The sequence below is a fragment of the Eucalyptus grandis genome, chromosome 2 (assembly GCF_016545825.1).
Source record: "Eucalyptus grandis isolate ANBG69807.140 chromosome 2, ASM1654582v1, whole genome shotgun sequence".
NCBI lineage: Eukaryota > Viridiplantae > Streptophyta > Magnoliopsida > Myrtales > Myrtaceae > Eucalyptus > Eucalyptus grandis.
The window spans coordinates 51,732,347-51,799,212 of record NC_052613.1 but is presented as its reverse complement, the minus strand read 5'-3'; the positions used below and the strand labels follow the sequence as shown (position 1 = coordinate 51,799,212).

Below are 66,866 nucleotides of genomic sequence, written 5' to 3'. Positions count from 1 at the left end.
ATATGTTGAGAACTGAAATTATAAACAAAATTGTGTGAAAAATGTAAGTTTGCGAACATAAATCCCCTTTGCAACAACCTATTTTTTTCTACTAAATCAATGATGAAGAAAAGGTTACGAGAGATTTGCAGGACTTGTGAGGGCACGCAGTATTTAGCAATGGCCAATCTAGTTCATCTAGATGCCCATGTTTGTTGATAGGGTGGCGGGGACTATGCTAGAGACATAAAAGCTAAAGCATAAGAGGAGAGGGGGGGGAGTCGCCTCGTCCAAATTTTTTACATGAACCCCGCCTCAAAACTGGTTATGAAATTTAGCCTCGTGGCAGGTGAAGGAAAGCTGCACGCGCTCCCGTTTCCGGTGCGCACCGAAGACTTTTCGGATTCAGTCGATGTCACATCGCCCAACAGCTAAGTCATTTATCCTGTCTCTTCTCTCTCTCTTCTTTCTCCCGTCGCAGTGCTCTGTTCCTCGCCTTTGACGCGACGGAACAATCGAAGCAAAGCACGCTATAAATGCTTCGCAAGTTAGCGATGGGGTAGGTGGAGGTGCGTGCTTTGCCTGTCCCGCCCGTCGCTGATTGGTGTGTTTCTCTCTCTCTCTCGGTTTCGGATAAAGACGGGAGAGGGGGGTGGGATCGGGTCGGAATGGATCTCAAGGGCGTCGCCGGTCGAGCGCTTCCGTCCGACGAAGCTTCCATCGCCATGCTGCCGGCCGAATCCCGCGCCCCAATGCCTCACCTGGCCATCGACATCGGAGGTAACCGTGTCCCCGAACCTTTCGAAATTTCGGTTCGAAATTCCTGCTGCTTCGGCGCGCGAAATTGGGCGGCGTCCGAAGCCCTTCGCGCGTCGTTCCCCGACTTCTGGAGTGAGCGCTACTGAGCGGCTCCCGCTTCGGCTGTCGAAAATTCCATCCTTTCGTTTGGCCGTCGCGCCTCTGCGCGCATTTTGGCCCGGCCCCGTTCTTAGCTTTGCGCTAGCGCTAGCGTGTTCTTGCAACATGGATGATCCTTCTTCTTCTTTCCTTCCCTTCTTTGGGGTGAGGGGTGATTTTTTTTTTTTTTTGGTTGGTTTGATGGTATCGCGAGTGACGTGATTGAGGTGTTGCAGGGTCTCTGATCAAGTTGGTTTATTATTCGAGAAACGGCGATTGGTTGCCGGAAGATAACAAAATTTGGTCTTCCAAGGAGAGCCTGGGGGTCTCCAATGGCGAGGGCAACCACCCTCTTTCCGAAGGAAGGCTTCACTTTGCAAAGTTCGAAACCAGCAAGATCAACGATTGCATAGAGTTCATCCGGTCGAAGCAGCTGCACGTCGGAGGTATTCTCGTTACTTCTATGTATTGTGGTGTGCTTTGCAGCTTTTCATCATGATGTTAGAGCTTTCGAAATGAGTCCTAAGCTTCTCTTGAAGTCGAAATTGAGAAGCCCGCTCCGCCAATTTCGGGTCTTTAAAGGCCTGGCATCGTGTGACCGGCTTGCATTTACTGAGTGCAGTTAAGTGTGTACCAGTGCTACCATTAGGGGCGCGACTTTGTGCAAAAAGTAGTGTTTATCTAGTAACTCTTGACTTCAATCCGTTTCTTATGGACAAAGATGACTGCAGGCCAGCATCATGAGGTTCCTTCCAAGAACAAGATCATTATCAAGGTACATGAAACTAAGAATTGGTCGTTGGATTTTTTGCATCCATGCGTCGATTGTGAAAAGATGTTATTCTAGAGATTTAGGTACGTCTCTGTATGAATCTTTTGTCACCTTGATTTCTTGGATCACGATCTTTAATCAAGAATATTCTGTCTAGTGATTCTTTATGTCACGTCTTCAATGAGATTGCATCTGGGACGGACTTACTGATGAAGACAATTAAGAAGAACTTTAGATTCGGTTTTCCACCCACAACAATGGAATTTGTTAATAATTACTTGAAAAGTTCTTGATTACTGGTCTCTTGTGCGAAGGCCACGGGAGGTGGGGCATTCAAGTTTACAGATCTCTTCAAAGAGAAGCTTGGAATTGTACTTGATAAGGAAGATGAAATGGACTGTCTTGTTGCAGGAGCAAACTTCCTGTTAAAGGTAAGCTTGGGAAAGCATATCTCTGAGTTGGCTTTTTATGGAAAATGGTACCCATCCAAATGCGACCTCTTTCCCTCTGAATATATGATGTCTTTTGAGCTTTATGTCTCTCATTCAGAGGCTTATTATAGTGCTCATTACTCTGGTTTAAAAGTCGACTAGAAGTCAAGATACTTTATTCATTTTAAGTTTATACTTGTATGGATTGAGGCGGTATTATTCCATCTATTTCCTCTTCAAGTATGAAGCTCTATTATGAATGAGCGGGAAGATGAGAGGCCTGTCTTTCCACATTCTGAGTGTGGAGATTGCCATTTGCAAGTTTGTGTGGATATAAAGAACATCTAGTTTGGGAGAAGTGCCAATTGAAGACTTATTTAGTGAAAACGAAGATAACATCATGAGTAAAAAAAGCTCAATATTTAAAACGCGGTTCTATTTCATAACTTGCATTTAACCTGACTATGAAAGTCGAATGATTTGGTGATGGCCTTTCTTTCTACTCTCAGAAGCTATCCTTTTGTCACATCCAGTATCTTCGACAGGAGAGTTTTGGCTGGTTGAGATCATCCTCTGACAGTTGAACAGACCTTGTTTCCTGAGTTGGCCTTTCTGCAATTAGATTAGGAAAATGAGTTGGTGTCAAAGCATTTAAACTGTCGATATTGATTATATAATAAATATATCTTGATTCTCTCTCCATGTTGTTTTGAAATTTCAGGTTCTGTTTGCACATGTCATATTTAGGTGGATGAATAACCACATCATGCTGCATAAACAAAAAATATTTCTCTCCATGGCTTAATTTGGAATGACATCTCAATGTTGATGGCACGTGGTTTTGACAGGCAGTCCAGCGGGAAGCCTTTTTCTATATGGATGGCCAGAAACAATTTGTGCAGATTGATCATAAAGATTTGTACCCCTATCTCCTTGTTAATATTGGATCAGGTGTCAGCATGATCAAGGTTAATCATGTTTTTTGAAACTTTCTTCTTCTTCTTCTTCTTCTACTACTGCTATTTTGAACTATTCTCATCATAAAAAACTCTTGCCTTTTGTGATTTGCAGGTGGATGGGGATGGAAAATTTGAGCGAGTTAGTGGGACAAGTGTTGGTGGAGGCACCTTTTGGGGGTTGGGAAGGCTTCTAACAAAATGCCAGAGGTCTTTGTCTTCACCTGCTCAAATTAATATGATTTTGATTCTTGAATTTATTTCATCCGAATAAGGTGAATCTGTCCTTTTCTGCAGTTTTGATGAGTTGCTTGAGTTGAGCCACGTTGGAAATAACAGAGTCATAGATATGCTTGTTGGGGACATCTATGGAGGAACAGATTATGCAAAGGTACTTAAACTGGTCTTTCTGCAAAATTGTAAAGCTAGATGAAACTAGCATCTTAACCTAGAACCATACATGTAACTTAGTTAACTTAGGTATATCAAGGAGTCTTTGTTAGAGCACTGGTCACAGTGGTTAAAAATAATAAGAATTTGCAAGACGCTTCTAGAAATATGAAACTATTCATGTAGGAAAGTTTCATATTTTCAATGCATGTTTAACGTGCCTTGACATTTTCTGTTACTAATTTCACTGAGAACTTCTAGCTTCCTACTTTCCATCTAACAATAGATGACTTAAACACATCCTTTTATTTTCTTCTTTTTTTCTCTGGAATCACAGATTGGTCTCTCATCGACAAATATTGCTTCTAGCTTTGGTAAAGCAATTTCAGTCGATAAAGAACTTGAAGATTACCAACCTGAAGATATTTCACGGTCTCTTTTGAGAATGATTTCTAATAATATTGGCCAGGTATGTTCCAATAATCTTGATTGCATCTAGTTGTTCTTGTGCTGCTGGTGCTTTTTTCTAAAATTATTTTTATTATTCCTAGCAAAGAAATAGTTCTGGCAATATTGGTAGTCTTCTCTAGGAGCTGTAGTGATCACAGTGGCTTACAAAAATCGTTATTTGAAGATTGCAACAACTTTGCATATGCTGATTCTACAGAATTGATCATCATTTGGGGCACATCCTACAGGCAGGCCGTTTGGATGATTTGATTTCCTTCCATATTTTTTAATAATTAAGGATAGACCTGGGAGGCTGTATCTATGTTTATGGCTCTCTTATTTTGAGTCTCTGTCGAATGATCTTATCCTCTTGTCATCTTAGGTTGTAATATTGATTTCGATTGTTGAGCTTGGTGAAGAGTGTGTTCAACTTTTCCAAAACCTTTTATTTAAATATGTTATCTCCATCATAATATGCTGCAAAAGTTTGACTTCTCATTTTCAATTTTTAAGATGATCTGCTGATGGTGGACCATAGGAAACTGGTTCACTGATGGCAGTCATAGAAAAGAACAGAGATTATCAAATGAATGCTTTAATGTTCTATTTCGTTCTCACTCCTCAGATCGCCTACTTAAATGCACTTCGATATGGGCTCAAGCGAATATTCTTTGGAGGGTTTTTCATCCGGGGCCATGCTTATACCATGGATACTATCTCTGTCGCAGTTCACTACTGGTAATCTAAAAAACTCTCCTTTTTCTTCAATTTGGCCATGTACTGTTTAATCTTTGATACTGATAGAATACAAAGTTAGTTTAGAGTTTGGACTTTGGCTGTCGCATTCTATGAGTTCTGTGCAGACAGTAAGTCAACCTCGCATGGAAAATTGTTAGCTTTTTGTGCATGTGCTTGTGTTCACTCTTTTTTTATGACTTAAAACTTGTCAACTCTCTTTCCCATTTTTCTTCCTCAGGAGTGTGTTTTACCATCTCTTGTCCTATTGGTTTTTGAATCAGCTATCATCTCTGCCAAAACTCTGATGGATTATACACCTGTTTTACAGGTCAAAAGGCGAGGCCCAAGCAATGTTTCTGCGGCATGAAGGGTTTCTTGGAGCATTGGGTGCTTTTGCAAGCTATGAAAGGCATGGATTTGATGACCTGACGGCTCATCAGTTGGCGCAACTATGCCCGAGAAGAGAATCCTGCTCTGAAGGTACACTACACAGTGCCCCACATTGTGATGTGATTAAAGAAAAGAAGACATTGTAATGTGCTACCATCGTAGCACTTGCTGGAGTTTCTTTCCTTCGGATAGATAGGTAATGGGTAGCCAGCTCAAACTCTGCAAGCAACAAAAGCAGAAGCTCCCATAACATATATAACGTATTTATTGAAACTCTGAACAGTATTAAAGGAAATCAAGGCCATAGAAGTAGAGTTATAGAGAGAATAATAAGTTATATTGATGATAGTTTTCTGTAATCGTTACAGTGACATCTGTGTCGAGATTTTCTTGTCTTAAACGCTTATTGTATATGTACCAATTTCTTTGATAAAGTCTTTCCTTGTCGTTGCACATTTAACTTGCAATGGAATCTCTTCTCCTGCTCAAGCTTTAATTGCATCTTATGATGTGCATAATGTCATACTCAAACTTGAAGCAAGCTATTTGTCTGAGGGATTGATGATATGGCCAATCTATCACTAGAATAAGAACGAAATCAGATGATTGGGGGAAAAAGAGGGAATCCGTAGGTGATTAACTGAGCAGAGATTTGGGATTACTTCAACAGGAATCCTCATTTGTGTACATGGTAGGAAGTAAAGTTCATGATCATGGATGAACAAGAGACGCGAATTCTGCATGGTGCATTGAGGCACACGGCAATCGTGGAGATTCGAGTCCACTCTTGGCGACTTGATCTGAACCAGAACGAGTCAGAAAGTTATTTTCATCTTACACTCAAATCCGATAAATGTTGGTTGATCATATATTTCATTATTGTTCTATTAATATCAGTCAGCAAATTCGCATTTCATGCCTGTCACCTCGATCATTACGACGCGCGTCACCATCGCAGATGCTTGGTCTCTCCGGTCGACCCTCCCTCTTTCTTCAGACAGCAGCTTGAAGTCTGATTGTATTCTTAGCTAGGACTTGTTTTCTTCTTTTTGGAATGTACAGAAGATCACACTTCTTTCCCTTTTATCATAATTCTGTAACTTGCTATTAAAACCAATTTCTACTCCTTTGCGCTTGACTCTAGTAGTCAAATTCCATGTGTTACTCCTAACTTGACTTGCACGTGAGAGTGCTGTTAAAACATCCCGCATACTTGACAATAGGATTTATATTTTATTAAAAAACATGCAAGATCTCATTCTACCTATTATCTTATACTTTTAAGTTGGGCTTTTGAACATAGCATTAGAGCATGGTCATAGGGATTAAATGTATAATGCCTAACCTAATCAATAACACCTTAGTTCATGACCTCCACTTTTCTAGATTGTCGCTCCACTATTTCTTTTGGCTGACTCACTTGTTTGGCTACCATTTCTATTTTGGTAATTCACTTATTTTATAGTGTAACAAGATATATTACTCATTCTAGTAGAGAATTTGAGCTTTTGCTAATACAACATTGGAATTATTTTAAAAGACATGACGATAGAGGAACAATCATTCATTGCGACAATTGAAGTACTATACATATAACACAATGATATTTTCCTTGAGTGCACCAAACACATTTAAATTGATTGTTATTTACTTCATCTGCTGTGATATTCTCAGCAAGCCACATCTAACCAAGTGTTTTTTAGATCATTTTTTCCAAATTCCTGTTGACTTCTTTGAAGTCATTTTGAGTTCAAGGGGATGTTAGACAAAATCAGAATTACTATTTAAAATTTAGCTAATTGTAGTTTACATTAATTGAACTTAAAAATTAAATTTCTTCTCACCTCTTTACAGGAGTCTTGCAGTCTTTATCTTTAAATTTACTGAATGTTGCCCTCCTCTCCCGTTCGTCACAATTCAGGACTCTCCAAACGCTTTAAATGCTCTTCCATGAAGGGATAAGCTGCCGGCCCATGAGCAGTTGTGAGCCTCCCCACCTCTTTAGTGACCGTCTGGCCGCCGGCATCGATAGCTACGGCAGCAGGAATGCCTTTGGTTCTGAATTTTTCACGGACGAAGTTCTTTCTCGGGTCGCCGAACGGCAGCGCTAGCCAAGGCATGCTTGCAAAGTAAGCGTCGAAGGATGCTCGGTCATGATGCCTGGAGATGAAGATGACCTCAAAAGTGTCATCCTTGGCCTCGATCTCCTCATAGGCTTCGAGAAGCTTTGGCAAGAAGGTGCCGCACGGGCGGCACCTGCGTGGTGAGAAATAGAGCAAGATGTTCTTCCCCACCAAGCCCGGAACCGGGATCTAGCGGAGGAACAAATTCAATAGAAAGACGGGTCGTTAGTAAAGCTAATTGCCCTGTTGATTCATACATTAGTAGACCGTCAAAGTTTACTTTATGCAGAACGAACGAACGGGCTAACCTTTGAACCTTCTCAGTCGATCACAAAGTCTCGTTACCCCAAAACTAAAACCACTCAAGTGTCTGCCATCCGTTCTTTGCCCATGTAATCTGAGCAAACTCAGTACGCTCTTCAGGCGTAAAGGGCTAGACCTCGACTCCGTGATCTTCAATCAATTCAACCACGTTCTGATGCAAGGTTTTCCCATCTGGTCAGATCATAGCTAGTCCTGGAAGGGTGCCCGGTTTGATAAGCCGAGCAAGCCTCTGAAAACTTGCGACACGAAAAGGCGAGGCTACCCAAGGCATCGTCTTGAATCCTTGTTCAAAGTCGCTTTCTTCGGAGTCCAGAGGAATTACTACGATCTCAGACTTCTCTCCTCTTTCTTTGAGCTTCTCATAATCATGTACAGGTTTTGGAGTGAATTCTGTGCACGACTGGAGTTCGTGAACATAAAAGTACTGTCCAACAATTCTTCCCTCAAGCTCAGATACAGGAAACTGCCAAATTACTTACCCGTCAAGATACGCTTGTTAGGTCGTTTTGAAAAGAGAGCGAGCCGAAGTTGCCTTGATTCCATAGTTCGAAATCAAATAATTGTAAGAGGGAGAAACCAAGATAAAGAGCTGAAGGACTGGTTCTTCCTAGTAGCCTTCTCTTCCTCTTTCAAGGAATCGATTCTTTCGGCCATAAAAGGGTAAGCATCGACTCCGTAGTCCCCGACAAGACTGAACCCTTGATCAGTCAAGACCTTCCCAGTCGAGTCGATTACTGGGAGATGAGGTTCTGAGTTGACCTTAAATAGATTCTTAAGTCTAGCGATGGTCACTGAATCGGAAAAAGGGATCTCCAGCCAAGGCATCTTAGCGAAGGAGCTGCGAAACGATTCCTCATCCTTGTCAGATGAGAGAAACACCACTTCGAAGCCACCTCTCGATGAGAGAACCATGAAAGGTTCGATCAAAGTTCGGTTGAAACGGCAACAAGGACGGGACCAGGAGCCAGAGGAATACAAGCCTATGATCTTGGTTGTCAAATCGGTGATTTTAACCTAACGATATCTGGAAAACAGAATCCACATCACATTGTTTCAGATCTTTCAAATTTTCTTATCTTTCTAAATTCTGAGAGTAAAGCGCAGCAATAAGTAACGTCAGTTTATTCTGAAAGAGTTTCATTGCAAATAAGCACAGGTTTCGACGATGTCACTACGGCGGAAAAATACCAAAATAATCATAAACATTTTGTATTGATATCAATTCAGTCCTAAACTTTTTAATTGGACTATTTTAGTTTTAAATCTTTTTATATTGATACTAATTTAGTTCATCCGACTAATTTAAGTTGGAAATTGCTAATGTGGCCACCACTAGTCTTATGTGATATCACGTAGACAAATTTTATATTTTTTTCAATTTTTTTTTTCTCCTTACCCTTGGCTAGTGAGGTCGCTAGTCGGCCGACTATCGCCGGCCACAAGTTGGTTGGGGCGAGGGGCCCCACGCCCTCATCGGCCACTAGTGAGGGCACCCTCGCTAAGCGGGAGGGCGTTGGCCCCCGCCCGATCCGGTGAGGGCGGAAACCCTCGCTTGTTGGTTGGCAAGGCCTTTGTGCCCTCGCTCGTGGCGGGCAAGGGTGCGGTGGCCTTCACCTAGATCCAGTGAGGGCATGATGCCATAGGTGAGGCCTAGCCCTCGCCTAGATCTAGGTGAGGGCCCGATGCTCTAAGGCTAGCCCGGCGGCCACATTAGCAATTTTTAGTTTAAATTAGCTAGATGGACTGAATTGGTATTAATGTGAACAAATTTAAGATTAAATTGATCCAATTGAAAAGTTTAGGACTATTTTAGTATCAATACAAAAGGTTTAGGACTATTTTGGTACTTTTCCCCCACTATGGCCATAGACTAAATAAGCCTAGGAAAATTGAGAATAATCCTCTGGCTTCTCCGACGGCAGGTTCTTCAGGGCCAACTAAAACTGTACAGTTAAAGATATCCATGTCCAATTGCTCGTAACGATACCTGGTTGCCCTTGTCACGGACGAGGAAGTCTCTATTCTCTGAAGAAGAAGGGTTGTTTGATCATGAGAAGCACCATCAACCATCTCCCTATTGTCACCTCCGTTCCTCGTCTCACCACCTAATGCTAAACAAAGCGCAAGTCGATATCATTCTAGGACCTGTTGATTGCTACACTGTTGCTACGGTCGATCTGAACAAGATAAAGTGATTTTGAGAGCTTAGCGATGGACAGCAGCTCCAGAAATTCATTCCCCATTCCAAGACAAGGAACATGCCCAGCAGCCAGCAGGATTGGAGAAAGTACTGCTCAGACATAGTGAACGGGGGAATCGCATAATTTGCAAGACGAAACAAAGCAATCGACAAACCCTCCAACCCATAGTTTTCAAAGATGTCGGCTCCTTTCGAGGTCCAGGTCGTCACATACGGTCACAGGTGAATTGTTTCTCAACAGTCGACAGCAGCCTAGCGAGTTTGCTCTTATGGTTCAGAAATCCGGTTCGGAAGAAACCGGATGCAGCTCGGAAAGCGCGGAGTCCAGCTTAGCCACATAGCAAAATGCATTACCCATCAAAGCGCAGCTCCTCTGTGTGCAAACAGAGAATTTGGATTTTCAGGTTAATCCTCCATTCTGGATCACATTGCATCACTTTGAATTTGGTTTGCTGGGTGAATAAAACCTGAATCTCAGAAACAGTCTGGTTTGAGCCTTTTAAAAGAAAAGGGTATTCCTTTACCTAATGCATTTAATAAAAAAAAAAAAAAATTCTTTATCTTGTTTTCTAGCTCCTTGAAAATACATTTTGCCCTTTTTGGCCAGCAAATATAAATTTAATTTGTATGTATATAATTTCAGGCATGAACCATCTTCTTTACTATATCATGGAAAGGAAAAAGAAACTCAGTTGAAGGTCAAATTATAGGCCTTGGCGCCATTGAGGCCAAAGATGCCGAAATGCCTCTCATACTCTTCGCCGACCTTCTCGTTCTCGTCAAACAGTCCGAACAGATAAACCTCCACGCCCACGCCAGGCCTCTTCGGCGTCCCGGCATCGCTTGCCGCCCGCCTCGCCACGTTCCCGTTGAACGCCAGCGCGTTCGCCACGCTCGCCGCCTCCCCTCCTGCCGTCGGCCACCCTGTCTCCGCCACCACCAGCGCCACCCCTCCGAACCCTTCCCTCTCCAGCGCCCACACGAATGCGTCCACGCTCGCGTCAAACATATTGTCGTACGCCAGCGCGCCGTCGTGGACTGGCTCCCCTCCTCCCCTGAACAGCGCATAGCCGGCGACATGTGCCTCGCCTCGCTCAAGTAGCTGATGTATGGGTACACGTTCGCCATGAACGGCGATCCGGTGTCGCGCAGGAACTGCAGGAGCGGGATGATGGCTGATCGGAGGCTGGGATCGAACGTTGCCGACGAGGGAGGGTAAGTGTTGACGATCACCGAAGCCGCCTGCGGCGACGACAGCTTGATGCTCTCCGAGAGGCCTAAGGTTCGGAGAGCGCTGTAGAGGTTGATGACTGAAGGTACGACGTGGGGAGTGAAGTAGGGGTCCTTTTGAGGAAGACCTCATTGCCGACGGCAATGTATCGGACTTCATTCGGGGGGACGTGAGCGAAGATGTTGGATTGGAGCCACTGGATGGCGGTGGCTGCAGTTCCGGAGGCCAGGGCAGGGAGGTCCTCATTGGGGACGCCGATCATGAGGCTGATCCCGGCGCCGTTGAAGGATCGGAGAATCGCCGGCTCGGCGTTGAAGAGGCGGACGTTCGAGATTTGGTTCGACTTGAGGAGTTCGACGGTGGAGGATGGCGGGGGGAGGTTGTTCGCGACGTGGCCATAGCATATTCCGACGGTCGCACCAGCTGCAGAACAGCAAAATCAAAAGAAACCAACCAAAAAAAAAAAAAAAAAAAAACAGAAAGTTAGAAACAGGAAATGAGATAACTCCATTTATAGCAGAACATTTTCCTTTTTCGTCGGATCATAAATTGAAACAAAAATACCATCTGGGTCGTGGAATTCGATCTATAAATTTGCAGTGTTTCAGAAGAAACTTTCAAATTGCATACGCACGAAAAGAAATAAAGGATCAAATGTGCTTTTGCCAATAAGTGTTCTTGCTTCACACAATGTTTATCAGAAAAACTGAGTGATTTTTTTTTTTTTTTTTTTTTGAGTTTATTTAAAGTCTGTATAGAGAGAGAGAGAGAGAGAGAGAGAGAGAGAGAGAGAGAGAGAGAGAGACATGTCGAAGGTAAGAAGAGGAGGAGGAGGAACATCATGATTATTTCCATGAGTGTTGTTGTCTTGTTCATGGCAGATGGATCAAAGTGATGCAAATTATATACAGTTGAGAGCACGTGCTTTTAATTACACGGAAGGGATGGTAGTGTTTTGGTGACAATTTGGAGTTCTTGGTTTGGTTTTGGTTGGTGTAAGATCTTTCTTGTCTTTCTTTTGGTCACTTCTTGTTGTGATGCCACCAATTTTCGGTGAGTTAGAGTTCCGCTTTTACTTTATTTGTTCATGGAAAGATGGATCGGATTAATCATCGAGATAATTTGAAAGAAACCAACCCGTCAGATGAGGGAATGGGCTCCTGACGTGGATTGGGGATCCACACCTATTTAATCAACCGTTTAGCCAGTAGGAACCAACCCATCAATCTAATTACTTTCTAACCATCATCACGAGTTTCGATAATCATTGAGCATTCTATGAATGATGAGATGGATTTCATTATATCTTGACATGTTTGATTCCATATGAATGACTCTAGATATCGTTGGAAGTTTGTTATGACCTCGCTCTATTATAAAAGGCGAGGTGAAATCTAAATGAAGGTAAGAGTTGGCAAGATTTGGGTTCCATATACATTTCTCTTTCGGTAGTCTTATAAGGGCGCAAAATTTATGTTACTGGAATAGAAAAAGAACAGAAACATCTTTGGTAAATTTGTACAATTTTTTTGTTTCTTTTAATTTTTAATATTTTTATTTTTATTTTTTTTTATTTTCTTTTTCTCTTTGGCCGATCGCCCATGGTTAGCGATCGGCTGGGCGACGTTCGGTGAGCTCGCTGAAGGCCAGCCTGGCCCCTGAGCCTCATTAGGCCATCGGCGAGGCCGAGCCTAGGCGGCGCGAGGTCAGCCTCACCACGGCTGGCGAGGCCTAGCCTCGTGTCGGCTAGGGAGGCCGAGCCTCGCCATGGCCGCGTGAGGTTTGGCCTTGCTTGGGCTAGGTGAGGCCAACCTCGCCAGGCAACGCCATCGTGGAGGTGGCCTGGCGAGGCCAAGCCTCGCTGTGGCTCGGCCTCTCCAGGGGCCAGCAAGGTTGCCAGCCCTCGTCTAGCCGGTTGTCGGTGCGCCGGCCATGGCAAAGGCCGGTGATCGGCAAATGGAAGAAGAAGAAGAAGAAAGGAAAAAGAAAGAAAGAGAAAAATAAGAAAAAAAGTGTTTCTCGGAAGTGTTCTTGAAAATAAGAAACTAAGGCCCTGTTTGGCAACACTCCAAACGGTGACTAATTCGATTTTTGTTCCCGAATAAGTTTGGGACGAGAATCGCGTTTGATAAAAATTTTGTTCCCTGAACAAATTTGTTCCCAGAATCGGTTTTGGAGTAGATTTGAGAATAAAAAAAAGTTGATTCTACGTCGAGAATCAAAAAAAGAATCAACACAATAAAACTCTTATTTTTCCTTCCGCCATCACGCGACCGTCGCCCGCCGCCGCCGCCGCCGCTCGTCTGCCGCCGCCACCGCCCGCCGCGCCGATCGCCGCCGGCCACAGTCGCTCGCGTCGCCCGGCCAGCCGCGAGCCCGGGGCTCGGCGAGGCTCCGCCCAACCACCGGCGAGCCTCACCTAGCGGGCCGGTGGCGAGGCGGGCCTCGCCCGCCCCGGCGAGCTCGCCCGCTGTCCACCGGCGGCGAGGCCCGCCCTAGCCACCGGCCGGGCTCGCCTAGCTCGGCCGGTGGCCGGGCGGGCCTCGCCCGGCCACTGGCGAGCCTCGCCCGGTGCCGGCGACGCTCGGCCGACGAGGGCTAGGCCTCGGCGAGGGCCGCGACGCTGGTGGGTCGCCCGGCCCTCGTCGCCGGTCGCCGGTCAGCGGCCGGCCACAAGAAGAAAAAAAATATGAGAAAAAGGAAAAAATGAAAAGAAAAAAATGAAAAAGAAAAGGAAAAAAGGAAAAAAGGTAAAAAAAAAAAAAAAGAGAAAAAAAGTAGAAAAATTATTTAAAAATAAAAAAAATAATTTGGAACAGAATCAATGGACACGTTATCAAACGCAATTCTATTCCGAATCAAAAAATTTTAGACAGTTACCAAACACATTATTTTACTCAAAATCGGTTCAGGAGACAGAATAAAAATAATCATTTCTTGTCGAAATCGGTTAGAACAGAATCGTTGCCAAACGCGCCCTAAGTTTTTCTATTTCTTAATCCTGTTCTCGAGAACAAAAGTGTAAACAAACGCGTTTTTGTTCTTTTTTTGTTCCCCGGAACAAAAAAACAAAAATTTATGTTTCGAAAAACATAAACAATTTTAAACAAACACACCCTAAACACTCTCCCCTCCTCAAGGCCTCACGACATCAAAGGATTAAATTTTAGTTCTTATTCAATAAGATGAGCTATTTCTACGAACATGCTCTTCACTTGCCACTTCAAATGGACCATATAAATAAATCACTTAGGCTTAAGAGTCTCAAGGCATTGATTCAATAGCTTTTGGAGATTGACAGTCAGCCCTTTTAAATAATGAGAATAAAGAGCCGAGGTTGTGTAACAGCACACCCATCTTAGATTTTCATTAGTCCAATACCTGGCTACACTTATTCCATGCTTCAATTGATTCTTTCCGATGTACTCTTCATTGAACCTATCTTTAAAAAATCCTTCTCCTTTTTTCTGCTATTCGATGTGCTAAAAAAGCCTTGGTGTGAGTTCACTTTAAGAAAGAAATAACTCATTCTGACTGCTTGCGATAGGATGAAACGATTAATGATGCTAGGCATCAAATGATAACTCCTGGATGCTTTTGATCAATCATGGATCCTGCCACTATACTGCGATGCTATAATAGCAGCAGTGGCTAGGAAAATGGGTTTTCCAGGGCTCTCTAATCAATCAAAAGAGAGGAAGGAGACACCCACCTTAGAGGCGCACTTGAACTCTTGAACAGAGAGAATCCTCTTTGCAAAAGCAAGGAATAAAGACGCACAATTAGCCCCAAAGCATGGCCCCATCATGTCTCCTGTCGTAAGCTTCCCTGCTTTGGGAATTGGAAATTTGGGGCACCCATTGCAATCTTTGCTTTCACCGATCCCCATGATAATCCAATCCCAAAAGGACATTATCACGGATTCAATCATTTTCAAATAAGGAGGCGACTAGATGTAAAGATTGTCTCCACACTACTGTCTATTTGATCGGACGATTATTGATGAATCAGATAACTCGCCACATGATCATCTATCTTAAGCTTTATAGCTAATAAGCTTATGTCGTTTGTACGTTTCATTTTGTTAACCTTGACATCACCGTTCTCGCAAATTGAAGGTCGAATCTAAAAGAGGAGGTTCTCATCCATTTTATGGCGAAAATGATTTTTCATCTCTTTGGAATCTAGGTCAGGAAGTACGAGGGGACGACTACACAGATCAACGGCAAAAGCTATAAACCCGTCATGCCCCTGACAACTCCAAAGCTTAACATGTTCAACTGAATGCTTTATCTTAGGGTGAAAAAGCACTTCAGGTTTGAATGCTTGTGTCTCCATTAATGGAAAAAAATTGCCCTCCTTAGCCCACCACTGACAAAGGGGTCCTTTGAAGTTTCTTGGCCGCACATCAATTACAAGTTCCCTGTTCTCACAATCATTCAAAGATAAGGGTCAAAAAGAGCTGGCTTGGGGGTCTTCATGGTCATGCCGATTTGCCTAACGCTGGTCTCCATGAACGAAATAAAGCTTCCGAAATCCCACTTTCTCTCCTTTCCAAGCAACTTCGCCCCCGCTTTCTTCCGCAGCAAAGAGAACCGAGAGATCTCTTTTGCACCTTTATCTCCTGCTTTATTACCCCGAGAACGTATCTTCCTCTTTGTTTATACTCCTCAAAAACAAAATAATTAAGAAAGAAACGCTTAAAATAGGACTCAACACATGCACTTCGCCCATCGTCCTAGGCAATGCTTTTTCGTATAATAAATCCATCTTTGCCTTCACTCAAAGAACAAAGCAGATTGGACGCTGCTAGCGCTGGTCACTCATATAAACACGCAGCCCCTAGCGCTTCCATTTTCCTCTTCTCAGTCCCAACACACAGCACCATGGCATCACAGCTAGAGCAGCAGCCCACCACCACCACCACCACCCCCCAGCAGCCTCTCATGATGTACCCCTACAACGTCCCGGGGCAGCCACCGCCCACGTCCCGGCCCCACTCTGATGGGTCCTTCGGGGGGGTCTTCATAGTGCTCGCCGTGGTAGTCCTGGTGTCTGCCGTGGCTTGCTGTCTCGGCCGGTTCTGCGGTCGCCGCCACGAGAAGCCGAAGGCAGTGACCAAGAAAAAGGCAGTTAAGGCAGGGGCTGCCGCCAAGGCAGGGGCTGCCGCCGGCGCCGGTGGTGCTCGGTTCCCTAAAGAGGTCGATATCGAGTTTGGGTTCGATCATAAGAACCTGCGGACGGCCAATAGGCCGGTCAGGTATGGAGAGTACAAAGGGAACAACAACAGTAAACCGGGATCAGATGGTGGGTTTACCGTCGACTTCAAGAAAGGAAACAAGACGATGCCTTCTAATGACTATGACTTTGACCCCAGGGTCGGCCCATGATGGTGTATTGGTATACTCGAATCGGAGGAGAGAATACGTAGCTTCAAGTGTATGTCATGTCTCGTGATGGATTGTAGTTCTGTCAGGAATTTTTCTTTTGATCTATCTGCTTGTAATGGTTGGTAGTAGTTCCGTAGAGCTTGTTCTATTGTTATATGGATAATGGAAGAGGGGAATTTCTTGGTCCAGTCGAGTCGTTGTACCCGATCCGGGCAGCCATAACTTGTTGCCTAAGCATTCCGAAAAATATACATGACATCTTCGGTCCGGATCGGGCTTGGCTCGGGTCCGATCAGCGCTGCCGGAGTATAATTAACTAGCCTTATCCAAGCCCCATTCAAAAGCGATCTTGGGGTCGATTTCACTTGGGCAAACTGGAGCGAGCCCATGGATGGCTGGACTTATGACGAAGCTCGCGTGGGAGCACTTGAACAAGATCTAAGCCTAATATTGCGTTTAGCTCTATCAAGCTAGGCCTGCCTAATCACCAAAGTCTGTGATTCTATAATGTTGAGCTTGGTACGACAGAATGGAATGGAATGGAATAGAATGGAATGATCTCAACTGGTTAATAAATTTGCTAATTACTACTTGTAATTTCTTCTTAAGTATAATTTATGACCATTATTATTTATATATAATCATGTATTGTTCATCATGTATGTTTAAATTTGCTAACTATCAATCTTGTTATTTGATTTTTAGAGGTGGAATGGGTACTCTTTTCATAAGGGTCACAGATCGAGGCTAGACTCGCTCGCCCCCCTTCACCAAATCTTTCTTTAGTGACCACTTTCTCTTTTTAATCTCCAAAAAGAAATGACTCGCCACTATAATGAACTCTTCATCGACAATGATCCGTGTGAAAAACAGAGGATTTGAGCAGAGTCTCTACTCTGTGTTCACACGATCTTTGCTCCCGGATCCGCTCGATGTTTTCGTACGATCAGACATCGCATCCGAATGAACGTGTTTTTTTTTGTCTTCCCTCTTCTTCAAGATTCAGCTGGAGTGATGTCTTCATCGGTCGCATCGTTTCGCGCGCAGCGTTACGGGGAACTGATTGATTTCCCTTGATTGCCTTTCGAAACCGTCTCCCCTGCACTCGTTTGAACGAGAGGCTCTCAGTAGTGAGTTTAGAATCGAGAGATTTGATTCCCATGTTACGTGAGTAACAAGCAAATATGAAAAACTTTTTCTTTGAAAATCGAGTTAAAAATCAAGACAAGGCCGCAATCCCAGAACCTGGTTTGAAACTATAACCAGACACCCACTTCCTTAGTCCAAAAAGATTAGCAAAAAAATCACAATGGGGTCACTCTCAATAGCTTATTGTAGCGAATGTACCCGCGGATTAACATGATCAACTCCTAATGCTGTGCATGCTTCTTTTGTCACTCGAAAGGGTCTCTTGAATCCGACTCACAATCTACATGTTTCCCGTGCCCCCGACCAACACTGCCAGTCACTTGGGGGAAGCAAAACGAAACAACATATCACACATCCGTGTCCTAGTCAATAATCTCACGGGAAGATCAAGCTGAGGCCTTACATTCAGCCGAGGCCTCCCGCTGTTGCCATAAGTTTTCGACATATTCAGTGGAAAGGAGCTTCGTACACAGATGTGCAGGTCTTGTCGTCAACTGAACCTACGCATGCCGTAACCCCCTTGGGCCCCTGGAAATCGCTTCTCTGAGTTCAGTGGGTTCATAGCTCGAGTTTCGGATTCACTGCTTGTGAACTCGTTCGAGCTGTCCCGAGACTTCCACGGAATCTTTTGAGCGCCGGAAACCTCTCTAGAGCTGTAATCTCCACTATATGGTCCGTAGTCTGAGGAATCGCCGCTGCCAAGAGCCATCCTTCTGAATTTCATTATATCTTCATTATACTGGCCTGAATCATAGACGGTGCTCTGACCATATTTCACCCCATTTGTTAGATCAGACATGTCGCCCTCACTGTCAAGTGCTCTTACGACCTGAATTAAATGTCACATGATTAGTTGTTCGAATCCACGACAGGGGCCTATATTTTCCGGTGGAGATTACATTCCAAGTGAAAAGTAGCTAGATAATGAAAAAGTTGTATGACCATATCTGAACAAATAAAGTAGCTCAAATGAAGCAAACTCTCCACATAATTTTGATGATCAGTCACTTTTGCTTGAGAATATGCGAACCAATTTAAAGTAGTGTAGGTTGAGTTCATCAGTTCAACTACCTGAACCATACGAGGCCTCTTTGCAGCAGAATGGCGTATACAAGCCGCAGCTGCCTCGATCATTCTGAACATTTCACCCTCCACATAATTCTTCTCTAGCCGTGGATCCACTAGCTCGCTTGGGTCCCCAGTTTCAAGGGCCTGGAGTAGCAATGGACGAGCCTGCCATTATCAAATCAGCAAGTTGTTATTTGACGGTAGAGCGTTCATAGTGGTCAGTATTTTGTGCTTGAAGTTAAATTGCTCATTTATCTTTCTTCATTCGCTCTTTTCCTATTAAAAAAAGAATCGCATGCGATTCCTCCAACAACTTTTTTGTCATTCATGGAAATTCGAGCTCCATCAGTGACAGAGCCACTAACGTTCTGTAAATAATACAGAAGTTACTCTAGGACCAAACCAAAATCCTGGTTGTTTCAATGATACAACATGGCATTCGTGAACATTCTGAAAAGCAGAAATTTCTGCATTGTTCTTACCCACTCAACCAAACTTTCGTCACCCAAAGGCTGAGTTGCATCAACAGGTTTACGGCCAGTGATAAGCTCTAAAAGCACAACCCCAAAGGAGAATACATCTGATCTATCCGTCAGTTTCCCACTAGATGCATACTCAGGTGCCAGGTACCTGTGAGTCAAAAATGAAACGTTGAAGAAAGAGCAACAGAAGTGACGCATCCCAACTCATGTTCTTCTGATGAAGCGGACTGCACTTGACATTTGGAACAAAAAGTCGAGGAATCCTGGCATTCAACATGTTGGTGATTTTGGAATTCTGATATCATTAACAAAGACCAGAAATCCAGTCTTTTACCCTCTGGTGATAAATAGAAATAATGGAAGCGCTAACAGCGAGTTGAGAATTCTTTTAGTTCTAAAAAATATACTACGTAAGGCACCAAGTACCCTGATATTTGATCCTTCTACCATGTTCTACGCAATTTTCTCTATAAAACATCAGTTCCTGCATGCATCCTTATTCATAAACCGTATTATTATTTGACAGAGAAGAGTACTGAAAGTTGAGATGAAAAATTACTGTGGATCTCAATGCTTTTATGTAACGGATCTGTGAAACAACACTCACCCAAATGTCCCCATGACTCTTGTGGATACATGAGTATTTGCATCATTCGTTAGTTTGGCCAGTCCAAAATCTGCTACCTGTGTTTGAGAAGACGACATATTAGAACCCCCTAGCTGTTAACGTACTTAAAGTACATTTTGTGGCATGAAGAGATAGGGGTTGACAAGTGAAGCATATAAATACCTGTGCTTCAAAGGCATCGTCCAACAGAATGTTTGCTGACTTAATGTCTCGGTGGATAATCTTTGGATGGCCTGTAGAACATAAGATACGAGGAAAGCGTAATTAGATATGCTATCCTTAAGCTTTTGAGGATATGAGTCGTGACCTATACATGCTATATCAAGAAGGGTTTTATGTACTTTGAAAAACTCTATTGTCACAGATCCTACCCTATATGACCTTAATAGGGCTGATGTATGCTAGCATGGATATAGAATAGATTAGTACAGTGTAATGGATGCTTCTTTCCACCTCAATTTGCCTATGTATTAATTAAGGAGTTCCTGGACGTTATGAGTAACTGTGATGGGGTCATATGCGATCACTCTTGATGACAGGTGAGATACGTACAATCTTCATGTAGGTATGCCAGACCCTTTGCAGAGCCTAGGGCGATCTTCACTCTTTTGGTCCATTCCAGAACTGGCAATCCTTTCTCTGATGTGAAAAACCAGTGTGCTTGTGAGTATTAAAATGAGAAAGAAACTCTTGGGCGACGAAAAGAAAAGGCAAGGCTCTGCTGACCGTGCAAATGGTGCTCGAGGGTTTTGTTAGGGACGAACTCGTATATAAGCAGCCTCTGGTTCTCGGCCATCGAATAGCCCACCAAAGACACCAAATGCCGATGATGAACCCTACTGATAATCTCTACCTCGGCCTTGAATTCCCTGTCTCCCTGTCCACTGCCTGCCTTGAGCTGCTTGACAGCAACTAGTTTCCCATCCGATAGCCAACCCTTGTAAACGCACCCGAAGCCACCCTCGCCGATGATATTTTGATGAGAAAATCCATTGGTTATTTCCATCAATTCTTCATAAGTGAAGAAGCTCTTTGAGCTTGGTATTACACTGGAGTCTCCTCCACCTCCGTGGTACATGTTCCCTCCCCCCTCTGACTCCCGAAGCTGTTTTCGATAGATGAATTCTGGCCTTGCGACCCATAATAGGGACCTGAATGGCCAGTTCCGCCCATCATATGCGGTTGCTGCCCGTAGTAATATTTATCTGCATAAGAGGGTGAGAAGGAGAATATCAAATCCATACGAATATGCACTCAATATCAGAAACAAGAGCCAACGGTCTTTTTACCTGATTGCGGTGACAAGCCAGAGGGCGGGACATACTTTGAGGCAAACGCCCCCTCTTTTCTCTTTTTCCGCCTAAGTACCAAGACAACCAGAGCGATAAGGGCGACGAGAAAGACTCCGGCAGCTGCCGCGCCGATGACAGTGGAAGTGCTTGATGAGGGTGTGCTTGATCCTCCTGAAGTGGAATTGCTGGTGGAAGTCGGAATTCTGCTGGATGTTTGAGATGGAGGAGTTGATCCAGAATTCGTTGTGGGAGTCGAATTGGTAGGTGCTGCGGGTGGCGATCCACTAGCTGTAGGAGCCGAAGGCGGGGGAGGGGAAGTAGATGCTATTGGAGGAGACGGTCCGGTGCTGGAAGTCGGCGGAGGGGGACTAATAGCCGGTGCTGGCACCGCACCTGTCCCACTCACCGGTGCGGGAGGCGGAGGAGGTGAAAGCTGGTCGGGAGGTGGAGGCGATCCGGACGGAGCCGAAGATTGCGGAGGGGAGGGAGGGGGAGATGCTGGAGGCGTGGGCGGTGGAGAAGGTGGCGAGGAACCCGAACTAGAGGCAGGTGCCGGCGGCGGGGAAAATTTAGGAGGCGCCTTTGCTTTGGATTCTGCTGGGGGCGTTGGCGGTGGGGAGGAGCTCGACGGCGGCGGGGGACTAGGAGGCGAGGCGCTCGAATTGGGAGGAGGCGAGGAGGCGGACGAGTCGGGACTACTCGGTGGCGGTGGAGACGGCGGCGAAGTGGGTGGAGAAGTCGAGCTGGTCGGCGGGGTCGCGCCCGTTAAGGACATGTTGTCGCCACTGGCGGACGGAGGGGACAAAGAGGAGGCCGGTGGCGACGGCGGGGAGACGAGAGCGGAGCCGTTCGCGCTCCCGGTCGTGTTAATTTGGATCGTGGTCGAGCTGACGCTAGCCATTACGATCGCCCTTCCTTTTTTACCGGAATTCCGACGGGTTTTCTACAGTCCAGTTTTATCAAACAGATCGTCACGGTCCCGCGCAACTCGGGTTGCCCGCGGCGAGCATGCTCCCGTTCTCTTCCCCCGCCCCTCTCTCTCTCGGGGAAACCGAGGTAACACGACACAATTCCGGGTTTCCGACAAGGGAGAGCGAGCGATCAAACGCGGCGCATTGCGGGCGTGCGAATCGTGCGGACCGTCCCCGCCCTTGAACAAGAGAAATGGCGCGGCAGGAAATCAGACATGGGAATCAAACGGAGCCTGGGTCAGGGCGGAGCAAACAAATGTTGTCGGATGAGAGGCAGAGAGAGAGAGAGAGGATGAATTTTGGCAAAGAGGATCGAATGAAGAAGGGATTCCCAACCCTTGAAATTCTGAGAAATGGTTTAATTTAGGGAGAGAGAGGGAGGGGGAGAAGGGAAGGATGGTAATGGCTCGACATGAACAGTATGTAAATTCTTTTCTCTTTCTTTTTGGCGGTGGGGAGAGTGGCGGGAGGGTTACTGGCAGGCACGATTCTGTTGAGAGACTAACTAACTAACTAACTACCGCTCTTTTTTTCTTCTTTTTTTTTGAGGAATTTTTATTTTAAGCGCTCTCCCCTTGTCTCTCGGGCTACCCCGCAACGTACTGCGGCTCCATTACTGTTTCCCGCCCCTTCCTTCGAACTCCCCTTCGTCCCACGTCGTCTCCTCCACCAACCGCGGCCGTGGAATTTGATTGGACTAGATCATGGCAACGCTCATCCTAGCCATCCGGTGTCATGAGTTTTTCGCGTCTCACGGCCAGATAAATTCTTGATGGCGAAATATTCCTTAGGGCACCTGATGAGCCATAAACACCATATTAGATTTCCTTCTATAGTCGTTTTTAAAAATAGTATGACTAACCGTATCCTCATATAAGATTTTATCATGCTAATTTAGTTTGGGCACCTCTCAAGCAAGATACACAAAACACTTCGATACATTAATACGATTTTTCGTCTACTATGACCTCATCAAGAAAGTTACAGCAGCTCTCAGTTAGCCTGTGCACGGGAGGCTAACAACTCCTTCAAATCTTCTTTAAGTTCAACCATTCTATCATAGTACTTCCAACACAAATGCCATGATGCCACTTCTATGAACTGGTTCTGTCATTAATTCTACGTCAGTCACTTTTCACCCTAATGCCACAAAGCTCCACTCACAATGATACTAGAGTATGTGACCATTCGATTTGTGATACATGGAGGATGGTCCACTTTATTCACGGGTTCAAATGAATTACATACTCATCGATCAAACTTGGGAATTGGCACCTGAACTCGGGACCTTAAGAGCTACACTCGGGAATCACAACTCTTGGACCTATGTCATCGAGGATTGGACACAGCACTCAAGGTTAAACCCATGATCCCAACTCCCCAATTCGACCATAGGACCTATGACCTTGTTACTTGGACCAAGACCTTCATGTTCAACATGGATGTTAAAACCAAATCGGAAAACCAAATTGAAATTAGAACCGAAATGGATTGAACCGAATTTTCGTGCATTTTTTATTTAGTTCGATTTGGGTTTCGGTTGGATGATGAAAAAATTATTATTTTTTATTCCGATTAGGATTGAACCAAACTGAAAGTCTCCCTTTTTCTTGAGATTACAATTTACATGATCTGTTTCCTTTGTGACTAAACCTCTCCTTAATAATGGAAAAAAATAAAATAAAAAAACTAAATGGAGCCGACTCTTCAATTCAGCTTATATTTAGTTTGGGTCATGATTTGATTCAAAATTAATGCATATCCGAACAATTCAATTTGATTTAGATTTCCCGAAAATCCAAACCAAATCGAATTGTTGACACGTTTAAGACTAGGGCCTAGGGTCCCATGGTCAGGTTCGGGTTGATAGCCCTATATGCTTAGATTAGGCCCTAGGGTCCCTTTGCCCAGGTTCAGGAACCGAAGACCCCCATTGCCCTGATTGGGACCCTGCCCCTGGGGCTCGAATCTGGGGAGCGTACCCAAGGCCCATCTTCAACAAATAAGGCTTGATGGCGTCTCGTTCCTGATTAAAGGTTTTAGTCGATTGAAACAACTGAAAATGACTTCTATTCCATGGAGTTCCATCGTCCGAAATCAAAAGATTACTTGGCGGATTTGCTGATCAATTGAACCCAAAAAAGGAGGGCAAATGCGATCGGGTGATGACGGGCTTGCATAGCAAATCAGGTCCATTGCCTCCTCTTGACTTTTTTTTTTTTTTGGTCGAAATTGCCTCCTCTGACTACACGTTCGATTTTGGAAGCTTCGGATCGAATCAGACTAATTCACTTCTTCAGTGCTGAGGAGGGAAGGATGTCGAAATGCCAGCGGGATTTGAGCTGCGGATGTCATGTTGGTAGGGGGTCAACGATATCGACTTTCTAGATCTACAAGCACATTAAGGAACCGCCCACATTTTTCTAATCGGGGAATTGCTTGCAATTGGAGATTTGAAAAGTACTTAAGTATAGCAAGTTGGTTAGTGATTTCCACGGCGCATAATATTAATAGCTTAGATTTGTTCTGAATGTCAATCTATCAAATTAGTCGTTGACAACTCTACTCCTAAGATTAGGCATTAGCTTAATTCATGAAAGGGCAATTGGATTGGGCGCCTGATTTTTTTTAAAAATCACTTGAGTTTAATGCATAGAATAGAGAAATCATCATGTAACGTAATAACCGTAGAGGTCAATTCCAAGAGAAACTCTTACTTTCCTAAGGATTTGATGTCTGCAAATAAGAAGAGAAGGGGCAAAGAGTACCTTGAAGGCAATTCAACGTTCATCTTGTGAAGGGGGAGAAATTATTGCATTGCGCATCACAACCCTAAGATCAAGCAACGAAAGCAAATTCATTGTGCTAATTCTCCATTTAGCGACAAAATTATTTTTTTGCTGGATTTTTTTTTTTTTAACGACAAATGAGCAGTAACGATTCAATATGAAAAGGTAAAAAAGCAACGGATTGAGTAGTTAACACCGAAAAATAAATGCGTACTACGTTATAAATGACAACGACGTACCAGCATTCTCATCATCATTAAAAAGAAAAAAAAAGCACATTTGGCCAATCTCCTTGCAACTTCCACGTCATTCGACCGAAGAAGGCCGCCGGCCGGTGACGTCATGCATGACTCATGAGGTCAGGCGACAGAAATGTGCTCCGCATCTTCCCACCTCCCGGACCAACATCCTTGCCACTCACGCAATTGACGGGCTCCACCTTAACGAATCCGAACAACAGAGCAAGGAGAAAACCGTCTTTCTCCAAAGTAAAAAAAGAAAAGTCAAACCCGCGGTCCCCGCCCGAACGCGCGGGTCGGGATCCCGGGCTCGGGCCGGAGCCCCGGTTCAGGAAGCTACCGCGTTCGCACGCGCTTAGCTTTTCCCGTCCGCCCCCCCAAAAAGAAAGCGAAATTTCCACGTGAACGAACCAGAACAGAAGCAACGCGTGTTCAGACGGCTTTTATAGTAAGCGGCAAAGGTTTGAAGCTTCGTAGGCATCTCCCAACTGCCCCCACCTCCTACCTGGGTATATATTCCTCCTCCTCCTCCTCCTCGCCCATCTCTCTCGCTCTATCTAGGCTCGACCCATTTCTCGGTCATCTTCTTCACATAGGCAAAATCCCAGTTCTCCAGATAAGATGGAGGTGTATCGGGCCGTGCCCATCTCCCCCTCCTCCTTCAACCCTCACTACTCGACCGCAGAGTCGGAGCCTTTCGACAAGCTGGCGCAGGATTTCGAGGATAAGCTCGGCGTCTCGGGCGCCGGGCCTGATGGGTCTGAAGATCCCGCGACCGCGTCCGCTGAGGAAAAGCCGCAGCTCGAGGAGGAGGAAGAAGACGACGGAGGAGATGGGGATTCGGACTTCGAGTTCGCTTGCCTCAACCCGGACGGTTCCCCGGTCTCGGCCGACGACGTCTTCGACAACGGCCGGATCCGCCCTTTCTTCCCTCTCTTCAACCGCGACCTCGTGTTCGCCGCCGCCGCCGCCGCCGCCGAGCCGGAGCCTTCGTCGTCGCTCCTCCTGCCGCCCGTGAAGAAGGTGTTCGCGGAAGCGGGGGCGGACGAGCCGCGGGGGACGTACTGCGATTGGAGGGCGAGGATCGTGGAGGAGACGCCGCCCTCGCCGGGGAGCTGCCGGAAGAGCAACTCGACCGGATCCTCGAAGATGTGGCGGTTCCGGGACCTGTTGCCGAGGAGCAACAGCGACGGGAGGGACGCCGTCGTGATGCTGAAACCTCACGCCGACGCGAAACCAAGCGACGGCGGCGTGGAGAAGGGTAGGAGGTCGACGGACAAGGCCGCGGAGAGGAAAGAGGGGGCGAAGGCGGAGGAGGCGAAGAAAGGGAAGGGGAAGGGCAAGGCGACGGCGGCGGCGCCGTCGGCGCACGAGAGGCACTACGTGAAGAGCAGGGCCGTGAAGGAGTCGGAGAAGCGCAAGTCCTACTTGCCGTACAAGCGAGACCTGCTGGGGCTCGGGTTCTTCACCAGCGTCAATGGGTTGAGCAAGAATCTGCACCCATTTTGAGCCAACCGCTGCGGATTACTGACTAGCATTTAGGGGTCATCGAAATCAATTGATTCATTGATTCAATTCGTGCAAAGATTTGTTCAGTCGACGTTGTTTCCCCGGGATGTTATCGAGTCCTGGGAGATGAATCATAAGTCCTGACTCGACATGGAGATTTTCAAGACGTAGACGTAGGAGATAGGTGGCGAATTCGCTTCGATTCCCGGTTAGGTGAATGCGGGATGTTCAGATCGTAGCACTAGCAGTTTCTATTTTGGTTATTGCTTTCTTCAATATCCAAATGATGATGTACAGCCAATTTGAATAAACTTTCCTTCATCAAGACAGTGACATGTTTGATTTTTCATGACCAATTGAGAAGGATAGTTACGCAGGACAAAACCCTTTTGCGTGATTAATCAAAGATTGGATAATAATCAGAGCAACTGTAGTTGCTTTAAGATTAAAACGTGAATTGTTTCGACTTTTGAGAGCAAAAGTTGAACCTCCCCCACCATAAGAGAAATTCCGAAACATTGTTTTCAAAGCTACCCACTTTCCTCAGTTGATTACTTAATAATTTGCCGACGCTCGAGACAAAATCTGCAGGAGGTCCGCATGAAATGTCGACACGAATGGAAGGAAATAACATTGTAGCCGCCCCCTAATTCATTTTCCACTCGTTGTATTTACTATTTGTAACCTTATCCTCCTGGGAAAGCAACTCTTTTCCTTCCGTTCACGTTCTCCGAAAACGAAATGGAAGTGGGGAAGGATATTTTGAGAGGAAATATCTCCCACTTTACAGCTCATGCTTGTGGATTTTAGGCAGACGCAAGAGAAGTGGGATTAGGTAACTCTCCTCTCGGTCGCATTGTGGGAACTTTCATACGACGACCGAGAATAGGGGAGGAAGCTTCAAGGTCAAGGCCTGCACACCTTGTGGAAGGAAAATACAACGTGCGTGTTCCCCATAAAAAGCATTATAAAACGATCCACTCATGCTCATTCCAGACGAGACAAGAGTTTTGAGTCACGGAGTATATACAAGGATCAATCAAGCACAGCCAGCCGAGTTTAGTTGTCCACGCGTTGTTTCCACTGCTCGCCCAAAGAGCGAAGCACAAGAACGTACAGACATGCCGGCCGAGATCTGTCGCCCGTGTATTCCGGGAACACTTCCTAGATACTTTCCTGCTTGACCGCACCTGCTAGCTTGCCGGTTTGGTCGACTTCGTTGGCGGTGCTTCATTGTCGCAAGTCGAAAACTTCGAATCTCAGATTCGAGTTTGTGTAGACATTAGCGCAGTGCTCGTAGATAGGACCTCCGTCGGCAGTTTCCCCGTGAGTGTGAAATCCTGTTTCTCGGCACTCTCTCAGGACGTTCATCCCACCAGGTTCCGATAGCCGGAATATGCCGTAGTTCCTGAATTCAATATTAACACGGGTTCATTTCGTATATAAATCACCAAATGAGCATACACGCACATGCAAGAAATATATTATCGATGAATTGTCAAATCTTTCGTCCTTCCAAGATCGTTCATCCTTATTTCACCTTGAAAACAACATTCTTGTCCCTTTCTAGATTTCTCCGTACTCAGGGAGACTGGAGACTTTAAATTTGTGAGATAGAAGAAGCATAGGCAATATATGCACGGCATTTTAAAGCAGCCTCTTGGAGAACTTGGACTATATCAACTTTGCCAGCGGCAGAAATTGGAGAAGGGCAACGTATGCGTGTGTTTTGAGAACACCCAGAAATTACTTCTTCTGAATAATAGAGCCGGCGGAGGTCAAACCTTGGGATTCTTTTACTAATCATGAACATTTTTTCGGTGAATTTCAACCGATGGATGCATGAGGCTCTTATGCGGTCAATCCGACTGTTAAAATGCATCAGGAGCAATGCTCCAGGAGCATGTAATAATCACTCCTAATCAGGTGCACACTAATAATTCTGAAGCAGAGGCACCTTGCTTTCATCGAGGAGACCAAAAGAATAGGGCATGAACAAGGTTAAGAGTGAAAATGGTAATGATAATGAGCATGTATGCATGCATTTATGGTGAAGAAGCTGAAGCTGCAAGGATTATGAAAGATATATTTGCCGTATCTAGTCTACGCATGGAAACCATAAACAGATTGCAGCTATAAATCGTTGATTAACAGATGTCAGTTAAGCTATTTGCTATTTTTCTTAGTAGTAAACATTCATAAATTAGATCGCAGCTATGGAAATTCGAAATGTTTGCAGACCTTGATGCATCAGTTGGAGCCATGACTATTGCAAATGCTTCAGGTTCCATGACCTGTGATTAGGCATTAAAAGAGAGTGTCACAACAGAATGGCCAAAACATCATTAGTCATCCCTGCAAGAGAGGCTGGCAGGAATGGAACTGTTTGCCTTTGCCTTGAAAATATTCGAAACTGGTGTTCACCATAGACAGTACAATAAGATCGGGATTGAGGCAGGGAATTGATGCAGATAACATCAATATACTATGCCATCCTGAACAGAGGAGATTAGAGAATAAAAAAGCTGTCCTGAAGATGGAGAAAAGTGTTCTCTTTTCTATATTCAGTTTGCTAATCATCTCTTTAGTCCTCTTATATCACCTAGGAGCACAGACTAGCATTTTGATAGAGAGAATAAAGTACCTGATATGAATACTGAGTGTGCAAGTCAACGGATGACATGAAACAGCTCTGAGATGGATGTGTCTGAAAAATAAACAGAATCTTCTTTAGAACAAAAAGGACACGTATTTGTATGGAGAGAGAAATATCAGAAACTTGCCCCATCTTCCTCATCCACATCAGGGAACAATGAAATATGTAGCACACCGGAAAAGGTTTTACTACTATCTTAGTGAGGAGGGAAATGGACAAAAAACGGACCAAGGAATAAATAGAGAAAAAAAGTTCACACTGTGCCACTGCTCCACTATACAGCAGCGGGCTAGCACTCTCGTCTTTCTTATCTGTACGGTACGAATCCCATAGCTTTCCTTTATCTATCCATATTAACTACTTACTCTATTCTCTAGTCCCTACAATTAATAAGTGCTAAGTAATCTTGTAGTGATACGGCTGATAATCCAGAATCTCCCATGATTTACCATCCTCACATGTAGTCTAAAGCAGAAATCAGCAAGGCATGACAGAAGAAATGAAGCTAAATCAGGATTGCTTCGCTGAAAAATTGATATATGTCAATAATAAGATTGCTTAGGAATCTAAAGCAGAGTCAGGAAATCAGCATTAAAAAAGCAAAAAAACGTAGTCAGAATTGCATCTCATACATGGATCCATCCAACTGGAATAAGCGAGCGTTCATGTTGTATTGCAAACACTTCCTCCTCATTCTTAGCCACACACTGTCATTTGGATCACGAAATCAATTTACAGATACTTGGACCTCCAAAAGTAAAATAGGACTTCATGAAAACGAATAAATGGGTCTTTGGAACTCACTGAATTAGAAGTTGACTCCTGTTTGGGTATGATCAAAGTCGTTACATATAGAATACCCTTGTCCTGTACAAACCATGACACATTAATCATATAATCTACTTTGTGAAGATAATTTGGATCTCAGGTGCAGATTTTTGCATCGTGAATCTGAGCAGTGTCAAGTCTACTGCAAACTCAGTGCTGTATTTTAGTGGGCTATTTCTCTGATAAAACAAATTCTGGTCTCCAGGTCTTTCTGGACACACAACTTTGGATGCATCTCCCTTCTCCATCATTTACACAAGTGGAAAATACAAAGAAAGAGAACGTCAATCATAAATTGGATGGAGTAAAAAATTGTAGAAGAATGAAGTAATATTGTCTAGGAAAAAAGGTTCCCTTTCTGGAGATCATAACAAAAAGCCACTGCAACTTCTGAAAAAGAAAATAAAGATGACCAGAAGGATGAGAACGGCTGATGTTTGATGCAGTTACTTCAAAAGTAACCATGAGAACTACTTTTCTGGCGTATTTGGGGCTACAAGAAAGGATTTCTTGTAGCATCGACAAACATGTTAGGAGAAAACTTTGACCGTGAGTTTGGTTCAAAGGCATTTACAGGACACCCCCACCTAAGCCTCCAAAGCTTAAACCATGTTAAATGATGGTAATGAGATTAAGTGTTACTTGTTTTCAAACTAAAGAGTAAATCTTACAAGGAAAGCACCAAGGATGCCACAGGTTTCCAGATCCTTATCTGTGTTTTCCTTGGCAAGTTCAAGGAATTCCTCCATCAGACGTGCTGACTACAACAAAAAACAAGACTTATCAGATACCTGGTAACACAATTTTTGAGGATACTAGAAAACAGCTTGAGCAAAAATATAACAGTCAAATGCTGAGCTTTATAGAAGAAGTCCACTAGAATAGAAGTATCAAACCAATAACCTGAGCATTGTTAGCTTCTTACTATATGTAAATTTTTCCGGGAACTTGAATGTGCAATCTCGCAGTCAGCACCCTTAACACGTAAAAGATGTCTTTCTTGAGTTGAGTCTTCCACGAAGGACAGTGCACGGGAAGGAAATGATTGAGTCACGGAATGAACATGAACATGTTGGCATTTGTAAGCCGTTTCTCTGGAGCAAAAGTGAAGAGCTTCTTAATGGCCGAACTAACGCTAGAAACAGTTGATAAGGGGAGCTGAGACCAGCTTCTTCACTACTGAATAATTGACTATGACCCTATCATTCTAGGAAGACCAAAATTCAATGTGATTTGCTAAACAAGGCAACAACACAGAATCTTGTATCATCAGATAAACTAGAGTCTGTAGAGTTACGCCGTGGTAGCATTTATGAAACGATATTTTAGTCATTTTACAACTTGGCAAAAATCCTACCTTTGATATGTCAGATCCATGTTAACCTGCATCGTAAACAACAATTAGTATGCAATGATCCATGAAAACTATAATTCGAATTTAAAAGTGCTGGGTAGATACAGAATTTGTGGGTGTTAGAATAAAGACACGGCTAGAAACGAATGCATTCAAGGAAAAGTGGGTAACGACATCATGAAAGGTATGAATCGTACATTGTAAAATCATCTATAAACTTCTAAATTCAGAGTAATCATTCGCACTGACAAACTTCCATGCCTCTAACAGCCGATATGGTTCTTGAAGAAATCTTAAGCGGTATAAACTGAATCACATCTACCAATGGCCTTTTCTTACGCAAAGCGATTCCGAAGATGTACTTTGCAGCACAAAATCAATGGCAACGAGACCGAGAATAGTTCACTCCTCTCGCATTCCAAACAACAATGAACTCTTCTACATGGCGTATCGCAAGTCAGCAGCAGCTGCCCTCCTTTTTTGGCTATTCAGGAACAGAATTCTCGGAGAAAGAAACTACCCGTCATCAATGACATGATCAAACACTTGGAGAAATATTTACAGGCACTTCCACTACCAAGACCAGAAAAGAACAACCCCTTCAGACGATTTTGGGAAAAAGCATTCGAGGAAGCTAGGTGCCTCCTATCATGGAATTTGTTTACAAATAAAACGAGATGTCGAGAAGTAATAATGGAACTTCTAAAGTACGGAATGCAGATTTGACTTGCGACAGCATGATCGTCATGCATAGCTTTTTACCTGAGACATGCCAAGAGTACTATACACACATACAGCTGTAAGCAAACAAACAAAACAGAACAGAGCCAAACAACAACCCAACAGACGGAACAAGAAACGAGACGACGACGACCCAAAACGAAGGACCAGGTCCTCCACCATATTCGGAGCAGTTTGGAGGAAAGAGAGAGAGAGCAGCTCGAGACAAGAACACAGAGGTGAGTCCAGCAAGCAGTCAAGCAACATCAAAAGCAAAACAAGAAGCACTGTCCAAACAAAATTCAGTTAACCAAGATGGACAGTTAACAATTGATCTGAAAGCAACGTGATGATTTTCGATAAGAGCGGGGACAAACAAATTCTCACGAGGAGATTCGGAGATAGCGTGAGGCTTACCTGTCGGATGAATTGATCAGCAATTCTATGACAGAAGAGGAGCAAGATCGGGGCGCGAAACACTTATCTCTGTTTTTAACTATTTCTCTCTCTTTTCTGTCTTCCTTTTTGATTTATTATTATTATTATTTTATTTTTTTTGGCGTGCATCCTCTTCTTGCCGTAACCGCACAGGGCACTTATTAAACATACCCAACAAAAAATATTCCTCATGGTTTATTGATAATAGCAAACCTTAAAAAGGACAATTTTAGAACCTACCCATAGGTAGCTAGGTGGTTAGGGCTTAGTCGACCTTAAGGTCTTGACTTCGATTCCCCAACTGGTTGATTACGACTTAAATGAGAGGGCTAGGAGGGTCATGGGTGGTACGGTCCCGTGCTAGTCTCCCTTAAAGTATAGTCATTGGTCTTCGTTGGCTGATGTCCAACGAGAGCCATGAGCACTGTAAGGTATGTTAGGTCGAATCCTTAGTATTAAAAAAAAAAAAAAACACAGTTTTAGATCTAAATTTGTTTGTGGAATTTTTTGTATGACCTATAATGGGTGTGGATTTTTTTTTATCTATATGTTATTTTTTTCAACTGTAAATATATTTGAAAAATTATATTGATAATGAATGTAAACACACACACACATACATACTTGATGGATGCTCCCAATCCTTGTAGCCGAAAATCGATGTAATCTTTACATTGAAGTCAAAACGTTTGATCGTGACATGCCAAGTGCCTCTACTGTGTGGATAAATGGAGGTGGGCCGATGAATACAATTTGACTTATCTTGAAACACCAACTAATTTTATTAAAATGTCAAACGATGCTTTGCTCTTCTACTTTTCACTACTTACTTAATTTAAAATGTAAAACGAATTTGTTTTATGTAAAATTGCACATTCCGTCCTTTAACTTATGTATTTTTCTCAATCAAGTCATGTTGACATCAAAAAATGCCCTAAGTCCTTGACCGTCGACTCAGACTAAAGAAGACCGTGCAGAATGCAATAAATGTAAACTCGCCAACTGTTGAGGGCTTTCGGTTAGCAAGTGTAATTAGTCAACGAAGTGAGTGGTCTTAGCTGATGGAAGATGTAACAAGGAATGACTATTAAGTCTTGGAGCATAGGCGTCCCCAAATGAAGCTGGGTTTAATTACCTGAGGGCCACGACTAACGACTCATGATGAACGGAATGCGATGTAGCTATCTAAATGATGGGGCCAACGATCTTGGATATAATTTGCTTGGGTACGTTGATAGAGCTACGAAGAAGTGAAACTGACATGATCATCAGGTAATGGATGCCACGGACCTCGGAAGCCACTAATAACAGAGGCTGAGCGATGTGGGTTATGACAATCATCGATTAAAGTAATGAGGGACTTCAACGATGATGTTGGACGTGAAGAGTAGCAACCATCCGGTAGGGTGGTTGGGGGTGGTTGTGTCTACGTGTTGATTAATTGTTTGTAAGTACATGTTGCTGAATTTTAGGAATCACGTGGGATGTGTTTGATTTCTTTGTAATCGTTCATAGTAGTCATAAATTTTAGAATTGTAATTTGTGCAAGAGATTGTCAAGCAGTCAATGGATATAAGTCGTTTGATTTTGCTTTCAATTTATCTTTACATTTCAATACACGTTTACACAGCTAAACACGATTGTCTCTAATCTCGGCACTTTTAATTTTCTTATCAATTCCCATTTTAATTCAATGGATTGGATCGAATATTGACCTAAACAGTTCTTATCTAAGACTGCATTAAATTTCATTTATAGAATAACTGGCTCATACTTGGGAAATTGCTCATTCAGTCCTCGCCTCGATTCATATTTCAAATTTTTGTTGGTGGGTTTCATGATCTGAAATCTACCTAAGTAACTACATAAGCGTGGGTCCACATAAAGTAACTACAAGGGTTCGAATAACTGAATATACGAAGAAGAAAACACAAGGGAAAAAAAACACCCACCACAGAAGGAAAAGGGATCAAAGGACTGGAGGAAAATGCAAGTGAATCTGCAACATCAGATTCTCATCTCATCTCATCTCAACGTTGGGGACATGAAGATGAAGATGAAGAAGAAGAGAAGGCCCTCCTTCTCTTATCTCCTTTTCTTTCCTATCCCCATGACCGCGACACAACTTCACGGCACAACATCCGTCGCATTACCAAAGGGAGAAAAGGCAGAGAGATAAAGGAAGGAAATTCGGGAATTGGACCCCCTCCTGCTTCTCCTCTCCTTCATACCTACTGCCTAATACTCCCTCTCTCTGTCTCTGTCTCTCTCTCTCTCTCTTCTTTATTGTATTCCTTCGTCTTGTCTTCAGATCGCCATCCCCACACCACTGAAGAAAGTCTTATCTCCCATTATTCCATCTCCTTTTCACACTCCTCTGAGGCCCATCCGCAGTTTATATTCCACGGTACTCTCTCTCCCTCTCTCTCTTCAATTGCATTCCTCGCAGTGCGTATGTATGTTCACTAGAGCGGAGAAGACGGTGAAATACTTGAGTTTCGTTTAAAGGGGTTCCATCTTATATATATTTCTGGTTAATTCCTTCTTTTGTTAATTATAACCATCGCGTTCCGTTCCGTTCCACTGAGTGTAAAGTGACTCGGTTTCATGCAAAAGAAGGAAACCGCGGTAATTAGTGTGTGGTTAATTTGTTGGTATTGATATCGTCAAATATCCAAGTTTACCGAGAAGTGGTTATCCTATCATTTAATAGTCAAGCCAGTGGTTGGAAAATTTGTCCAATTAGTTCTAAATTTTTTCAATTTTTTTCAAATTTAATTCTAAACATTTGCACAAAATTTAATATAGTCCTATTAATCAATTTTCCACAAGAAGCTAACGTGCCATTCTAATCATTATTGGCCAAACTACGTAGCACACTGCTACGTCCGCTATTTCTGTCGAAAATTTACCAAAATGACTAAATTTGAATTTTGTGAAAAATGGGTTTAGGACTAAATTATCAAAATTAAAAAAGTTTAGGACGTAATTAACATTCATATAATAGGTTTATGACTGATTGGACAATTTTTCCTTCTCTTATGTTTTGAGAATTCTACATGGCATAATATTAAACATGGAGGACATTTTTTAAGAGTCATGTGATGTACATGTTTTTTTCGGTGGGTACGTGAGGCGTAATTTATTGGCAACAAGAAAGGACATACGTCGGAAGTTAGATTAGGCCTTGAATAGTTTTCGGGCTTTGAATACATTTTTGTGGTTGTATTCTATTTATCTAATTGCGAATTCCAATTGTACGACTTTCCTACTTACGAGATATATAATTACATGTTTTGATGAGCATTAAATTAACTAGTATGCTCTCAATCCAGCTACGTATAAGGGAGGGAAGGATTGGGCGCAAAGCATGGCCGGAAAATTCAGCAAGTGCATGTTGCCATGCTGTACAAAGGACTGTTTCCCGGTATGTCCTCTTCCTACTCGCAATCAAATTATATACCCAAAAAAATATGGGTACAGAGAAAAACGAAAAAGAAATGCATGTAAATTTTTACCCCCTTAAAGCGAAATGCCTAATGCATTGTCGTACTAGGCCAAAATTAATTTACTTTTCACAGTAGGAACTTAACTATTAGGTATGATTTTCGTTTCACCAGCCTCCTTCCCTCATTAAGAGTAGTTCTTGATCCACCAATTTTGTTACTCGATTCCTGGTCCGACCTAGAAAGGAGATTCCATCGAGTAGTAATAATTTTTTATTTTTTTTTTCAATTTCATGAACATCATTTTTATTTAGAATATCCACACTCATCAGGTTTGAGATCCTAACCATCGATACTTAGGATTCTTGAGCACTTTCATGCAGCGCCCCCAAGGCAATGTGCTCTCTTTCGGTGATCGAACGTGTTAGGTTAGGTTCATAGAGATGCGTATCATTCAAGCCGGACGAGCGGTGACTGAGGCTTTATCTCTAGAAGCAATGTGAATTGAAGCAGGCTCAACGCCAAAAAGTCTAGCGGAGGACGACAAACGTCTCCCAACTCCCTAAGCTGAAGCCTGTCCCAGATGCCCATACTCAAATTCCATCTATTTCAACTCCTCCTAAATTTTCTCGCATGATGTGCGCTCGTATTCAGACATTTGTGGTAATCAGTGGGGACTTATCCAGACAGGTCAGAACTCCGGCCCTGCTCGTGGATCAACTTGGCCCTTGGGGTCATGGGCGATCGGATTCTATTCCAAGCCAAGTCAAATTGTTTTTTTGTCTTTGATTTGGCTGTCCACATCCCGTTGGCTCATGGCTCTCGTTTAAGCAAACCCCAACCCTATCCGATCCTCGATCGGTCGAAACTTTGAAGAGCATTTCGTTTTCCTTCTGTCCTTTCAAGTCGAGTCTTGACATGACCCTTGCTTGTGACCAGGAGCCAATCCCAATTTCGTCATTTGGTCATCCTATCGTGCCCCCAGATCGAAAGTCAAGGGGCCAGCATTTCATTGGTCTGGACTGAGAATTTTCCATAGATTTCATTAAAGTATTTTCCATAGTGGACTTTGGTTACCGGTGCCCCGGTCTTGGAAGTCCAGTCGGGAGACCACCGTCCCTTTCACACTTTCTTATGACAATATTCAGATGATAATTGAAGAAAGAGACATGGATTGAGTCCGTAGTTCAAACGGCGATGCGTAGTTTACTAGTTTTCCTAGGTTCCGATCAGCCCGAAACACATGCCTTGTCTGCCGTAACTTCTACTTCTTTCCCTCAATCTTCAAGGAGAAGCACGTTTCACGACATGCTTCACATTAGTTTACACAAGGAGCACAAGCAAACCAAGACGATTTGCTCGGATTTTGTCTAGATGAATGTTCAAGACTAGCTCAGCTGATGTTGAATTCAGCTCTAGTTCACTCATACTTGGATTAATATAGTCATGAACTTTATTGAAATGTCTCACATTACCTGATAACGATTTATATACTTTTTATATACACGTAGTCTCCCCCTATTTATAAATTTGTTTTGACTTTCTAACAATGTATTAAAGTCAAATTTTTGCCTCTTTCGTTTGTGCCTCTGCCCAATATTGAAATTTCACGCACAACTCTTGATTGAGTATCCATAATTTTTCTTTTTAAATTTATGAGATTTTAATGCATGGAAGATTAGATATAAAACACATACATATGATCAAGCTCAATTGAGCCACGTTCGAGTTTCTTGATTACTTTTTTGTTATTCGAGTTTTAAGTACATAGTAAGCCAGTCCAATTCTAAATGTCGAAGCTCTGACGGCCAATCAGCTCGGCATGATTGCACCTACGATTTTAGGCTCCTTCTAGGCGTGGTCACGGGGTAAAAATGTTGACCAATTGACATTTACAGGGATTAACGGCGGGCATTTCTTTCTTGACCGTCCTATTTAGTGTGCCTAGCATGTTCATGAACTGATTCACACGAGGGTCAAAAACCAGCAAAGTCGAATCTGAAGTTGGTGATGGGAGCCTGCCTAGTTTTGACAAAACCAACCTTAACGCTTCAATACGCGCTAAACACGCAGCGACTTCAGCTTCTGTTTCATGACCGGCTTCCTCATCTTTTCCGTTCATGAACTTGTTCATTTATAGGTTAATTGATTTATATTTTCATCTTGACAGCCTCTTGGATCCCTCGTTCCCCTTGTCTCCTCTTTCCAAACTTTAATTATTTGGGTTGGCCTCTTCGGTCTATTAAAGAAAGTGGAAAGCGATCAGCCATCCCAATGTGATCTGTTCAACGCGTGACGGCCAATGCCATGATGCATCCTCCCCCTTTGACTTTTTTCCATCGACGCATCCCTGAAGAGTCGAACCCGCGTCTTGGACTGCTTGCTCTAAATTTATTCTAATTTGGGGGTAAATTAGAATATAATTCATAATTAAAAAACCCATCACTTTCTAGAAACATTCAGGATAATTTTAGATCGATTAATATTTTAATTTTGATGATTATTAGTGCCTACTGATTGAATGACCTATTGTACGTCTAGGAAATGGTAGGGCCATCTTTCAAAATTTTTATTCATGTGTGAGAAAGGCTCAATCATGTATCTCTTGAAGTCGCGATGCTTGTTATGGTCAAACGATCACATACGCGAGCTGTCATAAGGATTCCCTTTGAAGGCATTCGATAATTAGAGAAATGTTAGTCATAAAATTTTGTTAATTAATTGTTAAATAGTCGTGTTCTTCGAACACTGGATGAGAAGTCATGAATATATATTTATATAATGAACCCCATGTGGAAGTGATTGTAATGGAAAGTCTGCCAACAAGAGAAAAGGATTTATATAACAAGAATGCAAGTGGAAGACTTCGCAGCGATGGAATAAGGAAATGGAGCTCCTTCAGCTTATGATAATGGTTTTCACATAGCATTACATGTCACGGAGTATAGTTTTGGGTCGCTCTTGCAGTCGCAAGAGAGCATTACAACCGAGTCGGCGACAAAAACCTCTGCCTATGTCGCGGAGATACTACCATAGTTCTGTTCAAGATTTTCGTTTCTCCGTTGAGAATCTACCCCTCTCGTGCTCATCTAACCCATCACAAGCCAACCCAAAGAGACGATGGAAATAAAGAAAATCTTGCGGACCTGATCAACAAAGTAATCATTGCTCGATTAGACCGCAGGCACGGGACAGAGGTCGAGCTGTCTAAGGGGCCCGTGGGTCGGCCACCTCCTCTAGAAATGCAGGGCAGAGGATAGATTTTGGTGGTGGCCGGAGGGTTTTGGTTCTTGTCCGACCTCGGAAGGTAGAGTCTCGCAGACATGGGTGGTTTGGTTCGGTCAAACCCCTGCGATTCCTGCCTTTTCTGTTCATTTTATCCGTTTGTTTATAAGTTTATTAATTCCTAGCTGTACACTTAATCATGGCTCAACGGTTCACGTCTCTTATTTTTCTTCTTCTTTTTTGAATTTTAAATTTTTGGTTTGGCCATTTTGGTCTATTGAAAAAAGAAAGAGGAAAGCTTCATCCAATCTGCTCCGCTTAGGCTTCTAACCACCCTCCTTGTAACACGTGGCAGCCGTGCCCATGATGCGCCCTCCCCTTAGTTGACCTTCTCTCTTCACCGCAGTGTCCGCATCTCAAGGTGCCTCCTCAAATTCATTCCATCCATAGATCATATTAGCATCCCCGTCGGTCGCTCGTAAATAAAATCCATTAATTTTTTTAAAATTCCAAATAATTTGAGATTTGTTGGTATTCTAACATTGATGAACAATATTATTTCATTTACTATCCTAAAATGTTTGATGGCCAATGGCTCTTTTTATAAATGAGAAAATTTTAAATAAAGACTTAAAGCGAAGTCTTTTTTTTCCTACAAAGTAATATTCACAATAGATTTTATCTCAAATGAGAATCTGAAGTGATTAATGTAGTTTCAAATATTAGCTTGAACTCGTCAGTCGGCCAAATCTTTGCTATTTGGCTTGTTTTGACACTAAATTAATGGCAATTTTGTGCAAAATTTGCAAATAGGTAAAGAATGCATAAAACCTTAATAACCAAAAATCCCAAATCGAATTCGGATTAGGGTCTTTGGTGGTTTTTTTCCCCTCCTTTCCTAGGTTCATCGATTTTCCGTCCCAAATCTGGTTCTTGGCTAGATCCAATGGACTTCTTTAACCCTAAAAATTCAATTAAAAATATAGCCCTTGGCTACAATTATTTTGCAGAGGTTGAAGACAAACATAACTTGTTCCCAATTGCAGAATCTGCTCATAAGAATAGGTGCAGCCCAAACTTAGAGCAAAATGCTTGATTGCTGCACGTACTCAATCCATTCGATGGTTTTAACAAGTGGGTTGTACTAACTTATGACCTGCAAATCATAACATATTATATAGTGAAGGACTCCAAACTGCATAAAAAGCTAGAGGATGCGAGGGGGAATTTGTTAAGCAATTAGAAACTTTAGCTAATAGTTTGAACCCCAACAGCATCACAAGCTCCACAATTGGACAATGACTAGCAGGTTGGAAGATATGGAGAAAAACATTTGGCAATTTGGAAGAGTTCATCATGGACAAATCGGGGCCCGGTGATCCGACCGAGGTTAGCTCCCCAAGCCCCGGTCTCCCTAATCCTCCACTCTCCAGCGATTCTTCCAGATCCATTGCATTTTATCCCCGTTCCAGATAATTTGGGATTCATCAATATTCTAACATTGATGATCAGTGCCTGTCAGCTTCTCTGACCTAATATAGCTTTTTAGGAAAATGGTAGGGCCCATCTCCTCCCAATTTCCACTTCCACGGGCGAGACTGAGAGAGTGCTCAATCCCGAATCTGCACGCCTCCAAATCGCAATGTCGATGTCACCGCCGCTTCCACTGCACACCTAGCCCTTCCATATCCAATCGTCGGCTACACCAACGTTTCTACCGGCCAAACAGTTACATTCACGAGCTACCTTCATGATCCCCCCCGAAGCTTTTTTTATTTTATTTGGGGGGTCATTCAATAGTGATAGGATAATTTCTTTTGATAATTTGTCTTCATAATATTCACGAACCCAATTAAATAATTTAAACCTCGTGTAAGAAAAACGCCTATACGGGTTTATGCGGGTCGAGGGGCGAGTGGTCCAAGGTGCCCGTGGGTCAGCCACCCCCGTCTATAAATGCAGTGCGGAAAGATGGGGGCGACAGTAGTTTCTCGTGCGCCGTGGTCTGTTCCCAAAAGGAGAGCTTTTGGTAGTAAGATTTTGTATTGGTTTTGAGTTCTCCTCCGATTTCAGAACCCCGCAGCTTCCGCAGGAATCTCGCATCGAAGGTTCGTCCGGATGCACCCCCTTTTTCACTCTGCAACTGTTCTGCTCTTTTCCTGTGCCGTTTCTGTTCATACCCCTCTCGATCTCTCCGGTCTGTCCAACCAGAACTCGAGTTTTCGATCCTCTTTTTGCCGGTTTCGGGTGCCTTTTCTTTCGTGGCATGTCGGGTTCTCTCGGTCGCGACCGTTGATCCTAAACTGTGGGAGGACTTATGAAGAGGCTCGGTCTCTGATCGATCGTGCCTCGGCAATCTCTGTCGGTGCCTGACGATCAGAGTCCTGAGGATAACCCGATCGCGGCCGGAGTAGCGGCCGGAGTAGTGTTTAACGAAAATCAGAATTATGCGGGGAGAATCCCGTTTTGACTTTTTTTTTTTCCGGTGATGCTCGCAGGAGGAGGACATGGCTAACGACAAGTACGAGGAGGCCATCGCAGAGCTGTCGAAAATTCTCAGGTGCGAACGACGCTCCGTTTTCCGAGCCTGAACTCTCTCTCTCTTCTCTCTCTTTCTCTCCTCTTCGTTATTTTACCTATAAAAGCTGTCCTGAAGCGTCATTTCCGATCTCACGCCTCGCGACACGGAGTTATCTTTGTCCGATCCTGCGAGCCTACTCCCCCCCGCCCCCGACCCACGCGTTTGTAGTAGTTGGGAGCCTTCGCGACGCGGGGCCCACGGTTAGGCCCGTGTGGCGTGGCTTCTTTTGACTTTTTCCGTTCTCTTTTAACGGACGATGGATGGTGACATTCATGGTGACGACGACGACGACGACGATCTGACGGCTTTTTTCGGCGGTTTCTACTTTCTTGGATTTCAGCGACAAGTGCGAGCTCCAGGGCCCCGCCGCCGCGAAGATCAAGCAGATAACGGCGGAGCTGGTGGCTACCAGCAACGGCAACGGGTTCGACCCGCTCGAGAGGATCAAGTCCGGGTTCGTTCGCTTCAAGAAAGAGAAATTCGAGTAAGTAAGAGGCAGGGCGGAAGCATCGTTTCCTCAGTCCCTTCGAATATGCTCAGTTTCTCTCCAATTATTGTTGGTTGTCGCTGGAAAGCAGTTTGTGGACCTTTGAGCATTTTGTTTTGCATAGAATTCTATGAATGACATCTACATGACCTTCAAAAGAAAAGACTTTCACTCGGTTTGTGGACCTCTTTGAGCATCTCATCTGCATGCAATTCAATAAATGACAAGTACATGACCTTGAAAGAAAAAGTCGTCTCTTGAGTAAGAAAATGACACTAAAAGAATACTTAATTACGTCTGTTGAATTGATGCCTGATGGTTTGAGCTTTCTTTTTCCTTATTTTTCAGGAAGAATCCTGCTTTGTATGGCACTCTTGCAAAGGGACAGAGTCCTAAGGTTTGTATTTTGTCGAAATGATTTCTTTTCCTTTTTGATTGTTGCTTTGATGGAATCTCCAACCATGTGACGAGAAAATTTGTATCAGGAGCAATCTAACATATGAGTAATAGAAGGATTGAGGAACTAGTTGAAGTCCTGATCATAAAATAGTTCTCTTTTTTTTTTTTTTTTCTGAGCTATGTTATGTTTAAAATCTATCGAATCATTCCTCGTTACGAGGATGGAAGTCGACTGGTGATAATTTTCGGTCAAGCTTAGCTCATGGGATTTCCATTTCACACATGCGTGTCATGAGTGCAGTTCCTGGTGTTTGCGTGCTCGGACTCGAGGGTGTGCCCGTCGCATATCCTCGACTTCCAACCGGGAGAAGCATTCATGGTGCGAAACATCGCCAACATGGTACCTCCATACGACCAGGTTAGTCCAAAAACTGGAAGTACCTGCCCCCTGTACCTTTCATTCTGTATTGCCTTGGGTTTATCAGTTCTTATTGATTTGCCCGCCAGAGTCGGTAATCCTGATTTTGACTCCTGGGGTTTAACTGTTGCAGAATAAGTACTCCGGAGTGGGGGCGGCCATTGAATATGCGGTCCTGCATCTGAGGGTGAATACAATAAAGAACTGCCTCTCTCTTTTCTTAAAAATCAACTTTATCGTCACTTATACTCTTTGACATCGTCAAAGGATGCTCCTTTATCTTTCTTTTTCTTTACTCTTTTTTTTCTTTAACCAATTTTTTTTTGGGTTTTCCTGTTTGTGGTGGTCGATGATTCTTGGCGTCTGGCCATTCGAGTGTCGCCCACATTTTTTGCTACGCTACCAACCACGAACTAAACGAAGTCGATGACTCCCAAACCCTTTAAAAATAGAGAGATTCCAGCATAATTGCTTTATAGCCTAGACAAGCTGGCTAGGTTGCTTCTCTTTTTTAGCACTTGCATGAAAATCGAAGTTTACCGATTCCTTTTCATAGGCTTTGGAATAAATTTTGTGAAATTGAGGCAGTGACGCGCCTGGACCCATTGAAATTTTACTCACCGTTCCATTTGATGACGTACCAAAGGGGTTGGCATCCAAGAATTTATACACTAATCTATGGATTTCATGTGTATTTTCCTTGTTTCTTCCGCCCTTGCTCCCCCTTCCCGTTGACAATTTTTTTGCAAGGTTTTCTTTATTCCAAGTTTCCGACTCCGTCATGGTTTGTGATTTTGAATAAGAAGTTTGAGAAGTGGGGAATTAATTGTACTTCAGGTGGAGAACATTGTGGTGATCGGACACAGCTGCTGTGGAGGAATAAGGGGCCTCATGTCCATCCCAGACGATGGAGCCACTGCTAGGTAATGCAACTCTATTTTGCTATCCTAGGTGAACTATACAAGTGAACAAACTACATACTTATCCTGACACAAATGTGTTGAAAACGGCTCCTTGATTTGCCAAGTTGCTGCTCAGTGCATTAAATATCAGGATAGGCTTGCTGGATCATGATTTATCAGTTGCTAACTGTGACTATATCTCATTCTTACGAAATGCAAATGGATTCTTCAGTGAGTTCATCGAACATTGGGTTAAGATATGCTCGCCCGCCAAGACCAAGGTGAAATCGGATCACAGCAAATTGACCTTCGCGGAGCAATGCGGACACTGTGAGAAGGTTACTCTCTCTCTCTCTCTCTCTCTCACGCACAGAGATACAGAGTTTGTCAATGATCACTTTATTTATGTCGTTCCAACTTCCATATGATGGAGGTAAACCAAAGTGATTCCTGGAGCTTTAACAAGAGGCGCCTGCCCCCATGGTTGGGATGCAAAAGTTAATAGTTTTTCAGTCAGCTGAAGTCTGAATTATTTATTCGGAAATACGAACTAACCTATTGAAACTCTGTATCAAATTTCTTGAGCCTCTGAAAGAACATTGAACGAACGCATTCCTACCGTGACATGAGTCCTTGGCCTGGATTTTGAAACGCACTTACTGGTGTTCAAACATTCAACAGAGCGATCTGTGAACTTGTGACTCACTCAAGAAAACTGTTTCTTTCGAGTGCAGGAGGCAGTGAACGTGTCGTTAGGCAATCTTCTGACCTATCCTTTCGTGAGAGAGGCCGCAGTGAAGAAAACCATCGCGGTGAAGGGAGCGCATTATGACTTTGTCAAGGGAACGTTCGAGCTCTGGGATCTCGACTTCAAACTCTCGCCGGCTCTCTCTGCATGAGCAGAAGAAGAAGAGATGGATCGATAGGTCTACATGTGTAATCTCCGTATACCTCTATCTGGTCCTCGTTTCTGTAAGTTTTCTCTTTGGTGTGGACGCTGTATATGTCCTCGAGTTGACGAATAAAACACATCTTCATGTAGACGCTAAATTGACGTTTTTCTTGAATCAATCAAGGCTCGAAACGATGAGCCAGAGGTATTTCATGAAAAGAGAGTGCGTCGGTGTTCTTTACCTAAGTTCCATTTCTCCAGGAGTAAGCAGGAATCACATATCGCAAAGACAGGTTGCTGATTTGGGATTTTGATCTTGCCTGATCGACAACGTTCGAGCTCGTTCACGAATTCAGAAAAAAGAACCTCAAGGATCACTTCACGCATTTTCCTGTTCCGACATGGCCGGCGGGTCGAGTCCAAGATTTGGAGCCACTTGTCCAAGGCCCATGCCCCGCACAAATTTTCGATGTAGCCCAGTCCTTTTACACGACTGGCTCGAGAACATCGCTTGAAGCCGTTGATGGCGCATGAACGAGAAAATTGCGAGGATAAAAATAGTGAGTTACAATTAGGGAGAATCGACTTCCCAATCTTTAGCATGAAGTGAGCACACAAGATTACTCAACTATCAAGATTTCACTAGTTATAAGTTAAAAAAATAAAAAATGATATGTATTCTCAAGATGTTAAGTTTGCTAAACAAATCCAAATTTCTGGTAGATTCAAGAAATGGCCAATTCCAAGTATAACCAGTTCAGTTTCTAGTTCTAGTTGTTGAGATTCAGGACTTATAGTGTGGGTTTCAGGTTTTAATCTTTGAATTGACCCACCCTAAAACCAATTAGCTCTAATAAATTACACTGATTTAGCTGTCAAGATAGTGATTTTTTTTTTTAACAGAAAGATAGTGATTGGGTATAATTGAAATGATAAGCATTGGGGTTTGGGCTCAATGACGTTGACACATCGTGCGATGGTGGAGTTTTGCACAACCCAAAACAATCCCTCCGTGGTGGCTCAGTTAGGTAGGCGCTAGACTTCCATTAAGGAGATCTAGTGTTCGAAGCTCCTGCAAGGAACGCAAGTTGCAGGAAAGTTAGTTTTGAGTCTCTTGGCGATTTATTCAGTGGCACGTGTGTGGTTGTTAACGCGTGTTGCCTCAGTGGTTTATCTCCGACTGCTGGCTGTACAGAGTTCCCTGGGTCACAAAAAAAAAGAAAAAAAAACTTCCGTACTGAAATTTGAAATGGTGGAGTTGTGCGACGGTGGGGTTTTTGTCACGACCCTGGCTCAATGACGTTGATGCATCAACGTCACCGTTGCACGACCACTTCGTACTAAAATTTGTCACGACAACTTGGAACTTTGTCGAATGGTCCGCTAATCATTGACCGGACTTCTAAGTTACACTCGACGACCTTATCGACGGATTGGTCTTAGGAAGATGTAAGACCTTAGAATCGATGGCGAACCGGTACAGAAACCAAATGATAACTAAGCCGAAACGAAACTAGAGGTGCCGCCACATCTGGTCGAGAGAGTAACTGTCTATAACGAGGTCCTCCAGTCCCACGTTACTTAGCTCGAAATATCTGTCGCTAGATAACATGGGAGATCCAAGCCAAACGCGGTGATCCCTCATCCACTCCTCACCATCGCTACCTTCACTTCCCGTAAGAAAATTTTCCCTCATCAAGACGTCTCCGACTTCGGCATCGTCAGCACCAGTGTTACTCATTGTGCTCCGACAGGGAGGGAGCCTATCACAGTTACCTGCATTCGAATCGTTGATGGGGTGATGGTGATCGGTGGTTTCCTGTTCTTCTTGAGCTCGATACTCGGGCTTGGGATCGCTTCTCGGGCGTTTGAAATTTCCGGTCCCAAGCTTCTTGAACAAGTGGGTGTTCCAGTGGTTCTTCACTTGGTTGTCCGTCCTACCGGGGACCCTTCCCGCTATCAGTGACCACCTGCATAATAGGCAGTCAATGTGTTCACTCATCGCAATCTTTCATATGATGAAGAACATGTATCGCACCCTAGGCGAGAATTAAAGCAATGTGGATATCTTATTTTGCTATAGGTCTATGCATATTATTATATTTCTTTTGCTAAAATTCGCGTGACGACAAGATTTAGAACAATATAACAAATATAGTCTTAGATCCGCGCAACGTGCTAGCATCGTACTAGTATGAGATAGAAACACACGCAACCTGTTTCCAAGGAGTTTATGGAGTCGGACGATGAGGTCGTCCTCCTCCTCGGAGAATTTGCCGCGCTTCACGGCAGGGCTCAGGTAGTTCAGCCACCTCAATCTGCAGCTCTTCCCATGTCGCTTGAGGCCTATGCCGGCCGAGAAGAGAGAGAGAGAGAGAGAGAGGAGGGAGAGAAAAACATGTGAAATCGGTCACGCAATGCAAAATAGAAGCGTATCAGAATAGCAGCGGGGAGAAGGAGCAAGATGGAACGAAGAATCAACCGGTGAACTTCGGAATGCGGTTCCAGCGACCGGGTCCGTGGACCCTGATGTGGTCGAGCAGGAGCCTGTCTTCTTCCTCTGTCCACAGCCCTTTCCTGTGAAGACTCTCCCCCGCTTCCGCTCCCATACCTCGCGCGCAGAGAGCGAAAAGGCGTGGATCTCTCTTTAGCGGACAGAAACGGAGGGCGGTGGCGACGGGACTTGGGGGAACGAGGGGCGGATATATGGGACTGCCCCCAAAGGAAGCATGCCAGTGCTGGATAGCGACTTAACTTTCCAGTCCTGACGAGGAAACCATTTTGGACTCTCATGTGGATTCCATTTTTGCTCCTCTCGTCATGACTTGACTTGAGCCAACACTGATGTTTTTCGCGACGACCGCACAGTCGCGCAGGCGGAGTTTAAACTCTCCTGTCCCCTTCCCCCACCAGTTGTCACCTCGCCTTTCTTCCCTTCCTCCTCCTCCTACTTCCTCATTAATCACTCAACGTTCAGCGCCGAGTACAATCAATGGCTCTCCATCAATTGCCTGTGTCCACGTACAGTACGATCTCACCACGCAAGACCCGTTGGATATTTCGCCAGTTCCGAAAATCCAAAAGCCATTCTTTTGGGTATGATTTGTGAATTGATTTGATTCTCGGGAAAATTCTGAATAAGGACTCAAAGTAAATCTATTTTTTTTCAAATAATGACCTAAAATAAATCTTGTGTCATATAAAAACTTGAAGTGAACTCATTGTTTTCAAATAAGATGTATTTTGTGTCAAATAAGGCTCCGAAGTGATCAAATTAATCTTTATTGAGAACCTTAATTCATCGGCAGATATTTTCCGGCAATTAAAATAGGGGCAATTTTGTCGAAATTTGTTATTGGAAAAAAAGGAAAAATTATAAATTAATTAAGTTTAGGCTATTCATTTAGATGTTTACATTTTCTTCTTTCTTCTCCCTCGCTGCTCCTCAAGCAAATCATTACCTAGTCATCATCGTGACTCGATTCTCGTTGCTCCTTGCCTTGACCGGTGGAGAATTTGGGTCTCCGTAAACAAAGAAAGAAGCATGTGGTTTTCTTCTTGTTTTTGCGAGAGATGGGTACAAAGAATGGGAAGAACTTCGGTCTTTGACTTTGCAGAGAATGGGTACAAGGAATGGGAAGACTCTAGAAAACCTAGGGCTTTTTTATTTATGCTTTAGGATTTGTTAATTTTCTTTATATTTTTGTTGAACAAAATTGCCCAAACTTCGATCGTTAGAAATGTCACATGAATATTTGGCTGACCAGCAAGCTCAAGTTCTTATTTAGAATTGATTCAATTACTTTGGGTCCTTATTTGAGATAATTGGTCTACTTTAGGTTTTTATCTGACACAAAGTTTATTTCGGGTCATTATTTGAGAAAATTGGTCAACTTCAGGTCCTTATTAGAATTTTCCTTGATTCTTTTCTTTATTAACCCTCTCATTCATTTGTCTATATAGAGAATCTCCATAGGGCAATCACAACATACCTAACATAAGAAAGTTCTTTCTTTTCTTTCATTTTATTTGCTGGTTTTTTAGTGTGACTTTGTTCCCATTCAATCTAGTATTCTGTCTGGAGTAAAGAGAAGATCCAACAAAAACAAAAAAAAAACCGTTACGCTGAATTTCGTGTTTTGAGAAGCGAAATTATTCTTGAGATGGTGTTTGCATATCTCAGCTATTTAATCTTATTTTCCATCTTCTTTTGACAACAGATTTTCCAACGATCTTAAGGACAAGGCGGATCCCCAATAATCAGGTCGCCTTACATATTTGATCTTATTGTCCATCCTCTTTTGACAGCAGATTCTCCAGCAAGTTCTTCACGTGCTGGCTCCTTTAACTCGGGGTGTTTTTTTGTGCATCATCGATAACATTCCACTCCACTCGAACCCCAGAAGATCTTTCGTAAAATCGACTTTAGACGGAGACAAAATGGCTTTGAACGAGAGACAAATCAGGGATGGCTCGTCCTCGAGCGCTGTCGACTGCCGTTTGGACCAGGGCAGTGCGTCCGAGTTGTTGCTTTCAAGCATCTACCCCACACCAAGGTTGCTCGATCCGTCCCTGTCACTTCCCTCTTCTCCGTGCATACGCATTAACTTCCATTTCTCCTGCTGCTCCGTAGTTTAAGAAACATACCTACCGTGAACATCTAGTGTCAGCTAGCACTCGAATGCCTGGTTCGACCAGATTGGTGAAGAAAAATCTATTAGATGATGCACGACAACCTCGGGCCGCTGAGCTATGGAGAAGAGAGAGAAACCTCTCAAGGTCGACTGGTTCTCGTCTAATTGTCGAAACGGGAAAAAAGGTATGTGGATATCAGCTTAACGTTAGCGTACAAATAGTCCACTGTCGAGAAGAAGAGAAGAAGGGGAGATTGATGAATGCAGCTGAGCAGCACCTGTGGTCCACTGTTCGGTGTGAATGTAGTTGATAGAAAATATCGAAGCGTGGTGATCAGAACTGCGCACTGAAATTTGGTAGTTGAGAAATAAATGAGAGGATTGTCGCGAGAGTAATTAGTTCGACGACAAAAACCGTGGCCCCCATAAATTTGGAGTGATCCAGACACGCAGGACAAGGTGCTATTTTTATTGCCTCTACTCATGTGACGAGACTTGCTTAGGTCCGAAACCATCGTAGCTGTGGGTCTCGTAGGTCTCGAATGGCCCGCGATCGTGCGGGGCCATTCATGCCGAATCCAGTCTAGTGGAGCCGGGTTCGGGCGAGTCTTGTTTCAGTCTACACGATTCCGTAAGATGATGACCAACCTTACCTCGCTCGAAACCTTCGAATGATGTAGATTGTGGTGCCCCCCGTCGGCACTGAAATCTGCTGAAAATGATGATGCGAAGATGACCGGTTGAAAAAGAGGATTGGATGATCGCGAAAGATTAGGGGACGAGAGCTTGGCCGGAATGCTAGTATGCAACGGAGAGTGGTGAAGAAGCAGATGAAGTAAATCTGAATTTCTGGCTCGTTTTCAATGCATTAAAGAGTATGGCTTTGAGGTGACCAAAAAGAGAGAAAAGTGAGAGCGAGAGCAGCGAGTAGGTTCACACGTACACAGACAATGAATTCTTCCATTTGGCTTAGAAAACTTGAGCCTGGAAACGACGAGGATGCGATTGACTTAACCAACAACTTGCAGGAAAGAGAAAAGTACATAATATTCGAAGAGGACCAGCCAAGTCCTGGCCAGAAGCCTTCGTCCATTGTGATGTCTTTATCGTCGGCATCGACTAGACACGGACTACTCTGTACTAGAAGCCCACGATGTTTTTTGGAGTACTCTCGTAATTGCAGTGTTAAATTATTGATCCAATTTTCTAGAAATTTCAAGATAAATTTGAACTAGAAAATTCAAGAATAATTCTAGAAGAATCTATGGAATTATCTCTGCAAATGGCAGAGATTTTTGCCTTAAAAAAGTCTATTGTTCAAGAAAAAATTGTAAAAGAAAAATCTAGAAGATGGGCCATAAGTCGGTGGAGTGCCCCTATAAATAGGAAAGGAGGGGGGGAGCATAGAAGACTTGCTGAGCAAAAAGGTAAGCTCCTCTCCTTCCCTTTGTGCTATAATAAACAAAAAATAAAAGTTCCTTTTTGCCCTTGTACTTCTCTTCCACTCTCTTTTACACATTATTTTCGCTCCGTTTGTTTCGCGGAAAATAACTTCCTGAAAATATTTTCCCTGGATTTCCAAAGTGTTCGGTGGACGGAAAATTCATAGTCAAGGAAAATATTTTCCGGTCAACGGAAAATTCTCTCTGACTTTGAGGAAAATGTTTTCCTTTTTGAAAAGAGGAAAACATTTTCCTGGCCTCTCACGCTCGCCCTCGCGCTCCTTTTTCTTCTCATTTTTGCACTCTCGCTTAGGGTTTCGATCTCCTCCTCCTCCTTCGGCGCGACGATGGGCGAAGCATCCCTCATTCTCCGCCCTCCCGCCGCTTCTGCCCGCCTGCTCCGGCCGCGGCACTCCGCTTCCCCGGCGGTTCGAAGCCGCTCGGGAGGATCCGGCTCAAGAGGGAGCACAGCGGCGGCGGAGCTCGCGGCTCGCCGGATCTGCGGCGGAGCTCGCGGCTCGGGTGATGCAGAGGTCGCGGATCTAGCGGCGGAGCTCGCGGCTCGCCGATCCAGGCGAGCTCGAGCTCTGTCGCCAGATCCGGCGAGCTCGGGTGAGATCGGCCGAGCCTCGAGCTCGCCGGATCTGCGCGAGCTCGCGGCTCGGGTGATGCGGAGGTCGCGGATCTAGCGGCGGAGCTCGCGGCTCGCCGATCCAGGGCGAGCTCGAGCTGTCGCCCATCCGGCGAGCTCGGGTGAGATCGGCCGAGCCTCGAGCTCGCGGATCAGCCACCGGGTCTTGGTCGGCCGGCGGGCCATCGTCGGGCGGAAGGAGGTGGCGGCGGAAGGAGGAGGAAGAAGGAGGAGGAAGGAGGCGACGGCAGAGGAAGGAGGAAGAAGGAGGAAGGAGGAAGGAAAAGAAAAGAAAAAATAAAAATTTCGATTTTAAAAATATAAATAATTAAAAAAATCATTTAAAAAAAATATAAATAAATAAAATAATTTTTTTGGTCATTTAAAAATATTAAAATTCAATTTTTGATAAATTTTCCCAAATAATTAAATGAGCTAACGAATGGTGGAAAATATTTTCCATTGAAATTTTAGATTTTGGCCGAACACCGGAAAATAGAGTCATTTTCCCTGGAAAATGACTTCCGAAAATATTTTCCTGAAACATGATATTTTCCGCGAAACGAACGGAGCCTTTCTATTATTACTTTGTCCTTGCCCACTTTGTTCTTAGTTCATTTGCTCTCTTGATAATTCACACATAAAACACACTTGCAGACATATTAAACACACACTTTTGCAAATACCAACAGTGATATCAGAGCTAGGTTTTTGGTTGGTATTGGGCGTCTGTCCTACCTACCCATTCCTAAAACTACCCTTCCAAATACCCACTAACTAAACCATGGCCAACTCTACCTCATCCTCATTTCCCATCCCCATTTTTTTATGGGAAAAAATGACTACATTCTTGATGGCCCAAGACTTATGGGACATTGTGGAAAAATGTTGCAAGGCTCCGCCAGAAGGTGCAAGTGTTTCAAAGGATCAATTACAAAAGGATGCAAGGGCACTATACTTTATCCAGCAAGCACTCTCGGAAACCATATTTTCAAGAATAATTGGAGCAAGAACTGCAAAAGGGGTTTGGGATATACTACGAGAAGAATTTCAAGGATCGGAAAAAGTACGCACTATTCGCCTTCAAATTCTGAGAAGAGATTTTGAGAATTCTAAAATGAAAAATTATGAGACCGTACAAGAATATTGTGGAAAATTAAAGGAACTAGTTAATCGAATGAGAACCTATGGAGATGGGATAATTGATCAAAGGGTTGTTGAGAAAATATTAGTGTCACTTACCAAAAAATACAACTCCATAGTTATAACTATAGAAGGAACTAAGGACTTGACGACCCTATTAGTGAGTGAATTAATTGGCTCTCTAGAAGCACATGAGAAAAGACTAATGGCACAAGATGAAGATTCAGTTGAAAATGCCTTTCAGTCTAAAGTAAATATACGGTCTCATCAATCTAAAAATGGTGGAAGGAGCTCATGGAAAAATAAAAAAGGAGGAAAAACTATAAAAAAGGAAAATTATCCACCTTGTGGTATTTGCAAGAAAACAAATCATTTGGAGAAGGATGGCTGGTTTAAAAATAAAAAACAATGCCGCTTTTGTAAAAGATATGGCCACATAGAAAAAGATTGTCGCTTGAAAACAAATAATCGAGCAAACTATGTAGTAGAAAAGGAAAGTGAAGAGAATACATTCTACGCAGGCCAAGCAGCAAATGGTAATAAAAATGAAACATTGTACATTGATAGTGGGTGTAGCAATCACATGACGGGGGACGAATCTATATTCATTGATATTGATAAGTCAGTGAAATCCGAAGTAAAGTTGGGCAATGGTGCATTAGTAGATGTCAAAGGAAAAGGCACCATCGCCGTGGAAATGAATAAAGGCCCAAAATATATATGTAATGTATATCTAGTCCCTCGTCTTGCACAAAATCTCTTAAATGTGGGACAAATGATACAAAGTGGGTATTCTCTATATTTTAATAGAGATGCCTGCATTATCTATGATAAATATAAAAATGTCATTGCCTCTGTTAAGATGGAAAATAAGAATTTTCCTATTCGATGGAAATATGTCAAAGATATAGCCATGAAAGCTCAACTTGATGATTCATGGCTATGGCATTGAAGATTTGGTCACTTCAATTTTGCTGGGCTAAAAAATCTCCATCAGAAAAATATGATGAGAGACTTTCCAGCTATTTTAGAAATTTCAGATGTTTGTGAAGGCTGTCTTCTTGGAAAACAATAGAGACAATCCTTCCCATCTGGAGGTGCATGGAGAGCTAAGAAGCCATTGGAACTTGTCTACACGGACGTGTGCGGTCTGATGAGGACACCTACGCCTAGTCAAAATAAATATTTCATCCTATTCATTGACGATTATACAAGAATGACATGGGTATACTTTCTTCGAGAAAGATCAGAGGTTTTCTCTATCTTCAGAAAATTCAAGAGCCACGTCGAGAATCAAAGTGACAAAAGAATCAAAGTCCTAAGGAGTGACAGAGGCATAGAATACAATTCAAAGGAGTTTAATAAATTTTGTGAAGATGAAGGAGTCCATCATCAACTAACTGTTGGCTACGCCCCAGAGCATAACGGAGTAGCCGAAAGAAAAAATAGAACCGTCATGGAGATGACAAGGTCCATGCTAAAGGAGAAAGGCCTTTCCAACACTTTTTGGGCAGAAGCAGTTTATATTGCTGTATACCTATTAAATAGGTGTCCAACTAAAGTAGTTCAAAATAAAACTCCAATCGAAGCATGGAGCGGACGGAAGCCTTCAGCAAAGCACCTCAAGGTATTCGGATGCATATGCTACATCCACATCACTGCTCAAAAAAGGAGTAAGCTAGATGAAAAGACAGAAAATGGAATATTCCTTGGCTACAGTGACTGATCAAAAGGCTATTGGGTTTACAACCTAAGAACTAAGAAGCTTATGATTAGTCAAGACGTCGAGTTCGACGAAAATGCTGCATGGAATTGGGAGGACGAGAAAATTGAGAAGAAGTACATCACCTTGCCAGACATACCACCTGCTCAAGAGGAGTCAACATCACAAGAAGAAGGAGAAGTACCGGATTCCACCACTCACGACATAACTCCACCAAGCTCTCCAAGAGTGATGCAAGAAGAATCTACTCCAGAGTCTCCAGTACTAAGGTAAAAGCCCCTAGAAGAATTTATGACACATGCAACTTTGCTATTTTGGAACCAGAAAGCTACGAACAAGCATCCAAAGATGAAGTCTGGATAAAAGCCATGGAGGAAGAGATCAAGATGATCGAGAAAAATGAAACTTGGGAGCTTGTCAATTGACCCGATGACAAAGAGATCATTGGCGTCAAGTGGGTCTACAAGACGAAGCTCAACGCGGATGGATCAATCCAGAAGCACAAAGCAAGGCTTGTGGCAAAAGGATACTTGCAACAACCAGGTATCGACTATACTGAAACTTTTGCCCCTGTCGCTCGCCTTGATACTATTCGAGCACTCATAGCCCTAGCAGCACAAAAAGAATGGAAGATCTATCAACTAGATGTGAAGTCGGCATTTTTAAATGGATATCTTCAAGAAGAAATATATGTGGAACAACCACAAGGCTTTACTGTAATAGGCCAAGAAGAAAAAGTTCTCAAACTCAAAAAAGCCTTGTATGGGTTAAAACAAGCACCACGTGCGTGGTATAGTAGAATCGATGAGTACTTCATCAAGCAAGGATTCAGGAGGAGTATGAGTGAGCCGACACTCTACATCAAGACCCAAGGTAAGTCCGACACTCTCATTGTCTCTCTATATGTAGATGATCTCATATATATAGGAAATAATGAGACAATGATCCAAGAATTCAAAAAAGAAATGATGAAGACTTTTGAGATGACGGACTTGGGCTTGATGCATTACTTCCTTGGCATCTAGATTGACCAAAACGAAGGAGTGTTTATCTCGCAGAAAAAATATACCAAGAATCTTTTAAAGAAATTCAAGATGAACTTTTGCAAAGCAGTTTCAACTCCGCTCATGACAAATGAGAAACTATTGAAAGAAGATGGAGCAAAAAAAGCTGATGCCTCCCTCTACAGAAGTCTGATTGGTAGTATGCTATATCTCATTACTACACGACCGAATATTATGTATGCAACAAGTCTACTATCACGGTTTATGCAGAGTCCAAGCCAAATTCATTTTGCAGCAGCCAAGAGAATTCTAAGATACTTACGAGGAACCACTGATTATGGAATTTGGTATCAACCTAGTGTAATAACTAAGTTGATCGGTTATACTAATAGCGATTGGGCAGGATCATCTGATGACAGGAGGAGCACCACTGGTTATGCATTCATATTAGGTTCTGGAATGTTTTCATGGATATCTAAAAAACAAGACTCAGTGGCACAGTCTATTGCAAAAGCTGAATACATCGCAGCTGCTATGACCGCCGGTCAAGCAATATGGTTTCAAAAAATTCTAGAAGACATTAGAGAAGCACAGATGGAATCAACTCCAATACTTTGCGACAATAAGTCTGCAATTGCTATATCAAAGAATTCGAAGAACCAAACATATCAACATCAAATATCACTTCATACGAGAGGCGCAAAATAACAAAGAGATCAAGCTGAAATATTGCAAAACCGAGGAACAAGTAGCGGACATCTTCACTAAAGCACTATCGCGAGCCAAGTTTGAGACATTGCGGGAAATGCTTAGAGTAACACAAAATTGGATCAATGAGGAGTGTTAAATTATTGATCCAATTTTCTAGAAATTTCAAGATAAATTTGAACTAGAAAATTCAAGAATAATTCTAGAAGAATCTATGGAATTATCTCTGCAAATGGTAGAGATTTTTGCCTTAAAAAAGTCTATTGTTCAAGAAAAAATTGTAAAAGAAAAATCTAGAATATGGGCCATAAGTCGGTGGAGTGTCCCTATAAATAGGAAAGGAAGGGGGGAGCGTAGAAGACTTGCAGAGCAAAAAGGTAAGCTCCTCCCCTTCCCTTTGTACTATAATAAAATAAAAGTTCATTTTTTTTCCTTGTACTTCTTTTCCACTCTCTTTTACACATTTCTATTATTACTTTGTCCTTGCCCACTTTGTTCTTAGTTCATTTGCTCTCTTGATAATTCACATATAAAACACACTTGCACACACATTAAACACACGCTTTCACAAATACCAACGTGCAGAAACTCTTCCCAGAGTGATTGTTAGTTTATTTCTTATGATTTCATGAATATCAGATGTTTCTTGATGAAATAAGTTGGTGTGGCTTCTTCATCCTTGTGGGAGGTGAGAGTTATCTCTTCAAGCTTTATGTGTAACACCATGGACAAAGCCAGGTAAATGAAAGTTGCCGTCGGTAGTCTGTCTAGCTTATCTCGACAGTTAAAAGCTGTTGAAAATTTTCATCTGACACAAGGATTCAACTCAGCAATCAGAAGCGACCTGGATGCTACAGATATTGCCAGAAACGAATTGCAATGTTGAATATGTAAGAGTTTTCTTTAGAAATTACAAGGAATACGATCCAGATCAGACTGCGAGACGCCTAAATTAAAGTGAATGGATCAATCTAACAAAGACTAAGAAATCATGATAATGGCACACACCTTTTTTTCTATCACTGACATAAAATTCTCACGCTACAGAATCAACATATACAGTTTTTTACACACTGACAAGCGCCATAGTAGCTCCCAGCATTCCAGGAGACTGGAGAAAAAAGCGTGACAAATAGGACTTGAGCAGAGCACAAGAAGGAAGGTCCTGCATCGGAGCAGAAACAGAACACCTATACCAATATAAGCACCGGAAGGGGTCATTTACAAATCTAAGAGATGGAGAACCTTCTCCTTCGCGGCTTCGTAATATCCACCAGGTCGTCGATGTTGGAAGCGTCTTTCGACCCTTGGCGGAATGGGTTCAACTTGCCGAGTGTCTTGGTCATCGAAGAGAAGAAGGTAGTCTTTTTGGCGCCTCCCTTGGAAGACGTCGTTCCTTGGCTCTTGGGGTTCTGCATATCGGAGATGCTTTTCTTCATCATCATTAGCTCGGACCTTAAGGTTTCGTTTTCCCTGACCAACGACACATCAGCCAGCACTTGGCTCCTCGTTGCCATGGGATCACGTACGTCGCCGTTGTCCATTCCGCTCCTGAGCTTCAGCTGGTCATTGTAGAGCGCGTGCAGAACGATTTGTGCAGGAAACCGCTTGTTCTGCGAGGCATGAAGCCGAGCTTCGTGCGACAGTTTCAGTGGATCCATCACGCTGCATGCTTTCTCTCGCTCTACCTCGTCAAGGTTTGGATGGGCCTGCAAATTCGGTATTGCTCACTGTCAAATAACACGTTAATCATGATGAAATCTGTTCAATCCCTAAGCCCAACACCAACGCAACTCCAGAAAGTTCATTTGGATTTGCATTTCATGTTGCTTAATTTAAATCTATTTTGATCTTTTTAAATCCGGAACATTTGAAACTAACATAGAATGCAAAGTTTAACACGTCAATCCACATATAAATTTTTGATAACCTTTTAAAATTTGAAAAAGATTTTGAATTTTGATGAGAAAGCAAAAAAAAGTACCTCTAAAATTGCCGACCGCTATTCAATACTGTATTGCTTACCTTCAAGTATATATCAATTGCTCGGTACAGATCGTCATCGACTTTTCTGGCTGCCTTAGGCATGAGAGTCGCGATCGCATTGAACTTCGAGATGCTGAGTTCACTGTCTATTGCAATTTCTCCTAAATATGCATCGACCATCTTGACGACTCTCTCTGTTGGTGCGGAGCAAACCTCCTGGAAGTCCCCACTGAACACAGCCACACTCTTTTCCTTTTCCACAAAAGCCGAAATGATTCTCCTAACACTCTCCAGATCAAAGAGCCGCTCGCCATCATAACTGAATGACAAAATGAGAAGATCATCCACCGTCACATGCTCTAAAATTGAAGAGACCCGTTTCTCAAGCTCTTTCTTGCAATTAATTGAGGCTTTAAGAAAGACAGCAGCTCGGAGAAGGCAGCAAAGGAAGTTAATGGGAAAAGAAACTTTCTCTGGGGGTAAAAGCATGACTATAGATTCAAGTAACTTGCGCTGCTGATCTAGACCATGGGAGCTGTTGATATCCGATGACTTGGTCCAGATGCCAGAATGGTCTCGTACAAGACCTGGGAGAGATCTTTCTGCATATGTGACAATAGCCATGGCCAGGAAACAGGCCTTCGCACCTCTTTGTTGCATTGCAGCAATGATTTTTCCAAAGAACACAACATTTAACACTGATAGCTCAACTGTCCACCAGTTTGAAGGAGACCGGCTTGGAAAGATCACCTCTTTACATACCTGCAATCGCAACCACAGTCGCATTAAACATCTGTTAGTGTTCCTTATCCAAAGCATTCAAATTGCATGGCGAAGCAACTGTAAACTCAATCTTTACCTTGGCACTTGCCACGTCGAGACATCTTTGGACAATCTTAAGGTCCTCTGCCATGGGAAGAAGATCTTCACATGACTTCAAAACAAGAATCGTGCCAGACAGGCTCGAGAAGGCCACCTGAACAAGGAAGTCCTCAGTACGGCCTGCAAGGTTGTTGTCACAATACTGGTCTGTCATTTCTAGGTACTCTGCAGCACAATGAAGAGCGGCAACGTTTTTCACTGTGATCTCGAAGTCAATGTTGTAGCAGAAGTTTGCCGCTTTCTCAAATATCTCTGGGCCTCCAGGGAAGTCGGACAGATCGATCCTGGTGAGGTCTGCTTCCTTTGACTCCATCACCATCTTCCTCATGTAGTTGCTCTTTGCCACTAGCATGAACTGCCAACAAGCAATTGAATTTGATATTCACTTGCAGTCTCTAGATTAATCCACAAGATGACCTTGAACTCAATACTCACGTCATACCTTATGGAGAGAGAAATTTGCTTTGCCTACTTTGACGTCAACATCAGTCGGAAATTTTTAGAAAGAAGCCTGCGTGAAATGAACAATTCTCCAAATCAGTAACTTAAACACAGAAAATTCGGGTAGGCAAAGCATGAAATCATCATAGGAGCATGATTACCATTGACTGGTCCTCTCCGTGGCAATATAGTTCCCACCATTGCTCTTCACATGAGAAGCCATCACTCAGATCAATCTCTTACTCAGGAAGAGTTTTATGTTGAGAGTCTGAGCTTTTCGGGCATTTGACCAAGCACAAGGGTGCTCCTCGATCCAAGTTGAGTTGAGCTCACTTGTGCTGCCTCACCCTGGCTGGCAATTAGTAACCAGAAAGATTGAACTTTAAGGTTAGTCAACTACGACGGTATTCAGTTAAAACGCGGAAAAAAAGAACCAAAATCTTGCGGAATCAGGCTCTTCTATTGCTAACAAAACAATCATTTTGTAACCTGGAATAACTAGAAATTGCAGAATATAGAAGCCATTAGTCTACAATCATCACCTTCACAGCTCGTTTGGTGATTTATAATAATCGTCGTCATAAGCTAGCCCGTTTTTCATTAGCTACGACTCATACAAGGATGCCAAATAAAGGGTTCTGCAATAATATTCTCTAAGAATCCCAGAAAAAATCCACAGAGTTTTCTTTTGTTCTCCAAATTTGCTAATCTATTAATGAAGAAACGACAACCTAATCTACGATCATGCCATAAAAATAAAATTTCTGACCCAAAACGACCAGCTAGATGATACAGGGCCAAAGTATCAAATTTCGTTCCTTAGCTGGGTTGATAAAGATCTTGGTTAACATTAGGTAAAGAGAGAAGCGACATTGCCATGATAGGGGAAAGACTGAAGAATAAGATTCGTACCCTGCTCTTCCAAGTTCCTCTGTTCCTTTCTCGAGCTACTTCTGAACCCTGTTTTGATCAGGTTTACTTTTCTTTTCTTTTTTTCTCGTGGATGAGAATATCGAGAGCCTCTAGATGGGAACTTATACAGAATGGCTTCATGCAAGATTCAGCAAAAGTCCCGCTCAGTCAGCCAAACAAAAGTGGACCCTCTTGATCTAGTAATAAGCTGATTTCAGACACCAAAGTCCGCGTGCTCTCTCGAGCGTTTTTGTAATTTTCCCTTCTTTTGGAGTCCCCGCTCTGCTTCGAGGGAAGAAAACAAATGTTGGACAAGATAAGGCTTCCCGATCGGGTCGGGGTCCCACAGCAATCGGCCCCCCGTCGCTGTCGGCGAATGAGTTACTCCCACGTGGCATTCCCGCCGCCAGGTCATCCACTCTCTCCTCCCTCTGGTTGGAGTTAATAGATTGGTTTCGTTACACAGCGGATCCATGTGGATTGAATTGGGTAAGCTTCCGTCCATCTCATGGGACTAGTCACCATCGACCAATTTGGAAGTCCATGAGAAGGACGATTTGAGGATTTGGGAGTTTATTTAGTAGTAATGATTTGGTTCTTTAGGGCGTGCATGGTTGTGTTTATTTTTTCTGTTTATGAATAAAAATTTCAGAAACACGTTTATTTGCGTTTTTGTTCAAAATCTATTTTTTTTGTTCCCGAAACAAAATTGGAATGAAAATAAGAAACAAAAAAAAGTTATTCTTTTGTTCCATAAACACTTTTGAAGAACAAATTTTCTCTCTCATCTCTTTTCTTCTCTTTTTTCTTCTTCTTCTTTTTTTCTTCTTTTTTCTTTGGCCGTTCGCCGGCCTCGACCATGGTCGGCAACCGGCTGATGAGGGTCGGCAGTCTCGCCCGGCCACACGCGAGGCCGAGTGTCGCCAACCCCGGCGAGGCTCGGTGAGCTTGGCTAGATCGAGCCGCCTAGATCCGGCGAGGCCGAGCCTCGTCGGTGGCCGGGCGAGCTCGGTCTCGCCATGGCTAGGCGAGGCCGCCGGCCCTCATCGACTAGTCACCGACCATGGCCAAGGCCGGCGACCGGGTAAAAGAAAAAAAAAAGAAAAAAGAAAAGAAAAATATTAAAAAATTAAAAGAAACAAAAAAAGAATACAAATTTATCAAACGTGTTTCTATTAATTTTTTATTCCCGAACAAATTTATCAAACGCGTCTTTCTAATAAAAATTGTTCCCCGGAAGAGAAATAATTTTTTCTATTTTTGTTTCTCGGAATAATTTTGAACGAAATATAAACAAACGCACCTTTAGTCACTTACATGCACATCATTTTTTTATTTATTTATCAAAAACTATCATGTTTTGCATAATTCAACTTCAAAAGAGTCACGTACATGAGTTGGTGTGTTTCTTATATAAAGAGTCTCATTTCTAGTGATAATTGCATTAATAGATCTTTTCTGAATAGAGAAATAATACAAATAATTCAATGTTGTCACTATACCTCATATTTATTTATTGTGATCTTTACATTATTAGTAAATTTTCAATAAAGTCATTCCATTTGCTCAAACACCAAATCAAACGTTATTTAATTACATGAATTGTTATATGTTGAGCTGAATTTTTTTAATATGAGGAGTCAACATGTCAATATTTTCATCCACCTACTTTAGAAAGGGAAAAAAAAATTGTGGCGTTAATATACATCATTAGATGATGTGGATCATTATATCTTGATATGATATGATATATTGATTGGATTATCCACATGTAACTTCTTCTTCTTCTTTTTTATTGTTCACCGTTCAAACTCAACGAATTGAAAGTCACACCACCACATTCCACTAACTCAAACGGCACGGAACATTTTTATGTACTCTAAAGACTAAATTGAACATTTAGTAATAGTTTGGAAGCCGCATTAAACAAATTAGAAGTTCACGGACGACACTACGCAATGGGCCAAGGTTGGGGGACATTTAAATCATTTTTCACTTCTAAATCATGTATGAAAAATCAAAATGTCGATTTTAGCGGTCTGAATGGAAATATCCAATTTGTTGCTGATCAACAGCAATAAACAAGCCGCATATTAATACACAAAAGAAGGAATAGGAAGAGAGCAGGCGAAGAAAATAGATATGTTATCATTTCATACATCATCGGTAGGCAACAGATAAGCACCCAACTTCACGACAAAGAGAGAACACCATTGTTAATGGGGCTTTGGATGGGAGTTTTCGTCCACAACCACCATTTGGTAGCCCAATAGATGGAAGTGAACTGGACAGAGAGAGAGAGAGAGAGAGGGAGATAAAGAAGACTTTGGACCTAAGTGCAACTTGAACTTATACACCAAAGTCTAGTCCCTTTCGCTAGACCCCAAAAATGGGACAAACCTTGAATTTGTGGATGTCATGGAGACATACTTTCCGGTCATTCCTAATCGATGTCCCCAGTTTTGGACGCATGCACATGGTACATGTGCAGAGACACATATCTTCCTTCCTTTACTGATTACTACACCAGATAAGGTGGATAAGAATCTGTCGCCAACACAATCATTCTCAACGGAATCCATCTAGATATGTAAAAGACATAATCGGGCGGGCCTAAGAATAGCTTTAGTGAGAGACGTGAGGTCGCAATGGGACATGGTAAAAACTCATCAGATAGATTTATATGACGCACTTGTCTAATCAGTGGCTTGCGGTTTCTCGGTGAATTCGTAGGGTAATTTCTCCAACTGATCTCTCTTACCACGACCATTGGATTGACGTGAAAATGAACAAGAATCGGTCTGGGTGTGGCGTTGCCTCGGGCACCCTTTGATTGGTGTGGGCTTTTGACGGACATGAAGTTTGTTGTTTTTTTTTTTTTTTTAATTGGGCTAAGCCCAAAGAAAGATGTGAGATTCAGCTCATGTTCTAAAAGCCCAGATTAGCTTCGTTACTTCCCTGGCTTCTTCAGGATGGCCGCCCGGCCAGACTTTAGAGGAGGGTTCGAAACTTATGGGGAACAAAATCTTACTCATTGAATCCCTGAATTTGCTCCGTTGTTCGACGAGGTCCCCGAATTTGTAATCCGCGTAACCAAATCATTGAACCAGTGGAGAAATATGTCGAATCAAGGCCATCTATCTCGAGCTCCAGCGAATTCAAGCTTGTGTCGATTGGTTTTTGATTAAAAGCCTGATGTGGATATCATTAATACCCCTCGCGCATTTGAAAGCAAATGAAAATAAGTTTAATTGTATCTTTTATTATCGTCCTTGTATTTGGGTCCTTGCAAATTCATAGTCCACTATGATGATGACTGTTGATTGTAAACGTTCCTTGTTCATACAGATGTTAGAGATTTAGGTTATCTATCAGAACGATTCTAAATGAAAGTTGAGAATAAAAACACTCTATCATCAAGTTTTGTATCAATATGGAAGGGGGCGTGAATAAATGAGATAGAAAGGGTATAACTTTATGAGAATTGTGTATGTATAAAGCGTGACAACCCTAAAGAACTAGCTAGTTATGAGCAAATTTAATATGTTACTTTTATAAAGGCAAGCTTTTTTTTGGAGGAGTGGCGTGATGATTTTAGGTGAGCCAACTCTTCTTGGACTTTTTTAATGTATTGTATTTGTTTGAATATTGTGTCAAATTAGTAACTAGTGGTGTTAATATGAAGAAGCATATGTATAATTATTAAACACGTTATAAGGAAAATTATAAAAATTTTGTTGAGCTTCTACTTGCTATTAATTTGAAGATAAAATTAAAAAGGATTGTGTGATGGTTACATTCTGGGGCGTCACAAGTAGTCATTTCCTTTCCTAATCCCTGGAAGTACGCACACATCTTCGAGATTTCGATTATCATGTAGAAGTGATTAATTAGGTTACTCACAATGGCATCTTATCATTATGACTTTAACCCAAATTCATGACTAGCTAGCTGGTTACACGGTGCATGCACAATTATTAAGGTCATGTGGAGAATCTCTTCTACATGTGAAATCACAGTATCCCATCTTGAAAATTTATCAAATTACCTCACAACTTGATTAATTAACCAAGGCTTGTCCAATCTGAGGTATAGATGGATGCCCTTTTCTTGTTTAATCACATTATTAGGGGAGAGTTGTCCTTTGCGATATTGGCACATTGCATTAAGCCATTCTTTTTTAATGACCAAGACCTGTCCTGTCTTGAGGCATAGACGGATGCTCTTCTTTAATCAAGTCTTTATTAAGTGGATTAATATAACTTACTACCCAAAAGTTTATGTCTCTAGCTAATTCTTAAATGTTTTTTTCTATTCTATTCCATCCTTTCGTCAATTATGTGGGCTTTCCCATTACCTTCTTTTGTTTTGTGCTCAAACGCCATACTAACGGGGGGTGCATCTCCAATCGGTGGGATCTTTCGGGAGGAAATCTATCTGCCTTTAACTTCTGTTTATGACTTCCCCTTCAAAATTTGAAATGTTTATCTATGTGTGTGTACATTATAAGTGATATCCACATGTGTAACTTTCCAATAAGAAGACTGGGCAAGAGGAAATCATGACCACAAAAGAGTGAAGGGTGTGCTTAAGTGATCACCGTAATTATATCCCTCACTTAAGCCTTGGGTTCAAATCACCGTTTTTTCTTTTAAATCAAATGGATTAATTGAAGCGTCATTTGTAATATGGATGCGCTAAATAAAACTTTTGTAAGTATAAGCCTAGTTGTCAATAGTAATTACTTGATGTGTATGGGATGAGGAAACTGCCACAACTAATAAAGATTAAATAATTCTGAAAGAGTCACGGACAGTCATGAGGTGAATTTTATATATATGTAGATTTGTTTGATAATCAAAGGGAAATCAGAGAATATTCACCATGATACCTGTTAATTGCAAGTCGAACTAGAAAACACTATTAAGTTGTATTTCTTTCGCTTGGCAGAGAACATTTGATATAAAACTTTATTTAACTGCAAGTTGAACTAACATTATAAGTTTTTTTTTTTTTTTTCGTTCCCTCCATCCATGTGTCCTAGAGGAATCTCTCTCTCTCTCTCTACCATCACTCCTATAAATGTCGTGCTCAATCAAACGAACCCTCCAACATTATCGGCATTCCCTCTTCCTAAAGAAATGAGTGAGATCAGCTTTAACAAAATGTCTCTCTTCGCCCTCTTCCTCATCCTGCTGTTTTCACTCCATGTTAGTTTTCTCAAGCTCTCTCGCCTCCCCTTCTACACACCATAATAATCACGGCTCATCCTATCTTTGAAGTTCACATGCATTAACATTTACAGTTCTTTGATCGTGTTTGTGTTCCTACGTATTTTGAAAAGAAGCATGTGAAACACGAGCCATGAAGTGACAAGACATATAAAATGCTTGAATACATAGGAGGTTCATGCTTACGCTTATTTCTATAACGTAGTGTTAGTGTCAATTACTTGTCTAAGCTAGACATGAAGCATTAACAAAGAAAAAATGGACAGTATTATCATTTAGATTGTGGGCATTACTTAAGGATTTGTCATGAATATTTATCATGCTATCCATTTCATTTGTAAAAATTGATTTCATTCTTGTTATCTTACGGGTATAGTTTCTTGTTACTTTGCTTACGAACATTTGCATGTTCGCTACAGTTTCAATAATGTCCCATTTATACTGCAGGGATATTATACTCAATCTGTTTGGTATCCTACTACAATTGAGTCGTAGCCTTGTTGTCTTATAACTGAGTTGTGAATTGCATTTTAGGGCTACAGCATTTTTAAACTAGATGAAACATCCTAGCTCGGTTGCGTCATGCTAACTTTTTAGTCACTCACTGATTTTCTCTTTCATCCCACTATAGGTTGTTTCCACCACGGCTGGAACCACCACCGACGCGGACTCCCTTGTCAGCGATGCCAACTCAATCCCTCCCAAGGAATACCTTGTCCATTACTGGAACGAACAAATCACCAACACCCTCGCCGTACCACCACTGCTTATATCCAAAGTGTCACCCTTAACTACTGCAGAAACGGCCCTTTTTGCCCAGCTTGTTGCTAAAGATGCTCTATCCGACCACCTCCTATCTTTCTGCAAGGCAGCACAACTGCTTTGCTTCCCGGACTTATCATCCCATCAAGTTGGCAAGGACGGTCGTGTTTTCTACGATTTCATTAACGGTGTCACAACACTGGCCGGTGGCATGAACGTGAACAAAGGCGTGGAGCCAGGGAAATACTTTCAGGAGTCGACGCTGAGGAGCGGGAATGTGATCCGCATGCCGGATCTTCGTTCCAAAACTCCCGAAAGGTCATTTTTGCCACGCAGTATTTCCTCTGGATTACCGTTCTCGACCTCGAAGCTTGCCGAGCTGAAGCAAATCTTCCATGCTGGGGACGATTCGACTATGGAGAAGATAATGGTACACACACTTAGCCTATGCGAGAAAGCACCGATACGAGGTGAGACCAAGCGATGTGTTAGTTCTGTTGAGGACATGATAGACTTTGCCACCTCAATACTAGGCCACGACATCAAGCTTCATTCCACGAAGAGCGACGAAGGGTCAAAGCATGATATCTTGATTGGACGAGTGAAAAGGATAGGTGGGAGTA

The 66,866-nt window shown here is 42.8% G+C and overlaps 10 protein-coding genes and 1 pseudogene across 14 annotated transcripts in view; 5 read left to right on the top strand and 6 right to left on the bottom strand.

The window, feature by feature from the left end:
- The first annotated feature begins 302 nt into the window (after window positions 1-302).
- Window positions 303-5,470, top strand: LOC104433528 (pantothenate kinase 1). Its single transcript, XM_010046311.3, has 10 exons — window positions 303-759; window positions 1,113-1,322; window positions 1,608-1,651; window positions 1,963-2,079; window positions 2,928-3,047; window positions 3,151-3,245; window positions 3,333-3,426; window positions 3,763-3,894; window positions 4,501-4,613; window positions 4,942-5,470. Exons 1-10 carry the CDS (start codon window positions 648-650, stop codon window positions 5,147-5,149), a joined length of 1,245 nt encoding a protein of 414 aa, XP_010044613.2. The 5' UTR covers window positions 303-647; the 3' UTR covers window positions 5,150-5,470.
- A 1,169-nt stretch (window positions 5,471-6,639) lies between these two features.
- On the bottom strand, window positions 6,640-9,520 carry LOC120290782 (annotated as a pseudogene).
- An 808-nt stretch (window positions 9,521-10,328) lies between these two features.
- LOC104431117 lies at window positions 10,329-11,778 on the bottom strand. The gene is made up of 2 exons (XM_010043798.3): window positions 11,688-11,778; window positions 10,329-11,304 (listed from the first exon to the last, which is right to left on the bottom strand). Exon 2 carries the CDS (start codon window positions 11,125-11,127, stop codon window positions 10,339-10,341), a length of 789 nt encoding a protein of 262 aa, XP_010042100.2. The 5' UTR covers window positions 11,128-11,304; window positions 11,688-11,778; the 3' UTR covers window positions 10,329-10,338.
- Window positions 11,779-15,767: 3,989 nt separating this feature from the next.
- LOC104433529 lies at window positions 15,768-16,271 on the top strand. Its single transcript, XM_010046312.2, has one exon. It carries the CDS (start codon window positions 15,768-15,770, stop codon window positions 16,269-16,271), a length of 504 nt encoding a protein of 167 aa, XP_010044614.2.
- A 1,214-nt stretch (window positions 16,272-17,485) lies between these two features.
- Window positions 17,486-22,237, bottom strand: LOC104433531 (proline-rich receptor-like protein kinase PERK13). Its single transcript, XM_010046314.3, is given in 9 exon segments — window positions 17,486-18,249; window positions 18,492-18,653; window positions 18,971-19,118; window positions 19,578-19,654; window positions 19,761-19,831; window positions 20,151-20,237; window positions 20,325-20,694; window positions 20,697-20,803; window positions 20,888-22,237. Coding segments are annotated over 9 exon segments (2,265 nt in total). The 5' UTR covers window positions 21,792-22,237; the 3' UTR covers window positions 17,486-17,910.
- A 3,082-nt stretch (window positions 22,238-25,319) lies between these two features.
- On the top strand, window positions 25,320-26,743 carry LOC104433530. The gene has a single exon (XM_010046313.3). It carries the CDS (start codon window positions 25,511-25,513, stop codon window positions 26,396-26,398), a length of 888 nt encoding a protein of 295 aa, XP_010044615.2. The 5' UTR covers window positions 25,320-25,510; the 3' UTR covers window positions 26,399-26,743.
- Window positions 26,744-27,323: 580 nt separating this feature from the next.
- LOC104433532 (AMSH-like ubiquitin thioesterase 2) lies at window positions 27,324-32,508 on the bottom strand. Of its 4 annotated transcripts, none has more exons than XM_039307300.1 (9): window positions 32,374-32,508; window positions 31,240-31,265; window positions 30,808-30,976; window positions 30,554-30,643; window positions 29,859-29,921; window positions 29,687-29,761; window positions 29,043-29,105; window positions 28,640-28,692; window positions 27,324-27,806 (listed from the first exon to the last, which is right to left on the bottom strand). In XM_039307300.1, the coding sequence occupies exons 2-9, from the start codon at window positions 31,257-31,259 to the stop codon at window positions 27,629-27,631; spliced, it is 711 nt and encodes a 236-aa protein (XP_039163234.1). In that variant the 5' UTR covers window positions 31,260-31,265; window positions 32,374-32,508; the 3' UTR covers window positions 27,324-27,628. The 4 variants fall into 4 exon arrangements, with proteins under 4 accessions (XP_039163234.1, XP_039163232.1, XP_039163235.1 ...); XM_039307298.1 differs by lacking the exon at window positions 32,374-32,508 and adding an exon at window positions 32,137-32,367; XM_039307301.1 differs by lacking the exon at window positions 32,374-32,508 and adding an exon at window positions 31,576-32,104.
- Window positions 32,509-34,506: 1,998 nt separating this feature from the next.
- Window positions 34,507-44,963, top strand: LOC104433533 (carbonic anhydrase 2). Of its 2 annotated transcripts, XM_018869094.2 has the most exons (10): window positions 34,507-34,801; window positions 35,730-35,821; window positions 41,564-41,625; window positions 41,987-42,130; window positions 42,482-42,530; window positions 42,834-42,950; window positions 43,084-43,137; window positions 43,788-43,873; window positions 44,085-44,190; window positions 44,587-44,963. In XM_018869094.2, the coding sequence occupies exons 2-10, from the start codon at window positions 35,765-35,767 to the stop codon at window positions 44,749-44,751; spliced, it is 840 nt and encodes a 279-aa protein (XP_018724639.2). In that variant the 5' UTR covers window positions 34,507-34,801; window positions 35,730-35,764; the 3' UTR covers window positions 44,752-44,963. The 2 variants fall into 2 exon arrangements, with proteins under 2 accessions (XP_018724639.2, XP_010044623.2); XM_010046321.3 differs by lacking the exons at window positions 34,507-34,801; window positions 35,730-35,821 and adding an exon at window positions 41,013-41,173.
- A 1,108-nt stretch (window positions 44,964-46,071) lies between these two features.
- Window positions 46,072-47,677, bottom strand: LOC104433534 (transcription factor WER). Its single transcript, XM_010046322.3, has 3 exons — window positions 47,227-47,677; window positions 46,961-47,090; window positions 46,072-46,714 (listed from the first exon to the last, which is right to left on the bottom strand). The coding sequence occupies exons 1-3, from the start codon at window positions 47,351-47,353 to the stop codon at window positions 46,258-46,260; spliced, it is 714 nt and encodes a 237-aa protein (XP_010044624.2). The 5' UTR covers window positions 47,354-47,677; the 3' UTR covers window positions 46,072-46,257.
- A 9,338-nt stretch (window positions 47,678-57,015) lies between these two features.
- On the bottom strand, window positions 57,016-60,352 carry LOC104433535 (root phototropism protein 2). The gene is given in 7 exon segments (XM_039306258.1): window positions 57,016-57,738; window positions 58,055-58,777; window positions 58,875-59,252; window positions 59,340-59,392; window positions 59,395-59,408; window positions 59,500-59,686; window positions 60,251-60,352. Coding segments are annotated over 6 exon segments (1,710 nt in total). The 5' UTR covers window positions 59,562-59,686; window positions 60,251-60,352; the 3' UTR covers window positions 57,016-57,258.
- Window positions 60,353-65,378: 5,026 nt separating this feature from the next.
- LOC104433536 (polygalacturonase non-catalytic subunit AroGP2) overlaps window positions 65,379-66,866 on the top strand; it is a 1,886-nt gene continuing 398 nt past the window's right edge. The window contains exons 1-2 of the mRNA XM_010046324.3: window positions 65,379-65,460; window positions 66,113-66,866. The exon at window positions 66,113-66,866 is cut by the window's right edge and continues 398 nt beyond it. Coding sequence (XP_010044626.2) covers window positions 65,392-65,460; window positions 66,113-66,866 — 823 coding nt within the window. The 5' untranslated portion in view covers window positions 65,379-65,391. The remainder of the gene's footprint in view (window positions 65,461-66,112) is intronic.

Excerpts from the sequence above, each read along its gene's own strand:
- LOC104433528 (XM_010046311.3), top strand. The coding sequence starts at position 648 with ATGGATCTCAAGGGCGTCGCCGGTCGAGCGCTTCCGTCCGACGAAGCT. Across the intron at positions 2,080-2,927 it reads GAGCAAACTTCCTGTTAAAG|GCAGTCCAGCGGGAAGCCTT; the intron begins GTAAGCTTGGGA and ends TGGTTTTGACAG. Across the intron at positions 3,246-3,332 it reads CTTCTAACAAAATGCCAGAG|TTTTGATGAGTTGCTTGAGT; the intron begins GTCTTTGTCTTC and ends CCTTTTCTGCAG.
- LOC104431117 (XM_010043798.3), bottom strand. The coding sequence starts at position 11,127 with ATGAGGACCTCCCTGCCCTGGCCTCCGGAACTGCAGCCACCGCCATCC.
- LOC104433529 (XM_010046312.2), top strand. The coding sequence starts at position 15,768 with ATGGCATCACAGCTAGAGCAGCAGCCCACCACCACCACCACCACCCCC.
- LOC104433530 (XM_010046313.3), top strand. The coding sequence starts at position 25,511 with ATGGAGGTGTATCGGGCCGTGCCCATCTCCCCCTCCTCCTTCAACCCT.
- LOC104433532 (XM_039307298.1), bottom strand. The coding sequence starts at position 32,223 with ATGTTGCTTGACTGCTTGCTGGACTCACCTCTGTGTTCTTGTCTCGAG. Across the intron at positions 29,922-30,553 it reads GCATCCTTGGTGCTTTCCTT|GACAAGGGTATTCTATATGT; the intron begins GTAAGATTTACT and ends TGGTTTGTACAG. Across the intron at positions 29,762-29,858 it reads AGGAGTCAACTTCTAATTCA|TGTGTGGCTAAGAATGAGGA; the intron begins GTGAGTTCCAAA and ends TCCAAATGACAG.
- LOC104433533 (XM_018869094.2), top strand. The coding sequence starts at position 35,765 with ATGGCCGGAAAATTCAGCAAGTGCATGTTGCCATGCTGTACAAAGGAC. Across the intron at positions 41,626-41,986 it reads GAGCTGTCGAAAATTCTCAG|CGACAAGTGCGAGCTCCAGG; the intron begins GTGCGAACGACG and ends CTTGGATTTCAG. Across the intron at positions 42,531-42,833 it reads CAAAGGGACAGAGTCCTAAG|TTCCTGGTGTTTGCGTGCTC; the intron begins GTTTGTATTTTG and ends TCATGAGTGCAG.
- LOC104433534 (XM_010046322.3), bottom strand. The coding sequence starts at position 47,353 with ATGGGAGCGGAAGCGGGGGAGAGTCTTCACAGGAAAGGGCTGTGGACA. Across the intron at positions 47,091-47,226 it reads CCGCATTCCGAAGTTCACCG|GCCTCAAGCGACATGGGAAG; the intron begins GTTGATTCTTCG and ends CGGCCGGCATAG. Across the intron at positions 46,715-46,960 it reads CATAAACTCCTTGGAAACAG|GTGGTCACTGATAGCGGGAA; the intron begins GTTGCGTGTGTT and ends CCTATTATGCAG.